The sequence below is a fragment of the Microcebus murinus genome, chromosome 7 (assembly GCF_040939455.1).
Source record: "Microcebus murinus isolate Inina chromosome 7, M.murinus_Inina_mat1.0, whole genome shotgun sequence".
NCBI lineage: Eukaryota > Metazoa > Chordata > Mammalia > Primates > Cheirogaleidae > Microcebus > Microcebus murinus.
In genome coordinates, this window is record NC_134110.1 from 39,417,995 (window position 1) to 39,490,083 (window position 72,089).

Consider the following 72,089-nt stretch of genomic DNA (forward strand, 5'->3'; position numbering starts at 1 on the left):
CCCTTAATTAATATCTTGAAATTAAAAAAATTAAAAAATAAAAAGATAATTCCAAATGCAGGTAATCTTTGTTAAGCACTAAATCTGATTGAGCACGGCCCGCAAGGATTAATTGACAAACACCTAACTTCCTGGAAGATGGGAGAGAGATAAACCACTGTCTAGGAGACTGTTGATGCCTTAGCTCTGGAAGAAAAAACTTCACTGAAATCCCAAACCACCCCTTTCAGAATATCTAGGCTTTCAAAGCCCATGCCTCTTTCCCCGCTTGCTTAGATGTGATGAATGAGAGATGTGTGTGACACATCCAAGTGGAATCCGCAAATCGCTGATCCTTTAAAACCTACTTTTGTAAATACCAATAAAACAAGTCTCAACACCCGTTTGTAAGTTCAGGGAATTCATTCAACCTGGAGCCCTGGAGGAGGGAAGCTACTCCCTCACAACTTTTTTTCCTTTCAGAGATCTCACCTGAAACTGAAACTCGTCTCCCCTTTTCCTGCCTTCCTTTGGTTTAAGTCAATTATTCTGTAATCCCTCTGGTTTCCCTCCTTTGTCTGCCTTCACTGTCTCTAAAAACAGCATTGGTTATGTTTGCCAAATGAATGACACCACAAAGTGTCGAAGTCTGGAAATAATGCCTCATAGGCACGCCATAAATGTTTGTTCAATGAATAAATGAATGGATGAATGAATGACTGAACAATGGCCAAGTTCAAATAGTAGTTCTATCATTCACCAGTTGCCCAACTTTAAGACAGGTATTTAACCTGTTCGTGCCTCAGTTTTTTGTCTTTCCAAATTGTACGTGGGAGATCATAAAAATGTATATACAGGTATACCTTGAGATATTGTGGGTTTGGTTCCAGACCACTGCAATAAGTCAAATATTGCACTAATGCAAGTCACACAAATTTTTTGTTTTCCCAGTGCATATAAAAGTTATGTTTATGCTATACTATAGTCTGTTAAGTGTGCAATAGCATTATGTCTAAAATCACAATATACATATGTTAATTCAAAATACATTCTTGCTAACAAATGCTAACAATCATTTGAGCCTTTAGAGATTCCTCAGTTTTTTGCAGGTGGAGGGTCTTCCCTTGATGTTGATGGCTGCAGACTGATCAGGGTGGTGGTTGCTGAAGGTTGGGGTGGGCGTGGCCATTTCTTAAATAAGACAATAATGCAGTTTGTGGCATTGATTGACTCTTCCTTTCACGAAAGATTTCTCTGTAGTATACAATGCTGTTTGATAGCATTTTACCCACAACAGAACTTCTTTTAAAATTAGAGTCAATTCTCCCAAACTCTGCTGATGCTTTATTAACTAATTTGATATAATAGTCTATTAATAAATCCTTTGTTGCCATTTCAACAATGTTCACAGCCTCTTCACCGGGAGTAGATTATATCTCAAGAAACCACTTTTGTTGTTCGTCCATAAGAAACAACTTCTTATCTATTCAAGTTTTATCATGAGATTGCAGCAATTTATTCACAACTTCAGGCTTTGGACAACCATTCAATGGGAAAGGCATGGATGGCTCATGGTACAAATGTCATTTGGGGTTAAAGCCGACATCATGTGCCAGGCAGAGGAGGCATGTGGAAGGTGGTAGACAGAAAGAGGCATGGCCAAATTCACAGTTTAGGATCCAGCATTGGCCACCAGTAGCAGGTGGATTGTGGATGTTGGGAGGACAGGATGTCTCTGGCTGCAGGGTTCTCCTCATGGTCAGTCAAGGATCAAGGAGGAAGCACCAGCTAGTTGTTGGAGGCTGGGAAGGGTCAATGACCCCCTGAATGAAGAAAGAGGAGCCTGAGGGTGAGGAGGGGACAAACTTTTCCTTACAGTTGCTGGGGCCATAATCGTGCCTTACAGAAGGACTGATGGTCCGTTTCAGCAAGGTTCCAACCCTAGCAATTCCACTCTACAGGGACCCACCCTGGCCCTCTGGGAATAAGGGGTGGGCTTATTGGCATCAGGTCCATGATTTTTGTAGTGGGAAAACTTTGTGATATCTAAGGACGAGTCAACCAGTCCAACTAGGTCTGAATTTGAGATCGAAAACAACTCTGATGAAGAAGGCTGGGGAAAAACATCAAATCCCTCAGAATTCCATGAGTAAAATAAAACAAAAAAAAAATCTTGATTTATCGCAGCCTTTGTGGAGTCTTCTTTACCTAGATAATGTCCTCCTGAGCTGGGGAAACAGCATGAGGAAAAATCAATGCAAGGAATTTGAAAGGTCTCTGATGTTACTTGAATTTCTTTCTCTCTCAGATTGTCCCATGCCCCGTTCTAAAGAACACAAACAGAAATCCCCTGCACCATGTTTTTTCTATCAATGGTTCCCCTTCTGTCTCTTCCATAGCACTTGTTACATCTCCACTGACACCTCCTCAATCACACTCCCATTATTATTTTTTTATTATTCTTTTTTTACATGGAAGTAGCACTGAACAATGTCCTTTAGTAGTTCCATCATCCAGCATAGCGTCTTGCATGCAACTGAACAAATGAATGTTTGCTGAATAAACTAAACTTTCAGTGTCAGGTAATATATGTTCTGGAATCTTGTGATACCTCCCTTTGCAGGATGCTCACGAAGATCAGGGCAAGAAGGAGTTTTAGGCAAGGATACTCCCTCCAATGCACTCATATCACTGCCTGCTCTGTGTGCTTCAAAAGAATTTGTTTCAGACTAAACTGCATGTGGTGTCCTGCAGTGGCTCATAAATCCCAGTTGGCAGAAACAACTGGGCTAACTGCCTAAGAATCTCCAGAGATTCTGATTCAGTAATTTCGGGGTGGGCCCCTGGAATGAAGACAAATTTATATATGCCTGCGTCTATCTATCTCTATCTCTCTTTCTCTTTCTTTCTTCTCCCTCTGCCATCCATCCTTCCATCCATACATCCATCTTCCCAGGTCAGCCAAAAGTTTGGGCCACACCTTTGAGAGGGTAGAGCCCTGGAGCTGGAACTTGAAGAGTTGACTTGGAAAGACGGAAGCTTCATCTCTGTAGCACCTGAGCTAGTAACGTATTTTCTTTAAGCCTCAGGGAACCCATCTGTAAAATAGCAACAGTTATCTATACCCCAAGGCTAACAAAGGGATATGATTAAATAATATTTGTACACATGAAAGGCACATAATAGGTTCTCCATAGATGTTAGTTGAATCTGAATATAGTAACAGCAGAAAGTGCAGGAAGGTTGATGTTTCTGGGCCAGTTCATAACCAGGAGGAAAAAAAAATAAAGGATTTGGATGTAGACAGAAGGTAATGACTCATTTTTAACTTTCTCAGGCTGTGGCAGTGTACAAAGAGGCATTAGGCAGCCAATGGGTCCATTTCCCGGGACCGTGAGGAAGTCCTTTGGCAGTTGTCAGTTCAATCCAGAAAATAATAGGATTAACTCCCAGAAACGCTAACAGCAGAGAAAGCCACAGGTCACACACGGTGTGAATAGCTTTCTTTGCTTGGGGAGTGAGAGGGAGAGCACTCCTGCAGGTGCTGCCAAGGGGCATGTCCAGGGTGCAGGGCAGGGGAGAAGGCTGGAGGGCTGACCCGGCTGCTCCCAGAGAAACAATTAGTCAGACACCTGGGTCCAGAGAGCAGCCCTTCCATCTGTGCCCTTCCGTGGAGTTGCAAGGCTAACTGTAATTATGTGCTTTGCAAGGAATGAATATTTTGCAAGATTAAGGCAAAATTGATGTGACTCTATCAGCCAAAAACATTTACTGTGTGCTTTCAATATGCAAATATGAAAGGAACCTGGAGCTGATTAATCTGGGTAGGGTGTCTCTCTTTTTCTTCCCTTGGTCTCCTGTGGCTGTTTTGGTCATAGCTCGAGCTTCATGAGATAGAAATGATTTGAGGGTATCTTCTCCACTATACCATTTTTAGTTTTAGTTTTTAGCACTTAGAACCATGCTTAGTAGCATGTAGTAGACACTAAAGACATTGAATCAAAGTAGTCTCAACAGAATTAGACTTGGACTATGGTCCAGGCACTTTTTAAAAGGGCTTTTGCATCAGATGGTATGGTTTCTGTAAGCTAGGAGTCATTTTATGCTCCAGAGTCAACATGTACAACATCCTGAAGTCTCAACTGTTCCTGAAAAATTGGTTTAAAAAAGACAAGCAATTTAATCATTGAATTATAAGGAAATATATAGTAATGTTAAAATGAACCTCAAGATGGAATCGAGTAGGATGTCAAATTTGCACGAATTTTAAGATAAAGCACAAAAGTCCTTTCCTTTCTCCTGTGACTGCCCTGAGTTGTTGGATCTGCAGTGTCCCTTTCATAATGTTGACAATCAGGCCTAGTGAGGGATGTGAAGGCAGGGATTGTATTTCTGCTTCTAGTGGAATCCCTGGCATATAGAAGGTGCTCAATAAACGTGGCTGAATATACAAGAGAGTGGCTTCTGAATTATTCTTCTTATGCTCCTCTTCTCACTTCAACTAGAGTGTAGACTCCTTCAGGGTATGTCCTGGTTGTCCTCGGGTCTCTTGTGCCTGATGCATAATAAGTTCTTGTTACAAGTTTCTCTTGTGCTTCATTATATGCCACTTGGCCTAGTAAAGTCTTCTGAAAATGCTGGATACTTTCTGCATTTTTATAAATGACACCGGCTTTGAGGTCATGGAGATCTGTGATCAAATCCTTTCCTTCCTATTTACCACTTTGAGTACCTTCTTACCAAACCTTCCTTAGCCTCAATTTCCTTGCCTGTAAATGTGAATAACAATTCCTGTTTCACAGGATGGATGCCAAGAAGTAATGACATCTTTTATATAAGACACTTGACACATAGCAAATCTTCAACAAATGCTAATCTTCCCTTCCTCCTTGCTTCAGTCTCATTTCTAGAAAATTATTTATGTGACTAAGAAGAAGATTTGAAAGGGCTAAGTTTTGGTGCTAGTTCTGAGCTTTGACTCTGGTTCTGCAGAATAAGGTTCTCAATTTGTCTGGTTCTGAGAAAATCCCTTACTACTTTTGAGATTTAATTTTTCTATCAGCAAAATGGGTACAATACTTGCAGCTATTCTCTGCTGGTACTTTGGGAAGGAGAATGAGATAATGTCTGGAAGGAGCCTTGAGCTTCAGAGATGAAAGGTGCTGTATAAGTTCAAAGACCAGAATCTTTGTGCAATTATTCTTCAGTGGCTCCTTGGATTCTTTTAGAGCAGGAGGCTGCTTGACCCACAGGCCCACATCAGCTCTGTCTCATTTCTAAAATGCCTTTGAAATGATTTGCAGGCACATTTGAATGACTGACTCTCACTAGCACTGGGCAAATCACTGACCTTCTTTGGGTGTGAGCTGAAAGCAACAAGTTTGTACCAAATATTCTCCAAGTTCCTAACCAGTCTTAAGAATGTGGACCAGATGCCTTCCAGAAGATCACATGAGGTATGGAAGGAGAACCAAAAATTGTGGTTGAGCACAATAGGAAAAGAGAATCTCTTCGCTAACGGGGAGGATGTTGATGAAGATCGGAGGAATGGAGGGTGGGAAATGTGAACAATGAGATTAGGCAGAGCCTTGGAATCCAGGCAGGGAATTAGTGCCACATACAGCCTTTCCTTCTGGGAGGCAATGTGGTGCATCAAAAAAAGCAATGGCTTTAAATCCTGGCTTTACCACAAATTACCTATAGACTTTGACAAATTATTTCACCTTCAGAATTTCTATTTTAATTTCCTCTACAATGGTGATAAAAATACTCACCTATGAGATTGCAATGAGGAATAAATAATGTAGCACACATGAGTGTAGCAAATCTTCATTATTCAAGGATTCCATTTTTGTGAACTCGCCTCTTTGTTAAAATTTGTTATTTGTAACCCCCAAATAAATACTCTTGGTGCTTTTGTGGTCATGCCTGGACATGCATGGCATGGCAAAAAACTTGAATCAGCTGACACTCATTTTCCTAGCTGAGGTCGAACAAGGTGAGCCTCTGCCATCTTGTTTCAGCTCTCACGTTGTAAATAAGTACCCTTTTCAGTATATTTAGTGCCACATTTTTTGCATTTTTTATGCTTTTTGTTGGTGATTTTTTCTTTTTAAAATGGCCCCATTTCAGTATAGTGCTGAAATGCTGTCTAGTGTTCCTAAGGGCAAGAAGGCCATGATGTGCTTTATGGAGAAAATACACATCTTAGATAAACTTTATTCAGTCATGAGTCGCAGTACTGTTGGCCATGAGTTCAATGTCAATGAGTCAACATTATATATTAAATAAGGTGTCTTTACATAGAAACACACATAAAACAAGGTTATATAATTCCTGATTGATGAAAATGTTTTGATTAAAAGCTCACAGGAACCTGCCTGTATTTCACCTAGGAAAAGTGGTTTTTTATTTGCTGAATCAGTGCCCACAGAAACTTTATAAAACATAACTACTGTGAACAATGAGAATTGACTGTACCTGGAATAAAATTCCTTTATCAGCCAGCCTTTGATATGTTATGCTGCAGTAACAAAAGAATGTCCAAATTTCATCGGCTTAAAAGGTTTATTTCTTATTCATGTTACGTGTCAACTGTACATGTCAACTGCAGATCAGCTATTGCTTTGTCTTAGGGGCCTTCTCAATACTGGGTCAAAGCTGAAAGGTCAGCCTCTGTTCAGAACGTGCCAGTTTCATGTCAGAGAAAAAAAAATGGAGGAGATATATCTGAACCAGGCAATCATTGTATGGCTTCTGTTCAGACATGTACACATCATCATGCTCACTCCTCACGTTCTATTGGCCAAAACAAGACATGTGATCAATCTGTTGTCAAGGGGACAGGAAGGTACACTCCTCCAATGGAGGCACCGCAGACACTTGTTAATGGGTGGGGATGGATAATCCTCTTATAGGTATGAAAGAAGGGGACAGTAAATACTTGGGAAAAATACAAATGTAATTTAACACAATTACCTTTTCCTGGCTCTCTTAACTTCTTGCTGTTTGCTTATGATTAGGCAAAGATGATGAGCAGTTGTCTACAGACAGAATATTTGTACCAATTCCTCCGAGGGAGGAAGTTTTTACATATTGAGTAATGGCTAAAATCACTAGGTGAAACTGGTTTGTATTCACCTGTGCATGTTCTTCTGGGTGTGTGGTTTGGGGAATATATCAATAGCATCAGTTAAAAAAGAATTATATCAGACAAACTTTCAATAAACTATTTGAAAGCAAACTTCAAGGCTTTTAGCCCAGCACCCTTGTTTTATACATGAGGAAATTAGTTCCTACGAAAGTGAAGAGAGTATATACAAAATACATACTTATTTAATTGCCTGTTTGGTGTTGGGGACAGGACAAGAACCTGGATCTCATTTGACAAACCCTTACTGATCTTCCACTATTTTCAAAGCACTGTAGTTGCTGCTAGGATGAAAGAGGGATGGTGGATGTCTATATCCTTTTACTGAAAGGGTGGTGTTGTCATTCACTTATACGGGGTGGGGGAGATAGATTGCAGGATGGGATTAGAGGGTAGTAGAGATGAGCAAACAGGCAGTTGACTTTGACTCCAGACTCTACTAAGATACTGCTGTGGGACCTTGGGGAATTCATGCATTCTCCTTGAATCATCGTTTTCTCAACTACATATATTATCTATCTACCTTAAAGAATTGCCATGGAGATTAGAGATAGTGTAAGGAAAATATCTGGCATATATAAGATATAAGATAAGTGTTTGCCATGACTTTGAGTATGACTGTGATTCTAGACTCCATTGCTTGGGCAATTGGATTCTAGTTGTGACACTTAGTCTGTATAGATCCACGATCTTTTGGGAATTTTCCTAGTTTTGCGTGGACAGTGAGAAGAATTCTACCCCTAGAATTCTCTCTTCTGGCAAATGATGAACTGGAAAGCTGAAAAGGCTGATAAGTCAGCAGCCTTGCCCCAAAGTGGCAAAGACAAGATAAAAGTGGTGTATCTTCCATAGACTAGTTCTCCTCCTTTTCTGTAATAGGGCAAATCCTCAGCAAACTGGGCATTATAAGCCACTTAAACTGACTTTCAAGGTAGCTCAAAGGCAGTGCTTGACTTTAAAATCTTTATGGACGCTTTGTTTTCCCGCTTACTCTTTCATGTTCTTTCTCTCTCTTTTAATTTGATATGAAAGGAGCACGGGTGGCTAATGATTTCTATTTCTTTGTGCTCGGAAAATAAAGACATAAGCACGTAGGCTGTATTTACAGCTAGGGAAAAACTCCTTGTTGGGTGAAGACAGTAGCTACTTTATAGGGCTAAGAACAAAGTTTCTTCTTTTGCTGTTGATGAAGTTATTATTTAAATCCTTTTAGTATTTTTTTCATGCAGTGTACAATAGGGTATTTTACTGTGTTAGCATGTAAGGTGCCTTTTACCCCCAAATAAGGTGATCAGTGTGAGCCTGTGAATGAGATCTAAGTGAGTGTAAATCTATCTCTTTCAGATCCCAAATCGACTGTGAACATTTTTATGCTCATTATTATCGTTTGGTGGAAAAAGAACCCATTTAGTGAGTTTAGGAAAAACAAGAATGAATATTAGACTGTGGGCCAGGTGCTGTGGCTCAGGCCTGTAATCTTAGCACTTTGGGACACTAAGGCAGGAGAATCACTTGAGGCCAGGAGTTTGAGACCCTGTCTTTACAAAAAATAGAAAAATTAGCCAGGTATGGTGGCATGTGCCTGTAGTCCAAGCTACTCAGGAGGTTGAGGCAGAAGGACCACTTGAGCCCAGGTTTTCATCTAAAGTTTTGCTACCTTTGCATCTCTGTCTTCCCTTACCCATTTCCCTAATTTAGTCTCACAAAAATGTCAGAAATTATGGCTGGCAAGATTGAGATTCCCCTTGGAGGGCAATGAGGAAGAAAGGAGGCCAGGAGCTAGAAAGGTGTGGTAGGGGGAGAGTAAGTGAAGACAAAATTCACTTTAGAAGGTGTGAGCATGTGCAGATGGAACTCGTTTGATATGCTCCCCTTTTAATGCGTCCCAATTACCAAGATATAAGGAGTATTTTATGCAAGTCTTTGAGAATATATTTTTTATTAACTATATAGTATTCTGTTGTAGAAGTACTCTATAATGTACTTAAACAATCTTCTTTTATAGGACATTTAGACCAAAATAAATTTTGTGTTAATATGAATATTGCATGATAAATATCCTTGACTCTATTTTGTTATAGGCATGCGTCTTGAAAACGGCAGAGAGGAGAGTTTGCTTTGTTATCCATTTTGATAGTCTTTGCCTTTTGCTATTAATAGATGTGTTGATGTTTTGGTGTTGAACTGGTGTATGTCCTCACTTATAAGTCACATCCAAGAATAAAGTAAACGCCGATTTCTCAATCTTTTTCTTCTTGGATGTGCCTTTAAAAAGGAATAATCTTGTATTGTCTATTTTCAGTGGGAATCTGGAGATATAGTTTATTACATTGTTTCCAGCTATGAACTAAATGGGAGTAGGAAGGAAGAAAACAGAGCCTGCAAAAGGTACATAACATTTATTTTTACAACTTGACAATCTACTCTGAGGCAAAAACTTTCTCCCTAATTTGTAAAACCACATGAATTTTAGGAGAGACTAATTGTTTTTGAGTCATTGGCACTTGACAAATAGAAGCGTAAGTGTTGTAAGAGTTCAATAAGCTTTGCAATCTTTTAAATGCTCTTCACTTAGAAGGGGTGACGTGTTGAAACTGGTTGGTGGGTTTCAGAAGAGGAGGGGGCGCTCCAGGAGGAAGAGGATGTGGGTTTTTGCCACTCTGAAATTCAGCTGAAATCTGCAGGAAACTCAACCAGGGAAATTGAAGCTAGGGGGTGATCTTTGAAAGAAACAAACAACCCTGGGGTCGTTCAAACTTTAAATGTACTTAAGCAGACAGATGGGGTGAATGAATCCTGAGAACAAAGGCTGGCCCGTTCTCCAAGAGCTTAAAAACAATCATGTTATAGAGCTTCTCCATTTCCTCCATCTCTCTTTCACAACTGTTTTTCACTCATTGTTTGTTCATTTATTTATTCAACACATATTTATTGAAGGTACTATGTGCCAGGCTCTATTTTGGGAGCTGGGATTCAGCTACGAACATATCGGAGAAGGTTATTCTTCTTTTGTTATGACAGGGGAGACAAGTAAACCAGTAAATAAATAAAATCTTTTCAGCTAGCTAAATGTGGATACATACAATGGCACAGAGAAATGGGCTGAGTGTGGGGTTGGCTAGGGAATAAATTCTGAGAAAGGGACATCTAAACTGAGAAGCTGCGTGATGGAGCTCCTTATCAGAAGATCTGATTGGAAAGAGAATTCCTGGCAGAGGGAACAGAAAAGAAAATGTCCCAAGGTGGTGTCTTAGTTTTCTATTGTTGTGTAACACATTACTCCAGAATTTTATGGCTTACAGCAATAAGCATTTATTATCTCAAAATTTCTATGGGTCAGGATTCTGGGCATGGCTTAGCTGGGCCAGCTGCAGGGTCTCTTATAAGCTGCAATTAAGGTGTTGGCCAGGACTGCAGTCCTGTTATGGTTGGACTAGGGATGGAATGTCTTCCAAGCTCACTCACACGATCGACCGAGGTCACAATTCATTTTCTCCCAAGCTATTGAACTGAAGGTGTAAGTTCCTTGTTGGCTGGAGGCCATCATTGGTTCCTAGCAAGTGGACCTTCTCCTAGGGAAGCTTACAACATAGAAGCTTGTTTCATCAGAATGAGCAAGTGAGAAGGTAAAGTAGGGGAGGGCAACAAGGTGGAAGATAAAGTCTTTTGTAACCTAACCTTGGAAGTGACATCCCATCACCTTGGCCTTACTTTGTTCTTTAGAAGCAAGTCACTAGGTCCAGCCTACACACAAGGGAGGGGGTTGCACAGAGTGTGAGTGTGAGGAGGCAGGAATCCCTGCAGGTTCTCTCGGGAGTCTGACTGCTACGGAGAGGCAGAAGCCAGGCATACCAAAGGCACAGACAGAGGCCAGAGAGTCTAGTGAGTGAGGGGGAAGTGGTACAAGAGCTGGTCAAAGAGGAAAGCAGGGGCCAGATGCCTGATAGGCCAGAGAAAGACACAATAGGAAGTCATCGGTAGGTTTGGGGTAAAGAAGTAAATGTATCTGGGTCAAATTCTGAACAGATCATTGAGGCTCGCACATGAATAGGGGCAGGAGGAAGGCTGGAATGGCAGTGAAGAAGCCAGTTAGAGGCTGCTGTGGCTATTCATTTAAAGATGGTGGTGGCTTGTCCTGAGTTCGTAGCCTAGCTGTGGAAGGAGGGAGACAGAGTGGTATATATTTTGGAGGTAGAGTCAGCAGAAGTTGCTGGTGGCTCAGATGTGGGTAATGAAAGACAGAGGAATCAAAGATTACTCCTGGGTTTTGGGTTATTATTATGATTGCTTTGCATTGTATCTTGTGTTTGTCAAAGTACTTAAAGCATGTGAGGACTGGGAGAATTCTTGGGAATTATTTAGTTCAGTTTCTTTTTCATACCAATGAGGAAGTTGCAAGCCATCATACCTTTCTAGTCTTCAGCTTCTCTTTGTAACGCAGGACTAGATTTTTTTTTTTTCCTGAACATTAAGGGAAGCTCTCTGAATAAAATCAAAGCTTGGATCTGCACTGACTTCCAGTTTGTGCCCTTGTACACTTCCTGTATGGAGAAGCTGGGAGGAAGGAAAGGTAGGGAGGGGGAAAGGCAGCCTGTGCAAAGGTGGGAAGCCTAGAGTATACCTGATGGGTTAAGGGGTGGTCAACAGGCTTTGGAAACCATTTATGCTACCAATTCCTCAGTCCATTCGCTGGTTGAAAACAGCCTGGATATGTTTTTTCTGAGAATGCTTAGACATAGGAAGAAGATCAGCAGAAATATTTAACCATATTGGTGATACAAAATTAATAATAATAATAATAATATATTACTGATGTGGAGCACTCTTTGCCAGACACTGTATAGCTGGAGAAACCGTACATTCATTTCTCACTTTCTCCTTACCTTTCCAGAGCTGCTCATCCTATACCCTCCTTCTCAGTGAAAAGGAACCCTCTCCTTTCAGTCACTCGGGCCAGGAAACTGGTGTTCCCTTCCCTAACTCCCTTTTTTCGCACCCACATACAATCCATCAAGAAATCTCATGGCTCTATTTCAAAATAAAACCAAAATCCCACCATTTTCTCATCTCAATGACTACCACTCTGGTTCAAACCACCACAGCATCCTCTCTTCCTGGATAACGGCAATAGCCTTCTAATTGGCTTCCACACCCAACCCCTCCAGCCTAACACAACATAGCAGCTTGAGTAATTCTGCTAGAACTGAAGTCAGATCATGGCACTCCTCCATCAAAATCCTCCAGTGGCTCCCAATTACCCTTATAGAAATTAATCTAAGTCCTTGTAATGGTCCCATAAAGCAATGCATAATTTGTGCCCCACCCTTTGCACTGACAGTTATATCTCTGATCTTCTGTCCTATTTCTTTCTCCCTTGCTCACTCCAGTGCAGCCACATGGCCTTCCTGCTCCTGGAGCACAAAGGAACCCTCCCAACTTCTTTCCTCAGGGCCTCTGCTCTTGTTGTTCCCTCTTGCCTAGAAAGCTCTTCTTTGAGATATCTCTGTGGCTCACTCCCTCATCTCTTTTTGAGAGCTTCACTGAATGTCATTTTCTCAGTAGAGGTCTTCCCTGGCTATTCTGTTTTGAATCAAACTTCTTCCCCAATACTCCCTACTCTCTTTACCTGTTTTATTCTTCTTAGCACTTATCACCTTCAAACATCTTATGTTTTGTTTATTGTCTTCCCGCACAAGAACATAACCCCATGAAGGCAGGGATTTTTTTCATTGCTGTATCTCCAGAGCTGGAGATATAGAAGATGCTGAATAAATACTTGTAGAATGAATGCAGCTGCCGTCCTGTGAGGGAGGTACCCCTTTCCTTCAATAATCAGATGTGAAAGCTGAGATGTAGAGAAAATATGTATTTTGCCTGAAAACACAAGATTGAATAGTGGCAGAGTTAGGACTTGAATCCAAGTTTGTTAGACCCCCAAATAGCCACTAGAGCCATGTGTTCTTAGCCACCTAACATGGTGCCTGAAATGTAAGTTTCAATTTCTTTCTTTTTTTTTTTTTTTGAGACAGTCTTGCTTTGTTGCCCAGGCTAGAGTGAGTGCCATGGCATCAGCCTAGCTCACAGCAACCTCAAACTCCTGGGCTCAGGCGATCCTTCTGCCTCAGCCTCCCGAGTAGCTGGGACTGCAGGCATGCGCCATCATGCCCGGCTAATATTTTCTATATATATTAGTTGGCCAATTAATTTCTTTCTATTTCTAGTAGAGACGGGGTCTTGCTCTTGCTCAGACTGGTTTCGATCTCCTGACCTCGAGCAATCCGCCTGCCTCGGCCTCCCAGAGTGCTAGGATTACAGGCGTGAGCCACTGTGCCCAGCCTCAATTTCTTTATTCATAAAGAGGAGATGAAATATTAACCCCACAAAATTGCTGTGAGAATCAGGTGGAAGGTAAGTGTGAAAGTGCATTGTAAGATGTTAAATGTTTTCCTCATGTGCAGCATGTCATTATTCCTATAAAGAATATGATATGGACTACATAGGGACTTTGAATTTAGTAGGCTTCCAATGAGAAAGCAGCCCCGGGTTATGGAAAGAGAATCAGACAGGGCTGGGTAGGAAAAAATAAGAAAATCTGGCTCTCACCAGTTTTGAGATGCTGACTTGAGGTGACTGCACTGGGCATCGTCAGACTTGGTTTTCTCAACTCTAGAATGAGGCTGCTAATACTTCCCTGCGGCAGAGCTGTGAGGTCCACGTGGGATAGTGCCAGGGAAGTCTGCAGCACCACATCTTTTGTCTCCTCGTTACAATTTACACTGCCGTGTCTGGAAGCACATTCAGAAGTAATTTCATATATCTCAGCTTTCACTGGGGACCTCATGCACCTTAAGGAGAAGTTAGGCTGGTGGCCTATGGCAGTCTGCTCTGCACCCATGTCCTAATTCCTGGGGCCCAGCCTAAAAGACCAGGATGATGTCATTTCTCACATCTTTCTTCCAGGTGAATTTTCTTATTTACAATCATTTCCCCAGCAAGTCTTTGTGAGGACTTACTATTTTTCTTTTCTAGAATATAAGCCCATCTTGGAATAGATCCCTCTCCCCTTAGAGAATCCTTAACATTTTGAGTCTTCTGCCGTTCTCTATCTACTCTCTTAGCAAAAAATCCCCCAATGCAAGCTGCATAAATGAAGGTTTTTAAAAGCCTAAATGAAATGCAATACAAGAAAGAATTTGCGGCACTAATAAAAATCAATGCCTGGCTAATTCTCGTGTGTAAGGCAGAGTTGTTTCTCCTGAAAATGAAATTTTTTTTTTTCCTGAAAACAAGAAGATAGGAAAAACTCATGGTAATGAGTGAAGCAGAAAGCCAGTAATGGGATTTGGATCATTGGCATTCAGGCCGGGCCCTGGGAATGAGGACATCAGTATGGTGCAGGGTGCCCTAGGCCACTCACCTGGCTGCTCCTTAAGATGCATGAGAAGGCCGAGGACACACTTGAGACTACATCCTAGGGTGCCCAAGGCAGGGCAGGCAGAAAAAGACTGCAGAGAAAAATTCTCTTCCAGCCCGGAGCAGTAGATTATGCTCAGATTAGACAAGAAAGGGACAGATGGCTGGCTATGGACTCCACCCTGCTAGGGTGCATGCTCACCAGGCCTTTCAGAGATGCTGTTAGGGTGGGGGATGAGGAAGTGAGGGAGGTGGTAGATGCTTCCGGGAACCTAGGACTCACCTGTGGGCTTACATGTGAAAATTTTGTCATTTTTCACATTTCTAAACCTTCATACAGTAATATTTGTTGTGGTGAGATGGTCTTATAACTAGGTTTTTTCTTTTTCCTCCCTCTCCCCCTTCCTTTCCTTCCTTCCCATCCTCCTTCTTCCTTGCTCTTTCCTCCTTCTTTCCTCTTTTTTTCTTCTTTCTCTTGTTACCTTTTCATTCCTCAAAGCCTAGGCTACAATTATACAATGTTGAATCGGGAGAGGCACTGGAGGTTGTCTTGTGCAATCTTTCACCCTACATGGGAGGAAACAGATCCAGACAGAGGAAGTGACTTGGAGCTCCTAAATTTTGTCTGATCCTAGATTGGACAGTGAGCTCAGCTAGGAGGGTCTTTTAGCCCAGTGGAAAGGCCTGGTAAACCCCAGGATGTGAGTACACATTGTTCACAAGAAAGAACTGAGAGGATATTAGTTGTTCAAGTGCTGAGGGTGTCTGAGGATGGGCGAGTTATAGCCAAAGATCTGATCTGGGTGGAGCTCAAATGAGTCAAGGAGTGAGAGCAAAGACAAAAGGAAACAGGGGACTCTTAAGAAGCTTCTGGTCCCCAATCTGATAACATCCCACCACTCTGGACCTAGTCACCATTATTATTTTTGGACCTCTGTGGTCACTTGTCTGACCAGTGTCTCTGCTTCCCCTCTATTCTCACAAACTGTTTTATTCTTCTGCACTGCAGCTATTTGTATATATACATGTATTATATGTTTGTGTATTGTTTTTGTCTGTCTCCCCAATTGGAATGTGAGCTGCAGCATGACAGGGTCTTTGTCTTTTTCACTGAAAGTACCCCAGTGCCTAGTCATGTGCTCGACACTGCTTAGGAACTCAATAGAGATTTGTTAAAAGTCATGAATAAATTGGACAAATCTCCCAGGTTTAAAGGCCCAGCATTAGGGTGCGCATCTTGAGGAAAAGGCTCTGCAGACACCAAAGCCACACTGTTACGGCAAGTGTACAGCCAATGTCACAGCTCTTGACCGGGGAAAGAACCTAGCGGCACACGAAGAGTCGTAGAACAGTCTTTATTCTTCCGGCAGGCTCAACCCAGCAAGTGTTACAACCCTCTTCATGTCTTCTGATTTCTGACCCCCCTTCCTTGTTCTCTTCCTGCTTTTATACCCTTGGTAGGACTCCAAAAGCATCCAATCAACTACAAGCTTTAACATACAATCAGCAACAAGCTTTAACATACAATCAGCAACAGTGGGACTCAAAAATTACCCAGTCAGGATCATGTGAGCAGCACGGCCAGATAACAGGAGGCAGTTGAGCACCCAGCACAGCCCAGACAGTGGAGGTCAGCATGCAGGGCCCGGAAGCAGGTGGCGGCACATGGGCCCGGAGGCATTCCCGCACGTGGGGAGCCCGGCGGCTCTACCGAGGGCCCTGCCCCAGCAGCATGCCCTCCAACTGGCCCCATGCAGTGCTGGCCCACAGGGATGCTGACCGACGGAGAGGCGGCAAGTGGCCGAGTCCTGCGCTTGATGTTTTCCGCGTCTACACTTCACAGCCTGGCAATCGCAATTGCCTTAATGCCTTCTCTGCTTTATTGACTGGCACCTCCTCCCTCACCCACTGGTGTGCAGATGGTAGACCAAGAGGACCAAGCCAGAGGATTAGGGAAGTAGGACACAAGTTAGAAAGGGCAGCAGCAGGGTAAGAAGCCAGCAGGCCTGAAATCAACGGTCACAGGTAGCACAGGGCTGAGTAAATTTCTGCAGTCGCTCAAGGGCAGTGACTGGGACTTACGCTGCAAATGGAAGGGTGGGTCAAGGTTAACAGCCAGGAATATTAACAATGTCTTCTAATGACAGTGAGCTTTTACTGTTGTCTTACAAGCTACAGGGCATTTCACATCCAATACACATTTGGGCCACACAGGACCTCGTCCAGTTCCACAGTTGCCACGTGCAACACCTCTGCTCAGTGCTAGGCCGTAGGGATAGACCTTGCCTTCAAAAACCTCAAACAAAGGAGGGAGAAAGACACGGGAAAAGATAATTATTCTAAAAGAGGCAATCGCAGTGTTAGAGGCATGCTCAGGTGCTATGGGGCCACAGAATAGGTGAGCCTAACCAACTCTAGAGGAAAGATAGGATCCCAAGGTTTCTGGAGGAGGCAACAACTGAGATGAAAGAAATAAAGCTGGTAGGGCTACACTGTCCAATGCGGTGGCCACTACTCATGTAAATTTAAATTAATTAGAATTAAAATTAATTGGGATTAAAAAACTTTAAAAGTCCAGTTTCTCAGTCACATTAGCCACATTTCAGATGTTCGGTAGCCACATGCAGGTAACAGAATATTCTAATTCAAACTGGATTAAATATTAATCTGGATTTATTGATGCATATAACAGTAGTTCAGAGGGAATGGGTCCTTTAGATGAGAGTTGATGAAGATTCTGGTTTCCTTTTATGATTTTCTTACCTTTGCCCTTCTATATGCGATTGCTTCATTCTCGTTTTCCTCGTGGTAATAAAATGACTGCAGCTGTTGCAGCCTCTCCATTTGTGTTTCATACCTTCTGAAGGAAAGAGACATCATTTTCTACATCCATGGATCAAAAGTCATGAGCTTCATTCTGTCCCGTCTGTGTGCCGTGGAGCTAACTACCGTGGCCAGGGACGCACCATCTATTGACTGACTAAGGCCTGAGTTAAGTGCCCAGTCACTGAAACCAGGGATATGGAATTATGCCCATTTGCTTAATCTAGTCAAGGCAGGGCCTGGTCCAAGAGCTGGAAGAGAGGTGCAAACCTCCAGGCCCCTGGTTGCTACTCAGTCGGGTAGTAACTGATGCAACATATGCTGGGGTAGCAATCATAAGGTCCACTGCAGGCACTCAGCTAAGCGGATTTGGTCTCTCCATGTCTTTCTATGCCTCAGTTTCCCATAGGCCATGTAAAGAGGCCAGATTAGCTCTGGCTTTTCTTGATGGCTTGATGTGAGTTTTCTTAGCAGGTCAAGGCTAGGACAAGTCAAGTGAGTCGCCTAGGATACGAAATTTAAGGAAGCGCTCATTCTCCTTAAATTCCTCAAGTGCAGGTCAGCATTTAACTTTTCGAGCCTCCCTACATTTTGTACTCTAACCATAGTGGCCTTGCTCTAGTTCCTGCCCTGCTTCTTAGGAAATCAATTTGTCAGAAAAGATGTATTCTATCCTTCTCTTTGAATTCAATGAAAGAGTTCTCTCTTATCTACAACAGCAGTGATTTCTCGGTTCAAAAATGCATACAGCTTGTTAAAAAAAAGGCACTGCTATTTGCACCAAGCCAATCCGTCTCCCCAATGGTTGTTCTGATGAGTTAGATGATATTACGACACAATAGAAAAACATATTACCCATTACAAATGGCATTGCATTATAAACTATAAATAATTGATAGGCAATGATATAGAATAATAACTTTCCCCCAGAGCTGTTTATCTGAGGCCTTAACAATTTCACTCTGTTGAGTCATAGACTAACCCTGGAGTAGCAGGTGTAAAGATACCGCTCTGACTGAGCAGAGAGGGAAGGGGCTGCGGGGACTCAGGGGCTGGGTGGGGACAGGGAAGGTGCTTAGAGCTGCCGGTGTTACCAAATGAAAATACAGGACACACAGACATTGCATGGAATGTACTTATACTAAAAAATCATTTCACATTTACCCTAAATTCGAGTCTGACTGGGTGTCCTGTATGCTATTTAACAACCCTAGTATATTAGTTTCCTATTGCTGCCATAACAAATTATTACACACTGAGTGGCTTAAAACAACACAAATTTATCATCTTTGTAGTTCTGGAGGTCAGAAGTTGGAAATCAGTTTCACTGAGCTAAAATCAATCTGTCTGCAGGGCTGTGCCCTTTCTGAGGCTGTGGGAGAGAATCTTTTTTTCTCTCCCAGCTTCCAGAGGCTGCCTGTGTTCCCTGGCCTCTGGTCCACACCATGATGAACTCTGCTTCCATCCTCACGTCTCCTTCTTTGACTTTACTCTCCTGCCTCCCTCTTCAATGGACCCTTGTGATTACCCTGGGCCCACCTGAATGATCCAGGATAATCCTCTCATCTCAAAATCTTTAAATTAATCACCTCTGCAAAGTCTCTTTTGCCTTGGGAGGTGACATGTTGATAGGCGTCAGGGGTTAAGACATGGACATCTACCAGGGGAGTCAGTATTCTACTTAGCACACCTCGCTTAGGTAGAAACGTCTAGTCTTGCCATGTGGCCTCAACATGACTACTCTGCACAAACAGCACTGGATGCCACCACTACTGCTGCTCCGCCCTTGAACATTTTCTTTAAAATTCAGTATTTCAGAACCCACACTCCTGTCTCAACTGTGAGGTAATGAGAAGGGCTTAGTTTCTGGAGTTAGGACTGATCTGGCTTGGAAATCTGATGCTTCCTCTTTCTGTAAAACCTCAGTAAAGTGCCTTCCTCTTGGTTTCCTGGTCCGCAGGGCATGAAGAATAACACAGCCACCTGCTCCCAGGACTATTGTGAGGATCAGAGACATCTGGGGAGAGAGCACTTAGCAGGCACCATGCAAACAAACGGGGGCCGGGATGCTATTAGTGCTAATAATGTGCTGATGGGAGGCTGAGATTGGTTGTAAGCATGGTCCGGTCATACCCTTCCCTTTCTGGAAAAAGGCAGAAGTGCAAAGTTATGTAGATGGTGGGTTGCTCTCAAGGTGCTCACCTGATGATTCATGCTAGGAGTTTATGCAACTTGCTTCAACTCAGAGCCAGGTTTCTCAACCTCTGCATTACTGACATTTTGGGCCAGATAATTCTTTGTTGTGGGGGCAGCTCTTCTTTTCAGACTCTGTGTCTTCTCTCTGGCTCTGGTGTTCCCAATGTGACAGGTCAATAATCACTACTTCATCACTTTGACCCCAAAAGCTTCTAAAAGTGGCTATTTTTCTGCCAGCTATTAACACCTTATTAAGAATGAAGAATCTAAGACCAAGATTTGATAGAGTATATCAAGGAGAAGTTTGGTGGGTAAAGGAGGTCCTTATTTGGAAAACCAAGGGTGTCACATTTGAGCTCTACAATTTCTCTAACTCCTGACTCTGTTTTTGCACCTAGTCAGAGAAAACGGTCTTCGATATAGATTGTGCTTTCCAATTCCTAAATTAAGGAGGGAATTGTGAACATTCCAGTCCCAGTGAAGGTATTTCTCTGAATCAAGAGTTAATTCATTATCCAATTGCCCAGATACTCTCCCCCTTTCGTGGCCTACACTGGGCAGTGGTAAGGGTCATCATGAAGCTCTCTGGGTTGTGGACCTGGAGAGCCTCTGGCCTGGTGGTGGGGAGACATGAGTCATGTCTCTGGTTCTACATTGACTAGCTGTGTGGCTTCAGGTAAGTCCCTTCGCTGTGCTGGGCTTCCTCTCCCACATCTCTATAGTGAAGGTACTCAGTTAGATGGTGTCTTATATTCCCTTTAGGCCTAAGTTTCTATGAGTCTGTAACTCATCCATGATGGTCTTGAGGTTTGGTTCTGCACTGAAAAAAAAATAGTACTTAGGTTCTCCCTAACAATTTGGGTGAGTTAGAGACTGCTGCTCCTGGCTGAAGTGAGAATCAGCATTTTCCTTTCCTGCATTGGAGAAGCTCACAGATCCCAACCACTCACCTGCCATTGGCATTGGTGTCCAACTGTGGTATAAGCATGCTGCCACCCACTGAGACAGCCTTGGAAAGTCAAACAAGGTAGGCTGGCCCTGGGAGAGCTGATCAGGGTGGGAATTAGGATTTCCTTGGAGTTTAGTTTCTTCCCTTGGCAAAACTTCTACATGTTGAACAACTGTGGTTATTATCAAGTCTCATACCTTCCAAAAATGGGGAATTATTTTGTTATGTGACAACTACAAAGCCCAGGAGTCTTAACAGCAGCTTTATTGTTTCCTAATTGTTCCAAAGAAGACAATGATCATGGAATAGTAAACCAACCTTTTTTCTCCATCTGAATCTTTCTTCATGTTCATCCATGCAGATAGTGTACAAACTCTAAGTTCAGGCTATATCTTGTCTTTCTCTCATGGGTTAACAGAATGAATCTTTTTCTTAGAGAGGCTTTCTGAATCCCTTGATCTCTTCTTGGGGAGGTCCCTTCACAGGATATCTAGATGTCATGTTGACAGAGTGACTACCTATCTGATTGCCAATTCATTCATTCATCCATTCGTATCTTTTTAACGTCCACTCTGTGCTAGGTACTAAGGAGATAGCTGAAAATAAAACAAAGTCCCTGCCCTTAAGGAACTCATATTATATCAGATTTATGAAATCATTTTAATTGAACTGAACTTGATTGGATTCAATTCCATTTGATTTGATCAATTCAATTCAATTCAATTCAATTCAATTCAATTCAATTCAATTCAATTCAATTCAATTGACTATTCCTGTCCAGTCTAATACAGTTTGATTTGATCGATGTTTATAGAGTACTCACTATGTGTAAGGTGATATATTGCTCATGGTATTTCTTCATTAATGTCTCTAATTTCATCACTCAAGATCACAGCTTTGGCTGTTAGGCATTGCACATTGTACCCTTGTATAAATAGATAGATGACTATAGCAGGGGATAATACCTAGTGATTCATACCTTTATAGTATAAGTCTTAATTCTTCATAGCATAGTAGAATTGGAATAGTCAAAGGTATCTAGGACAACTATATATATATATATATATATATATATATATATATATATATATATAAAGTGTGTGTGTATATATATATATTTTACTCCAAGTGTATCATTCATTTATCTATTCATTTAACATGCATCATACAAGTACTGTTTAGTAACTGAGGAACTAAAACAAAGATGAATAAGACAAGATCCATGCCCTTAGGTACCTTTTATCTAGAAGCAAGAGAATTAAATCTGCAAAGCACATTATTACCATCATAATAACAATGTTAATAATCTCTGTCATTCATTGACTGTCTCTGTGTTCCAGATAATGTGCATGTCACACATTACACACATCATGTTCTTTAACCTCTAGGAATAACTGTAGGAGATACACATATTTTATCCATTTTTATAGATAAGGAAAAGCCTGAAAAGATTTAGTAATTTACTCAAGATTACATAACTGAAAAATGGTGGATCAGGGATTTGAATACAGACTTGTTTGACTCTAAAGCCTATAATCTTTTTGAGCAGCCAAATTTATAAGTTAAATTAAGGCCAGGAGTAGATTTCTTAAGGTCAATTACCATTCTTTCCTTAAAGTTCTAAAATATTAAAAGCATATACATCTCTATTTTAGAATTATATATATCCTGGGTATATGTGAAAATAAGTATAAGTAAATATATGTGTGTGAGAGTGTGTGTGTGTGTTTGTGTAGAGCTTTTAATAAGCATTAGTGAAGCAGTTTTAGCACAGTACTTGATAGAAGTGGTTAGAGAATGAATTCAACAGCTTTAGATATAGTGATATATATGGGCAGATAGCTGTCTACATATCTTGTTTGATTTCACAGACTCACAGCTGAAAAGGACTTTTGTTCAGGATGAATCATACCTTGAGTTTCATTCATATCTGATTTATATTATACCTAGAGAAGAGTTTGGACTTAGACTTTAAAGTTGATGCTGGAAAGAGTTAAGACTTTGGGGGCTACTGGGATAAAATGAACATGCATTTTTGTTATGTGCTTCCAATGCAAAGAAAGGACAGGAACAGGGTAGACATTTTCATTCTGAAAGGGAGAAATAGGAAAGACGAAAGCGGTAGTAGATTCCATGTAGGTCCAAAACCTAACAAGGCAAACACATTAAAATCTTAAGCATTGAAAATAATTTTTCTTTGACTCTATGCCCTGCTTTCTGAATACACTGGGGCAGGGATTGGACCCTCAAGAGTCCAGGCAGCCCTATCTGCATGGCTTTGTTAGGTGCAACCCATGTTGCTATGAACTAAATAAAAATCTTAAGCTCTTAGCCAACTGAATGGACCCCCTCTTGGCCAAGGGGACCCCAGAAATACCCTAAAGCTGAGCTTCTGGCCATGAGAAGTGAGGTCAGATATGCCTCCTCATGCCCACTTCCCTCCTTGCAGATGTCCTCTGTAACTCATTAACAGGCCTAAGGCTATGCAAGGCAAAGCTTAAACCATACCTGTAGGTCCTCTGTTTACTTAAGAGATCTCTTGAGTCTAGATATATGTTTGGTACATGTCTGGTGGCTTGTCTCTGATTAACAGGCTTCCTTATCTTAAAACATGTCGAGCCTTTAGACAAAATTTCATGTCTATAAACAATTACATGTCAAAGAATCTTTGAACCCACCTATGACCTGTAATTCCTTGCTTTGAGATGTCATGTCTTTTCATACTGAACCAATTTACACCTTTCATGTATTAATTTATGACTTTACATGTAATTCCTTTCTCTCTGAAATGTATAAAACCAAATTGTCACCCAACCATTTACTCAAGGTTTCTTGGGCTTGGCTCTCCGGGCCATGGTTACACATATTCAGCTCAGAATAAACCTCTTTAAATTATTTCACCAAGTTTGGGTGTTTTTCCATTGGCATTGCATTTCTCAGAGGTTGGAGTCACATGCCTGTGGTTCTTCCAGGCTGGTGTTACATGCTGGTGGCTCTGTAGGTTGAGGGTCTCAGGGGCAAAGCTGCCTTCATGGCTCCACTAAGCATTACCCTAGCGGGGGCTCTCTGAGTTGGCCCTGACTCTACAGATCTGTTAGGCATTGTCCTAGTAGAGATTCTCTATGGCAGCCCCGCCTCTGTGGCCATTCTCTGCTTGGGTCCAGAGGCTGACTGAGACATTTTTTTAAATGCTAGGTGGAGGTCACCATGCCTTCACAGCCTGTGCACTCTGAGTGTCTGCATTGTGAGCTTGACATGGACACTGCCAAGGCTTACCCCATGTGCCCTGTGGATCAGCCATCTGAGCCACATCTGGGCCTGCTTGAGCTATAGGTGGGATAGCTAATGAGTGCTGCAGCAGAATGAGTGGAGCAGGAACTTGAGGCCACCTTGAGCTAACCCCAAGGTTCCACAGGTGCCCTGAGATCCTCTCTTGAAACTGTTCTGCCCTCAAGGCCCTGGCACTCTGGGGCTGTGATGGGAGCGGCAGCCTAGAACATCTCCAAAATGCCTTTGGGGTCATTCTTCCATTGTCTTGATGAATAGCATCTGGCTTATTATATCCATATTAATCTTCTTATGAAAGTGTCACTTGGCCACACCCTTGGTATTCTCTCCAGAACATGCTACCTTTTCATTTTTTACATGGCCAGGTTGAGTATTTTCTAACTTTTTCAGTTCTACTTCCCTTTTGATTAAAATTCTGTATTTAATTTATTTCTCTCTTCTCAGGTCTTTCTATAAGCAGTCAAGAGACGCCACGCAACACTCTCAACACGTTGCTTAGATATTTCTTCTGCCAAATATCCTAGTACATTGCCTGCAAATTCTGCCTTCCACCAAGCATTAAAACAGGAGCACAATTCAGCTAAGTTGTTTTCTACTTTACAGTTTCCAATGCATTGTTTCTCATTTTCTTCTAAGAACTAATCAGAATTCCTTTTACTTTCTATATTTCTACCAATATTCTGTTCACAACCACTTAGATAATCTCTAAGGAGAATTAGGCTCTCTCTCTAGCTCCATTCTTCTGAGTTCTCATCAGAATCATGTCACCGTCAACACTTTATTCACAGCAATCTAGGCTTTTTCTAGTATGTACTTCCAAACTCTTCTAGACTCTACCCATTACCCAGTTTCAAAGACACTTCCACATTTTCAGATATTTGTTATAGTACTACTATACATCTTGATTGCTATTTCTGTCTTAGTCATTTGTGCTGCTATAACAAAATACTTGAGACTGGGTAATTTATAAACAGTTTAAATTTATTGCTTACATTTATAGGGTCTGGGAAATCTAGACTCCATGTCTAGTGAAAGCTACTCCCATTTCCAAGATGGAGCCTTCTTGCTGTGTCTTCCTTAGGCAGAAGGAGATAGAAAAAGATGAATTCTGTATCCACACATGACAGAAGAGATGGAAGAACAGAAGGGCCTAGCCAGTTCCCTCCCTCCTTTTTATGAGGTTGCTAATCTCACCTACGAGGGCAGAGCCCTCATGGCCTAATCATGTTCTAAAGCAACGGTCTCCAACCTTTTTGGTACCAGGGACTGATTTCATGGAAGATAAGTTTCCCATGGACCAGGGCTGGGGGGATGGTTTGGGGATGATTCAAGCACATTACATTTATTGTGCATTTTATTTCTGTTATCATTTCATTGTAATATATAAAGTAATAATTATATAACTCACCATAATGCAGAATCAGTGGGACTCCTGAGCTGGTTTTCTTGCAACTAAATGGTCTCATTTGGGTGTGATGGGAGACAGTGACTGATCTGACAGGAGGTAGAATTCAGGTGGTGACGTGAGTGATGGGGAGTGGCTGTAAATACAGATGAAGCTTTGTTTGCTCAGTTCCTGCAGTGTGGCCTGGTTCCTAACAGGCCATGGACCAGTGCCAGTCCATGGCCCAGGGGTTGGAGATTGTAGTCCTAAAGGGCTCACTTCTTGATACTGTTGCATTGGAGATTAAGTTTCAACATGAATTTTGGAAGGACACATACATTCAAACCACAGCACCTTATATTAGGTACTGCACTATATGATGTCCTAAAGATAAAATGATGTCCTAAAGATAAAATGATGTCTGAGGTTTAACATCTTCTGTCAAGGAGTTAATAGCCTAACATGGGCTGTAAATAAATGGACTGACAACCTTAATAACATAATAGGTGTTACGTTGGGTTGGCTTTGGAGAGTATGGAAATAAACTTGGTGTCATCAGAGAAAATTAGGATAAAGAATAGACAGTAAAGTCTTCTTTTGTGAAGTAACCATGAAACAGAGATCTGAAGGATAATTAGAGTTAGCCAGGTAAATGGAAGTGGGTAGATGAGGTATGTCTCAGTCAGCCTAGGTTATGTTATGCTGTGTAACAAAAAGCTCCCAAATCTTGGAAGATTTTTATTATAGTAAGATTTATTTCTCTCTCACTCTATGTCTATGATGGGTTAGTTGAGAGCTTTATTTTATGTTTCTTCATTCCAAGACCCAAAATGATGGATCCTCCATCATCTGGAAAGTGACAACAAGAATAAAGAGAGTGAAACAAAAATAAGCACTGGCTTTCAGTTTCTGCCCGAAGAGACAAATATTGTGTCCACTCACATTTCATTCGCCAGATCAACCCCATGGCTACAACTAAATTCAAAAGCATAGGGAGATATCTGGAAGAAAGATAATCAGAAACCTTAGGAAGAGCCCTAACAATTACCTTCAGGACAAGAAGGAAGGACAGGCATTTTAGACCAGAGGTCTGCAATGGAAAGCCCTCCAGGCCCAGGGGGGCATTCTATATTCTTGGAATTTTGAGCAGTTCAAAACAACTAAAGCCCAAATAAACTTATTTACTATTAATTAACTTGTTTGTTAATTATTAATTAAACTTAATTATTCTAAGCACTCAGCCATATAGTCTGTCATCTCCATCTCACCAATACCTAGCACAATACTTGCCATGTAATTATTGAAACTACTGGGGTTGATTACATCTGAGTCCAGAAATTGAGGTCTTGCCTTTTTATAGTGAGGCCAACATTTTCACACAGGCCTTTTCCCCATCCCCATGCTCACCAAAATCAAGGCAAAAGGCATTTACTTTCTTGGCCAGTCAGGGTGGTGGAACATTATTATTTATTTAAAACTCATTACCTGCAAGCCTTTTGCATGGAACCAATTAAGAAATCTCTTAAAAGAAAAAAGATAATAATATACTTTGTATAACATGGTTTGGGGGACCTTTTTAATGTGTTAGAAAGCCCATAGGTCTTGACAACTTAGTTCATGTCTCCGTTTTAAAGGCAAGGCTGCTGCCAGGGAACTTGGCTCCTGGTGGTAAGTGCTGGTTGTGGTTTCCCTCGGAATAAAATTACGGGCATGTGGAAGACGGGGTGAGGCAGGGAGTGGGAGCTGGGAGGGAATGTGGGTACTTATGTTGATCGAGGTGTCAAATTTTACATGTCTGGGTTTTGTTTCCACCAGTCCCCACTCTCTGAAATCACTGTTCTGTTATGTATGCTTACTGGAAGTCCTGGCTCTGTTTCAAAGAAATCTCTGAAATGGGGACATCAGACTGTAAAAGTAGATGAGATGGTGGTAGGGCCAGTTTTTTTTATGGAGGCAGCAAAGATGCCTTGATTTGAAAAAGCAGTGTGAGAAACGACCTTTCCTGAGAGGCAGCAGCCTGGAGTTGGAGGCCCAGGACAAAGATGAGCATTTGGTTGACCACCGTGTCATCCTGGCATCTCTCTGGGTGTTGCTTTCTCCGTGGTGAGCTGGACTCTATGACCGTTAAGGCTGTAAGGTCCCTTTCCCACATAACCTGTCCTGAGTCTAAGATCACCCTCCTAGACATCAAAGTGTCACCATTCTTACACTGGAGTCTCATTCCTGTGGATTATAGGCTTGCTTTTAGAGCCAGTAGAATTTATTACTAGCCTTTAGCAGCAGAGTGTCAACCATCTCACAACACTCCTTTAGCAGAGCTCCATGGAAACGTTCTTAACAGAGCGCGTGCTTAAGCAAATGTGCACCCCCAGGCCCAGGACTGGTCAAGTGCTGCCTGGATTTCCCGAATTTTAAAAACGTCTGCCAAAGCACGGGAGTCATATCTTTCCTCCCTGTCTTTCTAGTTCTGCTGAACTTATCTTCTAACACGAGCAGGACTCCCTACAGAAGTCGGAGGGTACAATATGGCTCATTTTCACCCTGTCAGAAGCCTACAGCCAGAAGGGAGGCAGGACCATGCAACAAGAATTATTATCACACCAAGGGTGTGGACTGCACTGGAAAGCAATATTGCATAGCGTTTGTCAGTTCTGAAGCCTGCCTAAGTTCAGATCCAGCTCCACCATTTGCTAGCTTTAAGACCCGGGCTGAGCTATTTTGACTCAGTTTTGTCATCTATAAAATGGGGAAACTAATGGTACCTATCTCAAAGATGTTGGTAAATATGAAAAGAACATAAATGGGAATATAGCCTGATACAGGGCTCTCAATAAAGACTAGCATACCCTCAACATATAAAATAGTAAATATGCCCTCAATAAATATTAGTTGACATTTATTAAGTCCTTATTAATATCAAACCATGGTCTGAACTAAGCATTTTATATGTTAATTCGCTTATTCTGACAATCTCTGAGTCGGTAATGGTATTATTATTCCTCATTTTATAGATAATAACACTACAGCACAGAGCAGTTAAATAACTTCCCATAGCTCCCCAGCCAGTGAATGGAAGCTTTGAGATGTGAATCCAGGCAGTCTGGCTACAGAACCTGTGCCCTTCACCTCCAGCTCTGATAAATGCCGCTATGAAAGCTAACACACATATGATCTTATTTGAACCTTATAATATCCCCAGAGAGTTGTTACCATAAGCTCCACTTCCACTGGCAGAGACACTGAAACTTGGAGAGGTTAAGCGACTAGGTTCAAGTCTCACGATGAATGGCAAGATCAATGAGTTTGTAATTGTCTCCCACGTTCACAGACAGCCCTATCAAAACAGGCAGGGTGTGCTAACTGCTCAAAGTGCCTATTCTCTAGAATTAACCTAACCTGAACCCTATGACCAAGAATGAGAGTTCATACCTGTTACTACATGGTGCTTTATAAGAAAGCAGGCACCTGGAATACTCACCTCAGAACTTGTTGACATTAGCAACACACTCTATTGAGCTTCAGTTTCTTCACCTGTAGCATGAAGCTCGCAGCACACAGTCGTTGCAAAGAGCACAAGTGTTAACACATGTAAGTGCCTAAGCACAAAAGCTGACCCCCAAATGTAAGGTTTCTTTCCTTACTACATTTTCCCAAAATTTATCAATTCTAAAGACTATGCAGAAAGAAAAGATTGATTTATTTTTGAATAGTTCTAGACACTCAATGCATACTTTTTGGGTTGACTCTTTGCTTTCTTGTGGCAATATCTAAAATCGTGGTTTCTAAATGCTAATGTTTCTTGATGATGCTGATTCTAAGGTATTTCCACTAGTCTCTGAAACTAGCTCTCTGGAGCTACAGATAAAGATTGTTTCTAGAACACTCAGGCCCTCAGTTTCTCTTTCTTGACTATAAATCAACATAGTGGTCAATTTCCTCCTAAAATACAAGAAAAAGAAAAGGGAAACCTAAATTAGCTCCTTTGGGCCATGCCCAGGGCAGTAAGCGCCCTGTGTGTGTTCAACATCATTTCATCTTTTTCAGCCTAAAGAGGCTAATCTGATAAGCTCTAATGGGTGGCATAACAGCTCCAGCTAGGGAGAGATCTGGATGCTGTAGAATACATGGGCAATGTCAAAGGTTGCTGGGGTTGGAGAAATAACTCCATTACTTATAAATGGCAATTTATGCTGCCATGACTCCTCTCACAAAAGCTATACTATTTTGTAAGGCACTCAATTATTTTCTGGTTCTCACAAAAATGACTTCTCATAGCAAGAAAATAAAATAAAATGGTTTCCAATCATGACTTGGCTCGCCTGTGACTTGGCTCTAGGGAACAAACTCACCAGCTCAGGCCATGCCAACGTGAACATTTTGGTCTCTTTTTTTCCTCCCCCTTGGAAATTAATAAACCAACTCTCTAGTATATCACTCAGACTCAAGGGCACATTGGTTAGCTCGAGCCAAGATGAACTCTGAGCATTCACAAGGTGATTTTCTGTCCAAACATCCTCCCTTAAATGATGTCAAAGTCTTTAGTTCACAGTCTCTCGAATCATTTTGGTCCTGAGCAGTTTGCATCGTGATATGTCTATTAGGGATACAAAAGCAGAACAAGGCATTGTCCCTGTCTCTGAGGGTCTTTTTGGGAAATAAACAAATATGTAGGTTTAAATTTCAGAATCCTATAAGGCAAGACATGATCAGATGCTCAATAGGACACACGCATGTGGAGCAGGAGAGGTATGTTGGAGCCTAGGAATGGGGTTCGTATAGAAGTGTGGTGGTCAGAGGGAGAAGTCATTGTTGTCCAGAGTCCAACTGTTTCTCACTGGACTGGCCCAATTGCAATAAGTAGGCAGAAAGGAGAGTGGATAGTCTGCCACGCCAGGAAATTACCTGAGCAGAGGATCCAGAGTGGGTCTTGGGCTCAGGCCGAAGGTCGTTTCCTCCCCCTCCCAGGGATAAGTGAGCAGGTAACCTGACTGCAAAATGACAAGTGGTCTCAAATCTGAGTATGACAGGAAGTCTTTCCATAGTGGCCAGATGCTCACAAATACCTATCCTCCACTCCAGCCCAGTTTTTCCTTAACTAAGAAGCCCGGGGAGCAATTCTCCCAAATTATATGCTCTGTTCTTTTCCACTCATATAATTAAATAAATATTTGAGTAATTATTTGTTTAATGGCTGTCTCTCCAACCAGACAGTAAGCTTCATTAAATGAAAAATACTTAGCATGGTGCCCAACTCCTTGCAAGGACTCAATAAGTGTTGCCAATTTGTGCTACTTGAGTTTCATAAGTGCAGAGCTCGTTTCTGTCTAGTCATCAGTGTGTTCCAAGTCAACAGTCCTAAGCATGATGCCTGGTTCAAGAAAAAGCCTCCCTAACATATTTACTGAATGAATGAACTCCTGGTTCTGCCTCCTCTCAATCTATTTCTCCTATAGCCTTCCCAAACTCAGTATATAGTAATTTTATTCTAGAAGTGTCTTTGGTCAGAACTCTTACTGTCAGCCTTGACTCTTTTCTTTCACAGCCGCACTTACGCTAAGAGCAATGACAGCCAGCTCTGTCCTCAGAATTTATCCTAATCAACACCCTCTCTCCACTCCTTTTATGACCCCACTAGACCCAGCAACCACGGCTTCTCTGCTGGATTGTCACTAGAGCTTCCTGACTCGTCCCCTTCCCTCTAGTCTCTTCTCCACAAGTAGCCAGAGAGAGTCCTTAAAAACACAATGCAGAGCACGACTCTCCTCCACTCACACATATCCAATAGCTTCCCGTGCTCCTAAGAAGAAAACTCCAATTCCTTAATCTGGCCCACAAAGTCCCGTGTGAGTTTCCCTCAACTGACCCTCTGGCCTTCTCTCCCTGGCCTCTTCTCTCTCTGGTCTCATCACTCGGCCTCCTTCTTGTCCTCAGCAGGCCAGGGAGCTCTTCTCTCTTCATGCTTTGAAGTTGCTATCCTCTGTCCTGAAGGTTCCTCCAGAGACACCCATACGGCTCCCTCCCCGTTTTTGTCAGGTGTCCACTCAAACACCCCCGTCTCAGAGACCTCCGCTGACCACCTGTCTAAATTGGCACCTTGGCCCCTCCAGCTCTCATTTCGTCCTTGACACGCTCTATTGTTCCTCACCCGTCTGCACCCCTGCCACAGTGCATGCTTATTTATTTATTGTCTATCTCCCACTCTAGAGCACAAAGGGGACAGTGACAGCTTTTTTTCAATGTTTACAAATCCATCCCCTATTTTAAGACCAGGCATTTAGTAGGCAGGAGATAATTGCTGAATGTATATATGAACGAATGAGCGTACACACACACACACACACACACACACACACACACACACTCATATGTACATGCACACCTCTGTATATGTGTCTTTAAAATCACTTAGTCTGTGCCAGGCACCATTAGGTGTAAACTCTTTACCTGCATGATGTTTTTTTTGATCAGAAAAACCCAGTAAAGTAGGCATTATTATCCCCATTTTACAGAGGAGAACCAGTGGCCAATATCCCAGAGCTGGAAAGCGGAAAGGCCTCGAGTCTGCTCAGTCGGAATGTGTCCAGAGGTGTTGACTTTCACTGCAGCAGAGTGCCTTGTCCAGGCAGTAAGAACACTGACACATGTATTGCTGCCTCGAGGTTTCTGGAGCCGGGTGTCAGAGAGTGATGTCGAAATAACACGCTTGCATGTCAGTCACGGAAAGTTAGCATGGAGCAGTGTTCACTGTCGACAAGTCAAAACGCTTACCCTGGGTGACTAAACTGAACATCTACCTTCAGATTCTCCCTTGAGGAGGAAAAGGAAAGCAGAGGAGAGCAAGAGGAAAAAGCGAAAGGTTCCTCTGGCCGGTCGCCAGCCTTTCCTGTCAGGGCATTTCTGACTCGCCCCTTGCAGGAGTGATTACTCACACAGGGGAAGATGAGTCTCACAGCGCAGACTCTTGGAATAGTCCCAAGGGAGGAGCTGAGGGAGAAGGGGACAGAGTCAGCCATGGCTATGGGTGGACGCCAAGTTGGCTTTGAGATTCTAGTTCTCTAATCACAGCTATCCTGGGAGGCTACATGGCAACTGAAAATTTACTGGGAATCAGTTTCATTGACATACTGGGTTGGAGTTTGAAATTTTCTTGCTACCTTCAAGGGGGTGTGGATTGAGGTTCCGAGCCCTGATTGATGGCTGAATGAGACATCCGCTTGGGGTTAGAATTCTGGTTATCAGTGATTCATGAAATTCTGGCAGAATTCCATGACCCTATACATTACCACAGGCCACTGAGGACCTGGGCATGGAGGGTGAAATCTGGCGAAGTGTGATGTGTGGATGAATGGCAGGTGTCCCTGAAATCTGACTGGCTTCTTGCTTTTCCCCTTCCAGCTTGGTTCAAGAAGTGGTGTTAGGCCCAAGGAGCAGAGATTTGCTAACTTCTGAATGTTGACTGTGCAAGTAGAACTGTTTATGATTCCCAGGGAGGATAATGTGTTCCTTGAATAAACTTACACAGTTTGAGTGAGGCAGACACTTTCGTTTGTCTAGCTATAGCCATCCCAAAGTCAGTTGTCCTTTCTCTGCCTCTAATTATATAGATTGAAAGAGCCAGATACATGCTCATCCAGCCTCCTGCCCAGGAAGACAGTCACGTGACCCACTTCTATTCATTGGCTGCAAGGAGATGTCTTGTAGATATCTAGGGCAGATTCTCTTCTCCTTTGTGGAAGGAGACATGCATGGGAGGTGTGCTCTCTTTCCCTCTCTCTCCACCTGCTCTCCATCTCTCCTCTTGGTTGCCTCCTGCCTCTCCCCTTTAAATGTGGTTATGTGAAATCCTGATACCTAAAGATAGGGTGGCCAACTTAAGATCATGAAGGAAAGAGTGAGAGAAGGTGAGAGACATCAGACTAATGCCTTGATGTCACAAAGCTATTGAATCAGCTCAGGAACCCCCACTTCTAGGCATCTTGCTATATATACATATCTTGCCTTTAAGTTTACATCATTGGTCTGATTGCTCCTACTTTTGACATTTTCCTCCTCAGAAGCATCCTCATTTTCACGTGAGGCTCATTGAAAATATCTTTGAATGTGCAAATTTCCACTGAGAACCAGTACAGGTTAAGGGTTAGACATTCTCCAGGTTACAGATACTGAGTGGCTAAAAATCAACTCCCCAAAAGCCTAAGTTGAGAAAGCTCATCACACATTTACCTTCCCTCTCAGACACAGACTCAAACCAGGTTAGGGAGCAATGGAATTAGTCACCTGCTACATTCAGTAAAATCTACAATACTTGTGGGCAGAGAGTGTACTTTGCTCATCTCTAGATCCACAGGCTGCAGAACATTAATATGCATTCCAGAAATATTTACTAATGGGCACTGGACTGGAATAAGAAGTTTTGAGTTCTAGTTCTAGGTTTATCATTAAATTACTCTGTGACCTTGGTCATGGCATTTTACTCTTCTAGGTTTTACTTAGCTTCTACAGGGTAAATAGAGAGCTGTAGATTAGATCTTCTATGTGATTCTACGACTACAACTAATGTACAATGGATGTGGGATGAAGAACCTCAGCTTTAGAAGCAGATTGTCACCTACTCTAGATTACTCCACATACTTTAGTCTCCATACTATGTAGAACAGACAGATTAGAAGTGAAATTGAGCAAAAAAATGAATCAGTGCTTTATAAGGTGCAAAATGAAAATCTAAGAGTGTAATGAATCTTCTTGACTCTTGATCAAGAGCCTTACAGGGCAAATTGAGACAAATGACAATTTTGGCAAATGAGGAAACTGAGGCATGATTAATTAACCTGCCCAGGATCACATAAGTAGCATGTAGAAGAGCCAAGACTCAACTGTAGGCACATAGTTGAATCTTATGCCCACATATTCTGCTGCCCACAGGTTTTGCAGCAATTAAAAGAACAAAGCATATATTTTTTTCTCATTTTCTTTGGCTCAGAAGTTGCTGAAATTTATTCTTTTATTGTTTGTTTTGGCCAAACTCACATGTATGCTTGTGTTGCATGTGACATACATGTACAGTGCATATGTGCTGGATATGCATCTTTTTGCTTAGTAGTTGCATTGAGTGGGGTGCTTATTCTTTGCATAAGCAGCAAAAGAAAGGAGTCCCTTTAACTCTTCGAAAGTATTGATAATTAACACAAACTAGTCTTCAATTTTTTGACAAGTTCTAGTTTTTATGGCAATAAACACAGTGGAATTAATCAAATATCTGGTACAGAATACATGTGTCATCAGAGGTCAGTTTGGGAATGACTCCAGTTAGGAAGGAAAGAGTTATAGAAGAGGTTGTAGTTGAAATTGGTTGGTGGGACTTGGAGAGTATTATGGAAGAGAAGTTTCCATTTAAGAATATTTCATAAGGTTAAGGATCATTGAGTAAAGCTATGGACTGTTTTCCCAGAAAAGGCACTATAAGAGTCAGATTGCCTGCAGTTCAGTTTTGGCTTTCCTCCTGGCTAATTGTATAGCCCTTGGTAAGTTAATTAATCAAGCCTCAGTTTCCTTCTTTGTCAAATAAAATATCTCCTTGGGTTGTTTGAAAAGTTATTGAATAAATACATGATCACTCAGCTAATGTTAGATACTAGCATTGTGGAGAGTTTTGAAGGCTGTGCTTGATTTGATGTCTGTATTTTGTAATTGGACAGCAACTGGGATTTCTCACTGAGTCATTGCCATTGACTCTAAGATAAAGATTCATTTGATATTAAATGGCTGCAGGTGTGCAGATGTGGTGGGTTTGGGAGTGGATCTGTATCACTGAGATTTCAAGATACTTCACAAATACTTGCTGAAATCCTAGCCAGACAATACATCAGGGAAAACTATAGATTTTCTCCATGGTTGGCCTTGTGTGGAAGAATGGAGGGAATTCAATAAAGAATAAGTCTTCACACCTTCTAGAGCATGAGATGACAGACATGCAATAGGGAAAATAACCCAAGGAAACCAAGATCAAGGGCAAAATGAGTGGTAGAAGGAATGAATGCCCTATTTGCTACCATCTGGATGTTGCAGACATTGAGTTTGTGATTCTACGTTTATGACTCTGGCACTCCTTTCTTAAATTCATCAATGGCTCCTTCTTTAGGCTTAAAGATAGATTTTTATCTCCATGGGATGGTATGAAAGCCATCATGGAAAACTGTGAACATCTCTAACGCCTTTCCTGGCCACCCTCCACTTTCCTGGTGAGATGCATGTGCTTTATTACCATCCCGGTTCAGCTCTGTAACTTTCACTAATAGTGTTTCTTCTGCTTTTCCTAATTTCTTTGGCTTTTATTCATCTTTAAGTCTTAGCTAAGTGTCTCCTCCAAAAACGCCTTCCTGAGTCTAATGTTGGCTACACTGTCACTCCATTTATTCCAGCATGTCTTTTGAGTTTTCTCTTGGCATGATGATCTGTTTGTCCATTGGTTTCTCCTTGCATCCTGGGACTCTTTGAGGGTAGGCATAAGTACTCATCAAATGTCTGTTGACTAGAGCTACTTGACAGAATCTGGCTGGGGCAGTGGTAGATTTTCCACCACTGGTGCAGAATAGCTCTCCCAGTTTTCCCCACTTAAGCTGCAGCCAGCACTTGCACTAGTTGTCAAGGCTCCAAACCTGGGAGGCATCCGGATTCTTCACTTCTTTCATGGCCCATGCCATATGCATCAGCAGGTCCTGACAACTCCACTTCCAAGTACATCCTAAATCAGATCCCTTTCACCACCTCCTGGTCTACCTTGTGGTCCAAGTCATCATTTCCCATCTTCTAGTTGGGTCTTTCTACTTCTGCTCTTGTCATTCTCCCTACAACAAACCTGTTCTGCACACAACAGACAGAATGATCCTTAGAACGGAACAGAACAGGCCACAGCTCTCCATGGTTCACTCCTCTATCCCCATAGTTTCCTGTTACCCTAGCACACAATTCAAACTCTTGGTGTCCTGACCTACAGGCTCTGTAGGATATGGCAACACCACTGGCCACCATTCCACCTCATGTTCTATGTCACCATTGCAGCCCCACAGACTCATGCTGTTCTCAAATTTTCTGAAACCATCCTGACCTCAAGACCTTTGCACAGGTTAGAATACTATTCCCTTGCTCCCCACCTGGACCACTCCCCATCATTCAGGGTTCTGTTCAGGGGACCTTTCCTGACCACCTATCTAAAAGAGCATGCCACTTCCTTATCTCAGGGCACTCTCTAATATAGCACCTGAATTTGATTTCTTTTACACCACTTATTGCCGTCAGTAACTATCTTGTTTTTTATTTGGTGATGCATGAACTGTCTATCTACCCCAGGTAAGATCCATGAGGGTGGGGATAGGAACTTCTTCACTGCTATGGCCAGTGTCTCACACCCAGTGAATGACTAGAGCAGTAGAATAATAACTACGATAACCTTATAGTGCTTGAAATTCTCTTTCCTTAACATTCTTACATTCAGGTAAAACGGCAATGAAAAAGAGTGCTGTAGAGATAATTAGCAGACTGAGAACTTGTGAGTTTTACTTATTGATGCAGAATTCAAATATTTTGTTTTTAAATCTTGAAATAACATTTGTGTCAGCCCATTTTTACATGAGTTCCCAGGCCACTCGTTTAGGAAAAGATTGCTTTCATGAGACTCATTCTTGCTCCAAAATCCTGGATCATTGAAAATGCTTACAAGGTGGAGAAAAGGCAAAGTCAAGAGGTCAATACTTACTGAGTAGCGAATCTATAGATTTACATAGCAATGCAAAAAGTCCCACTGTGTCTGTATTCTCAGAGGATGGGTACTGATACAGTAAAACTCACACGCAGTGGAAAGAAATCCACAGAGGTGGGGGTGTCTGAGTAGGGAGAAGATGTAGGTTATATGGGGGACAATTCTAAATTCAGTAGATAAGGAAAACAGGGTATATTATCAAAACTCCCCTTGGAATTTCTAAAAGGGATGGTAAATCATAGAATGCATATTTTTGTTCATATGATCCTGTTACGGTGACATTTATGATTAAATCTATATAGTTATTTAAATATAAGTAATGAGTAGGGGCTGAGTGACATAAAATTGAGTGTCCTTAACACGCTTGATGTTTTGGTAAGGCAGGGAGTGGGGGTAGGAATGGCAGGGGCAATATATGTAACCCTAACAATATTTGTACCCCATAATATGATAAAATAAAAGGAAAAAAATAAAAGAAAGAAACTCTAGTGGCAGAAAATTTTTTAAAAAATTGAGTGTCCTTAAATGCTAGAATCATGTATAGTGAGATATTTATATTATAAAGGATAAGTGATCTCTGAGATAGGCTGAGGCAGTAGCAGTCTATGATTCCTATTTTATGTTTTTTTCAGAGGTTATACTCCCTTGGCAGAATCATGGGCTGAATCATTATTAAAGTTATTCTTGCTTATTAAATTATTAAAATTATTCTTATTATTAAAATTATTCTTCTTTTATTATAATTTTTCTTGCTGTCTTTCCCTATTGAATTAAGACAGCTGAGCTTTGTTATTTAATGCACACAGTAAATGTACAGTATGCACCCTGAAATGGAGGCTTTTGGTTTTGAGTTGGAAAGCTTTGTATTTGAATGTGTGCTTTCTTACCCACTCCTAAGGTAGATACTGACTAGCTCTTCTCCAAACTCTTTCTGTATCCTCCTGGGCACACCTTCTCTGGGCCTCTCTTGCAATTGGATGGTCATGTGGTTGAGCTTCAGTGGATGGAATGTGAGTGGAAGTCATGGTACATAACCTTCCATATTAAATCCTCCATACTCTTTCTGTCTTGCACAGTGCCCATGAACATGATGACCTTTAAAATCACATGTTGACTATGCCAGGAAATAGAAGGAGTCTGCTTCTTTGGTTCATCACTTGAAGAAGAGCTACTCACCATGCAGGAACCTCCATTTTGGACTTGGGTGAGTGAGAAATTAATATATCATCACTTTAAGTCACTGAGATTTAGTAGTCACTTTGTTGCAGCAGCTAGTATTGCTTTAACTAATGCAGAGTCCTTATCTCTGCATAAGGACTAGTACTGGGTGCAAGGGAAGAAAGTATTTACCAGAGTTTGGTGAGATGCTATAGCTATAGGAAAGAGCTGCTTAGAGGGAGCTGCCACTTATGAAGGAAGACTGCGGCCCATCCAAGTCCTGGGAGGAAAGAAGTTGAAGCAAAAAAAAATTCAGATGTCGTTCCTCTTACCTTCCAATCTTCCTGCTGACTGGTCCCATTGACTAAACCCATTTGGAAGCTAGAAGGCAAGGAGCTCATTGATGTAGTTTATAAATGCCAGCTTCCCAGGGTGTGGGTCATGGGTAGGAGGGTAGAGAGAAGATCTGGAGGAGTGAACAAAAAATTCAAGCATAGTTTCTTTATCTGCAAATTGTGAATGCTTAGTGCTTGCCTTATAGAAGCTGCACTGGAGGTTATGGAACTTGAATGCATGTAACACCCAGTAAGGAAACCAGAAGATAACAAGCTCCAAATAAAATATAGGTCTTAAGATTTCTCTTTGCCATCTGCTATGAAACCATTGTCCATTGATTTTTTTAAAAATGTTTTTTCATTTATTTTGTTTTGTTTGTTTATTTGGTTTGTTTTAGTCTCCTGGCAATGTTGACATGCTCCTTAATGCCAGGAGATTTTCAGCATGAATTTACCTCTGGTGTTTCCTGGAGGCTGGCATCTTCACTTCTTTGTGATTTACATTTGGCCATAGGTGGGGCTTGAGAAAATATCCCATTTCAGGGTCCTTGGATAGTTCTTCCTTCTCAGTGTCAGTCATTCATTGTTATTTTCAGAGTCATGTTGCCAGAAACTTTCCTGCTCCCCACTGCAGACAACAACCATGTCTAAAGCACTCTCTTTGATGCCTGCCTTGGTTTCATCACTTCATATTTTATGCTTGCTTCTGGGTTTGTTGGATAGAGTTACCCTTTCATGAATAGGAGGAGTGGGTCTTTCCAAATAAGTGACGAGAGATTAGCATCCTTGTGAGGCAGGCTTGGTGAGCTGAAAATAATCTAATAGTCTTGGGTTCTAATCCCTTCTCTGCCTTTTACTTGCAGTGTGACCTTGAGAAATTCCTTCCCTTTCTCTGAGTCTTGGATTCCTCATCTGCAAAATGTAGTAATTGTACCTATCACACTGGGTGGATATAGGGAGACAATGAAATGTGTATGCCTAGAAGCCCAGGTACTTTGCTTGACACATAGCAGGCATTCTGCAATTTTCAGAGAAAAATACAAATCTGTAAGGTGCAGTGGAGATCCTGACCTTTTGATTGTACTGGAGCTAAAAATAGAGATGATAAGATGCTTTATAGCTAAAAATATTCAGTCCTCCCAGACTATGAAGTGTCCTCCTTATTTTAATCGATGCCCTTTTTATTTTAAGTATTACTAAAACTTTTTTCTAGGACAAATTGGGTCCACAGATGTCAAGTCCATTCCCTGTAATTCCTCAGTGGTAACAGGGGAGGTTAAAAATCATATTAAAATGTAACTTTTGCATAGAGCAATGTGAAAAACACACACTGAAAAATGTAAATGCCAAGAACAGAAGAGCCTCAGTTTCTGGGAATCCTTTGGCTGAATGCTGTTCCCTCTTCTATTTTTCCATGTGTGACATACGGCATCCTTCTTTTCCTGAGTATTTCTGGAATAACTTGTCATTTGGTAAGTCTGGGATCCAGAATCACTTGGATTAGAGCAAAATAGCCATGAGTCCAAGCTCCAGCCCTGCTCTTAGTTTGGGGAAGTTACTCAACAAATCTTTTGTGCCTATGAAATGATCATCACAATGTCACTTGTGTCAGGGTTTGTTTGAAGATTAGAAAAACAACGAAAATAAAGTCCTGAGCCATGCTTAGGAAAGAGCATTCAATAGTGGTAGCAATTATTGTTGGAAAGAAGCAATTATCACATCATTTTATTGATTGACTGATTGGTTGTAGAGGCAGAGTCTCACTCTGTTGCTCAGGCTGGTCTTGATCTCCTGTGCTCAAATGATTATCCTGCCTCAACCTCTCAAAGCACTGGGATTACAGGTGTGAGCCACCATGCCCAGCCAATCACATTATTTTAGATCAAGGAAAAAGTCTTAGGCAATGTAATCTCTTTCCTTTATTTTACATCTAAGAAAACTGAGGCTCAGGAAAGGAAGTCGTGACTCACCAAAGGCCACCCCCTTAATTTGTAGAACCCAGGTTTCCTGAATTCCACTGGGATTTCCTGGCCACAGAACCACATTTTATATAAAAGTGTCACTAACGAGCAAGTAGCAGAAAGCCAAGCCATCAGGAAATTTATGATCGTCCTCTGACTTAGATACCAGCTGCAGAGGGCTGCAAATTTGGGCAAGTCTCCCGACTGCCACCAGCATGCCTAATCACTAATCCCCACTGGGCTTCAGAATGGTCCGGGGATTTTGTTGTCATTTAATTCATCGATCGTAAAATTAGTCTCAGTTTTTGGTGATTCAGTTTTGGAGCAAATTTGGAAAGAAATGTTTACGACCCTCTCTTCTGTGTCCTTCCAAGGAGAGGTCCAGGGTACATAGGTGCACATCCTTGAATCCAGGGTCAGGAATAGGCCCATTATTGCATTAGGACTTAAGTTCCTAATGTTCATTATGAAAAATGAGTCTCATGTCAAATCTTACTGAATGGGAAGGCAAATATGATGTACTTTTAACATAAATTGTCAGCATCATAGAGTATGGTTAATGCTCAAAATTTTGTGGAATACACTAGGAAATGGTGTGAGACAAGAACTATGCTTTTAGTGGCTGAAAGAAGTTCTATCTCAGGACAAATGGGATGTCTTGAAGAAAAACTACCACCACCACCAACTGGCACTCTAAGAGAAGGTAAAAGGGAGGAAAAACCAATCATTTATTGAGTGCTACACTTTTTACAACACTTAAAAAATTATTACTTGATTCTGTTTATTTTAAAAGCTCTGGGATGATATGGTGCAGTGTGTCACATTCTCACCAATAATTAACACAGTGACTAAAGCATCACTGAATGTTTGTTGAATGAATAAGTGTACTAGGAGTTCTCTATAAGAAATCTTTTTTAATCATTTTAACCACCTGTGAATTGGAAATTATTATCCACACCTTGTAGATAAGAACACCAAGATTTAGAATATTAAATAATGTGTCTATTGTGTCAGTGGCTGATCTGGAATTCCAACACAGGTGCTGGGATTCCTGAGCCTGTTCTGTTTCCGCCATGCCATGATGCAGGTTCTTCATGGGAGCCATTTACTCGTGTTTTGTGCCGTAGCGTGGTGGGTGTTTCTGATTCTGATTTCCTGTAGATTGAGGGTTTGGGGTTCTACCATTGGCAATCAAAGGCAAAATGGATTGCAACTACCTAAAGTCTCTGACCTAACCCTTCACAGCTGGTGGTCAGTGTGGTGTAGTGAGGGGGAAAGTATACCATATGAGTATGGAGGAGTGCAGATTCTACCTCTTCCCCACTCCTTTCTTCACTGCCGGGTGGTGCATTAGTCGCCTATCAGTGTGTAATAGATCACCCCAAAACTTAGTGGCTTAAAAACAATTAACACTTATTAGCTCAGTTTTTATACATCAGGAATTATGGAGTGGCTTAAGTGGGCTTTCTGGATCACGTTTTTTCATGGAGTTGTGGTCAAGATGTTAGCTGGAGCTGTTGTCATCTGAAAGTTTAACAGGAGCTGGAGCATCCACTTTCCAAAGGGTTCATCACTTGGATGTTGGCAAAGGCCTCAGTTTCTTGCTATCTGTTGGTAAGGGGCCTTAGTTTCTCCTCATGTGGGTCTCTACATAAAGCTGCTTGAGTACCCCGAGAACATGTCAGCTGGCTTCCCCCAGACAGAGAGTGATCTCAGCAAGAGAGAACAGGGAAGAAGCCACAGTGTTGTTTAGGACCTGATCTCTAATGTCACATACTTACACTTTTGCTATATTGCATTCATTAGAAGTGAGTCATTAATCCAGCCCACATTCAGTGGGAAGGGGAATTAGGCTTCACCATTTGATGGGAGGAGTACCAAAGAATTGGTGGGTATACTTTAAAGCCATCATAATGGTTTTGGTAGGCCATGTTTTGCATCTGCCCCTCAAATTTTCAAAAGTGTTTGAACATTAGGTAAATTCTTACTGTCCCTGAGCTTTGTTTCTCAACCATAAAATAAGAATGATTGTATCAAATGTACTTCACAGTTTTGCTGGGTTGATTACAGATAATAGAGAAAAAGTACTAGTGCAGTGTCTGGCATAAGTGTTCAAGTAATGGGATCCTTTCTGTTCCATTACAAAGCAACCCTCCTCTGCTCTCCTTACCCCTCAAATAGGTGTCTGAGTCAGAATATGGAAGTCTCTCTCTGTTTCTCACTCTGTCTCTCTCTGTCTCTCTCTCTCTGTCTCTCTCTCTGTCTCTCTCTGTCTCTGTCTCTCTCTCTCTCTCTCTCACACACACACACACACAGAATGATTCCTGTTCTGCAGTCTGTTCTGCTTCTACCATGCCATGCTGCCAGCTCCTCCATGGGGACCATCTTTGCTTCTGCACTACAGAATATAGTTACTTGTTATAAAACTTGGATTCCAGAATTAGGATGTGAGTTGAAAAGGGAGGAGAAGAGAATGTTATCCTTCAATCTTGTCCAAATTCTCATGCCGATTTGCAGTTCTTGAGTGCTTCCAATAAGACAGACATGGGTTTAAATCTAGACTCTTCCACTTGTTATCCTGCTAGTCCCGAGCCCCCTTTTCTCAGAGTAATGAGTTGCTTCTCAAGTTTGTTGTCAGATAAGTTTATTGTCACTTTCTCAATAAATATTAGCTACTGTTAATCATATTTATTGTTAGTTTTAGTTCCTTAGTCCTGACTAAAATATTTAAAGTGCATCTGAAAAAACTGTGTGTATGTTGTCTTATGTGTGTGTGTCTGTGTGTGTGTGTGTATACTACTTTTTCTTAAGAAGCACAAAATGTGCTTGGCCACTCACGTAGATTATTTCTCACAAAAATGGAGTAGAGTCTATATTATTCTCATTTAGAAAAGGGAAATGGAAGGTTAATAGGTTGGCCTGAGCCTCACAGCTGTTAAGTACAGTTACATAGACTTGAACCACAAAAATTCTTGGAGACAATGATCTGTTTTACCGAATCTATTTGGACAACAACAGTGCAAACTCACAGGGAGACAGGTTGGATTTCCTGTACTGCATGACTACTTGTTTGACTATATAGTACAACTAACAATTGTTAATCCACTAAATCTATCTTTGTGTTTAATTTAGTTTAGTGCAACAATAATTTCTGGGGATACTACAGGCCAGGCATTGGACTAGATAATGGGGTACAGAGAGGGGAAGGGGATAATATGGAATACTGAGGTACAAGAGGGACATGAAGCTCATTGTGATATTCCATTTTTATCTCCAGTTAATTACAAGCAGACAGAAACACACTGGTAGCAAACAATGACGACTGGCAGCCAAGGGGCTTGGATGATGATGGAATTCCTAATGAAACTGAATTGGGTGATTATGGAGTTGATCTGCTTGAAATCACGATATCACAGTACAATAATTTCCTTGGTTATGCCATTTCATTTATCCCCATTGTTTGTCTTCGTCGTCAGTATTAACATCAATTATTTATCCTAATGCTCATTTTCCTTCCTAGCCCTCTTTCCTGTCTGACATGAGGAATCTCTTGCTATTAAATTGAGAGGCAGGTGGAGACATTATTCCTTCTTACATCATTGTTCCTTCTGAACTAAAGAGCTTTTTCGGTGGGGGCAGGCAAATGGGAAAAAAATCCATTCCAAGTTGGATGAAAACTGTTTTCCTTGCTCTGTACAAATTATTTTAGTTTTATTTAAATTGCTATTTTTCTGAGGTTGAGCCTCAACTAGAACAATGACTATGGGATGCAGAGAAGCCGGTAGATAGATTAGATCTAAATCAGGTAGAAATCCCAACACTGGGGATAGCAGAAACAGTTGGTTGTCTCCCAAGATCTGTTTTCCCTTTCTGCCTTAGTAACATCACCTTTTATATGGGGTAGCAGGCCATCCAGCTAAAAAATCTTACATTTTTAAATTTCCCATGACACTAGGTAATGGCCAATGAGAATTAGAAAGAATATAATGTGAAACTTTTGGAAAGGCTGCCTAAAGGAAGCTGAATTAACTGCAAGTTCCCCTTCTACCCCAGCCAGTTGCTTTTTTCCTTCTAGCCTACAGTATGGATGTGATGGTAGCATTCTAGCAACCTCCTTGTACTGTGAGGTGACATGAGCATGAAAGCTGCAGGCTAGATGGGGAGCAGAATGAAGGAGCTTGGATCCTTGATGACAATTATTCTGCCATATCCTGCTCGGACTTCTTACTTCTGGACTTCTATTGCATGAGAGATATTTAGATACCTGACTTATTTAAATCATTGGGTTTTTTTTTTAGAGTTTTGTTACCTGTAGCTGGTTCTTATCCTGAAAGGTAAAACTGGGAGTGAGTAGATGTGTCACAGGTGGTTAGGGATGATGAGAAAGAGAAAAGAATGAAAGGCTCCTGGGTGCTTGGCCTAAGTGATTTTATGTCACTGTCCCTAAGACAGGATACACAAAAGGAAAAACAAGATTAGAAGAGGAAAAGATGAATATGGTTTTGGAAATTTTGAGGTAGAAGAAGAGGCTGTGAGACATTCAGGCATGGGAGTCTTGCAGGTAGCTAGCTATAGATACTAGGCGTTGTGAAGAGATATTAAGGAAAGAGATACAGACTTGGCCACAGCTATTGTGTGTGATCTATAAAGCTATTGGAGTGGATTAGATTACTCAGGAAGACCTAGATGGTGTTGAGAATTAACATAGAGAAGCTGAGTGAGCTTACTGTGGGACAACTAAGGGTGGTAAACAGCTAGATAAGCACATAATTATGATTCCAGACAGGATGTGGGAAATGCACCACCAACGATCCATTTAATTACTCTTCCCCCAGGTAGTCACATTTTGATAGGGTGCCAAGTAAACAAAAATCTTAAGTAATTAGTTTCTCTATTTCTAAGGAATCTAAGGCAGAGACTGCTGCCAAACATAGGCTCAAATGAGCCTGAGATAACTAGTGCTGCCCCAGTAAATTGGTATAATTTCAGCCACATCAAAGATTGTGGTGCCTGAACACATGTGTCCTAATCATAGACCTATAAGTGATTTCCATTAGAGTTGTAAAATGTTGAAATGGACTGATGTATTCCTCCCAACATCTTCAAGGAATCAGCAAGTCATAGACAAAGCATGGATTTAAGAATGAGTTAAGACTGAGCATGTCATTAGCTCTAACAGTTTCTAGCTATATTACCTTACCATCTCAGCCCCATTTTCTCATAGGGACAATGCAGTAATGCTCCCACCTGACGGTGCCTCTGTGAGCAGTATGGGGTGGCATATTTAAAGCATTGGAATGGCACCTGGCACATCAGAGACACGTAATTCTTCATCCCATTTGTTTAACAGAAGGCTGAAGCCCCAGGAATCCGGGGTTTCTTTTACAGATGCTTCCATTATCATTGGGTTTTCTTGACCAGAAGAAAAAGAATTTTAATAAGAAACTTTTAATAAGAATGAAATGGGGCAGAGCTGACACATGGCACAATCCCATGGGATGACATTCACATTGTATTTGTGCAAATGGCTGCCTTGGAGTTGAGCAGTGTGCAACCTCTGTAAATGTATGCAGTGACTCTGTTTGGGAGCCACTTCTTACGATGTTCTTAATGATAATGCCGGTTATCTTTTGAAATAAGAAGAGGCATGGCCAACCGTGTGGGTTTTTTTGTTGTCTTTTGTTGAGGTTGGACTTCTCAAGGCCTCTTAGAGTCCCACTTTCCCTGCTTTCTAACATATACTTAGTGCCTTTTCCTTGCTCATTCTGGCTTTCTCTCTTTTGCACATGCCATTCCCTTTTCCTGGAATCCCGCTCTGCTTTGGCTTTCTGCTGTACCTCTACTTTTCCTTAAAGAATCAGCTCAAATGTTACTACTCCGGTTGCCCTTCCTGCCAGCTCTGAGTGGCATTAAGGGTTCCCTTTCTGTGCTGTCATGATAGCTTCTCTTACCTTTGTCATTGCCCTTGGGTGTAACCCAAACTCCTTGGCCTGTTCTAGAAGGCTCATTATAGCGATTCCTTCTTCAGCTGCACCTATAGCCACTTCTCCCTGTGATACACTTAGAATTAGCACTCTGTTTGCCTTGACTTTGAGTTTAACTTGAGTAAGGAGGAGAACATCTTGCCATGAATTGGGGCTTATTTCTAGAGGGGAGTAGATGCAATCCTGCCCATGGGCATATAGTATGAACACCCTTTCTTCATGCTTTAATACCTCTAGCCACATGTGGCTGTTTACATTTAAATTAATTAAAATTGAATAAAATTAAAAAATTTCAGTTCTTCAGTTGCACTAGCCATTTCAAGTGCTTGATAGTCACATGTGGCTGGTGGCTACCACATAGGACAGTGGGGATATAGAACATTTCCATCCATGCAGAAAGTCCTATTGGGCAGTGCTACTCTAGACTTTTCAAATGTTTGAGAGAAAAAAGTACCTTAGAGCCTTGTTACTGAAAATATTGTCCAAGGATGAGCAGCAGCTGCATCGCCCAGTTACTTTTTAAGACTGCAGAATGTGAGAACTGCTGTCAGCACTACTGGTCAGACCCTGACTTGGAGCAAGATCCCCAGGTGATTGGTACCCGAAAGACTCATGCCATTGAAAGTCATGCAATATGGCCTTAAAGATCACTGATTTCAGCCACCTCTCTTTGGATATTTTTGAGGTTTTTGACTTTCCTGTACACTGAAGCTCCTGAGCTGCCTTAAAAACCGTGGCTATTTCAGCTGGGCGAGATGGCTCACGCCTGTAATCCTAGCACTCTGGAAGGCCGAGGTGGGAGGATCGCTAGAGGTCAGGAGTTCCAGACCAGCCTGAGCAAGAGCAAGACCCTGTCTCTACTAAAAATAGAAAGAAATTAGCTGGACGACTAAAAACATATATAGAAAAAATTAGCCTGGCATGGTGACGCATGCCTGTAGTCCCAGCTCCTCGGGAGGCTGAGGCAGAAGAATTGCTTGAGCCCAGGAGTCTGAGGTTGTTGTGAGCTAGACTGAAGCCATGGCACTTGAGCCTAGGCAACAGAGTGAGACTCTGTCTCAAAAGCAAACAAACAAACAAGCAAAAAAACCCGTGGCTATTTGATCTCACTCTCAGAGTTTCTGATGTAATTGATCTGAAGCATGGTCTTGGTATTGGGAGTGGTTCTAATGCTCAGCAAGGATAGAAAACCACTGCTTGTTAGAAACAAGATGGAAGGCTCAGAGAAGGGAAGGGACAGAGACAGACTTCCGGTTATAGGTGCCCTTATTTCCCGATGCTGATTCCACTGCTCTATTCTGCTACATGTAGCCTCACCTTCATCCGCCCGCATTCTAGAGGAGCACTGTGGACTGATAAGGGAGTTTTTTCTTTTTTTTCTCTTTCTCCACTTAAAGCAACCCCTCTGACATCCCCAAACAGAGCTAACACAGGGACTACATTGTAATTGCTTGTTAATGTCAAATTGGTAGCTGATGGATTTACCATCTGCAGAGGCCTGCCTTTAACGGCCAGTGCTGGGTGTGCTGGGCTTGCGACTCTCCTGGTGGAGATCAATACTCTATTATGGAAGCAGCCGGCTGGCAAACACCACGGGGGCCTTACCTCTTGCCTTTGGACACACCGGTCCGTGAGGAGCTCAGGTCAGAGTCATGAAGGCTGTGGGTGAGGGAGCCACTAATGAACCCATCAGAGCCCTGCAGTGCCACTGTGGCAGGTCAATGTGCAGAGGGACAGCAGTGCTGGCCATTGCCCTGCACATTAACAGGGCCCTCAAGCCAGGCAGACAGCATGCACTGTCTCCATGACATCCAGCTAGCTACATCCTACGCTGCAGCCTCAAACTTGGCCTAAAGAAAACTGCTGGGAAGGCCATGAATGGATGAATAAATAAATCAATGAAATTCAACTATCCATTCCCTCTGCCCGTTCTCCTTTCTCTCTGTATTTTCCTCACTGCAGGTGAAGTGGAGAAGAAGGCAGAAAAGCAGCAATTGTAATAATGATAATAACTTGCAACCTATATTTGTTGAGCATTTACAATATACCGAGAAGGCTGCTAAGATATTTCATTCATTTTAATTCTCACAACAACACTCTAGGTTGGGGCCACATTTCACCAAGGAGAAAACTCAGGCTCTGAGAGGTTATATCACTTGTTCAAGGTCACACATTTAAGAAGTGGTAGAGTTAGGATTTGAACTCAGCTCTGTCACCCAGCAAAGCTAGTGCTTTTTTATAAGCACATAGTTCAGTCTCCCAACACGTGCATAAAAGTTCTCAGGCTGTCATTCATATGGAGAAGGAAACTGCTGAAAGCACAGCATTGTAATCACGATGCATGTTTCACTATAGCAATTACTATTTAATTTTTAAAAATGTGGTTATGACTTATAAACATATATTGCACCAATCTTACGGATGCCACTTGATGAATTTTTTGCAGATGCACACACCTTTGCAACCACAACTCAGTTAAAGATATAGAGCATTTCTACCATTCCAGAAATTTCTCTAGTGCTCCCTCCTGCTTAGTCTCCACACCAGGAGATAACTATTATGATTTCCAATAACAGAGATTAGTGTGCCTGGTCTTGAACTTCATGTAAATTGAATCACACAGTATGTATTCTTTGTGTCTGGTTTCTTTTGCTTGATTTATTTTTGAGATTCACCCATGTTGTAGCATGCATCAGAAGTTTATTCCCTTTTATTGTTTTATATTATCAATTATACCAATATATCACAATTTGTTTTTCAACATCCTGTTGATAAGCATTTGGATTGGTTTTCTATTAGATTGTAAATTCCCATTGGGCGGGACACGATTTTACCTGATACTGAATTCTCTCTATCCCAAACTTCAACACTCCTCACCACTTCCTTCCACTTGGTTGCTAGCAAAATATCTTACAGAAGACAGGGTTTCAAATATGTTGATGGATGAACTTGCTGAATGAGATTCCAGAGTCTTATTAAAGTATCTAAAGCTAATGCTGATGAGTTTCCTACAAGTAGCTCCTCAGAGAGATCATGCTGTTTTTGAGGTTGTTCCTCCCAAGGCAAACTAAGAGGTAGACCTAGGCCATTGGCATTCATGGCATGGAATCTAGGGACAAGTTTTCACCGAGCTTTGCAGACTAGGATAAGCAAACAGATTGCAATGTTTCCTCATCTGGAAAATGAGCATAATATAACCAGGCCTTCTCCAACCCACAGATGGATTGTAGAGTAGTGAATGTTACGACAAAATGCTTCTTAACTCACAGAGGACCTTTGCCATTCATTAGGATTATAAGCCCAGTCCTCAAATCTGCTATCACAGCAGCATCTCTCAAAGCTTGTCCTTTGAGATGCTCAGTATATGCATCTGTAATCACATCCATTTGGAAAACACTGTCTCATAGATGCAGCTCTTGGCAGGTCCCAAAGCACACTAACTGGGATGTTAAAGAATGCAAGGGCCTTCAGGAAAACACTAGAGTTGTGCATCTTCCATTCAGCTCTCCTGCACCCTGCTCTATTCCCCAGAAGACTGACCTGTGTGGACTAAATCAATAGGTTTTCATGTCTCTGGCATCTACTTGGGCTCAGGCGAGGGGGATGCTAACAGAAGACTGAAGGGAGTGAGCAAGTGGAGTTGGGATGATGACTCACCTGTGGGGCCATCTTGACCAAAGCCCCTTGGCCCCCAGGTTCCATCAAACATTCTAACCCCTCGCCCTTTCTGGTCTTGGAGTGTAAATCTATACTAACTTTGGGGTTGCAGCATTCTTAAGGTTTCCTGATACCCTGTTCACAATTGGTAAATAGTGTTTTATTAAAACTCCTTTCAAATTACTCTAATTTGGGAGTCCCCTAGTACCTGCTGAGAGCCTGACTGATTTGTCAGTCTGCATAGCTTCCCCACCCAAGCGCTGTGTTCCCCAAACATATTTGATGATGATCTCCCTCCCATTTATTTTTCTTTATTACCTATGAGAATCTTTCCTGCGCAATTAGTGGGGGATCCTGGGAATATACTTTTTTCCCCTATGAACCAGCTCTAGTGCTTCTGAACCCACTTCTTTCCTCCCTCCCTCCCTCCCTCCCTCCCTCCCTCTCTCTCTCTCTCTCTCTCTCTCTCTCTCTCTCTCTCTCTCTTTTTCTTTCTTTCTTTCCTCTATAAAAATAGGACAGCTGTTTCCATTATACTAAAAAGCAAAATAGAAGTGGACCATGGACCTGCCCCAAGTTTCTATTTGGAGATACCTAGTTAGCACACAGATGAGTCTTTTTATTTCATCATATTATGGGGGTACAAATATTGTTAAGGTTCCATATATTGCCCTTGCCACCTCTCCCCACCACCATGTCAGAGCTTCACATGTGTCCATCCCCCAGGTGGTGCACATCGCACTCATTATGTAAGTATACACCCGTCCCCTTCTTCCCCCTCCCACCTGCCCTCCACCTGATAATGGTTTTTTTTTTTTTTTTTTTTGGCATTTTGGTTACATTTTATATCGTTGCCTCTCCCTAAGAAGGGTTAGAGGTAAGAGGTATGCCCTTCCCCTCCACAATGCTTGGCACCCCCCCCCCAATCCCTGGTGAGCACTACCACCATTTGAGCACACACAGGTGAGTTTTAACAAAGTATTTGTCCTGGGTGGGTTGGAAGTTACAATCTTGGCTTCAGGATTTCAACCTTGGTGCTCCAAGATTAGAGGAAGTCTGCAGTGGCCTGCTTCTATTCCAACCATTCAAGGTAGTCAGAGTTCTTATGCGCTGAACTATAGAAATGACTTCCAAGAGCTGGAGTGCTCAATCAAATTCTCTTGCTTAATGACCAAATCACTTTCGCTACCTAATACAGAATTTTGAGGATGATTCAAATGATAAAACAAGAAACCTTAAGAAGGAAATTCTACCAAAAAACATTATTTAGACAAAATGCTTGTCACACATGGGTAAGTTTATCCATCTCAGGGCTTCTTGGGTAAAGAAGGCTTGTGAAATATTTAATTGTGTTAATATGAACTATCTTTGCCTTTTTACCTTTTCTTCTCTGTTCCCACTTATAAACTCAGTCCCCAACCCATGTGGCTTTTACATCTAAAGTGTACTTTATGCAATGTCCTTCTTCTTCCCATTGCCAGTGGCAGTGGTCCTAGTTCAGGGCCCTATCATCTCTCACTCTGATCAGAACCACTGTCTCCCTCCTCTAATCCATCCTCGATAATGTTACCAAGTGTCCTTTTAAATGAGAGAGCCATTTAGACCATGCATCTTTCAAAATGGGCATTTGGGAGCTTAGAAAAAGTTTCTATCTTCCTCAAGGCCCCTGTGCCTGGAATGTTGTTGTCCTAGAGACCATCCAGGCATCTTTCAGTCTTCAAACAGGTGGTGCATCTTTGTCCTGCAGCATCTTGTTTTAAAATAAAGGACCAAATGTACCCACCATAGTGGGGTAAGAAACAGTGACAAAGTATGAACAGTGCCATTAGGTCTTGTTCTTGGGGCCATGCAGGAGGCTATGCTGACCCATCTGCCAATGCTGCTGATGAAATGTTCTCAGAGTCATTCCACAACTAAAGTAGATGTCCCTCAAGGCTGGATCTGCACAGCGGAAATAGCCATCTGACAGGGTGAGGATGTTGCCACATAATGTCTCTATTTTATGGAAAACATGATTTCCCCATTTCATTGTTGAGAAGACTGATATTAAGAGAGGGCAAATAATCTGTAGTTTTGTGGTCACCTAATCTCTAATGATCCCAAATGAACTTAGATTTTCAGAACAAGATGGACACAAAGGCATGAGAGGTAGAGAATTGTATCTCTGGTTCCATTTCCTGTTTTCTTTAGATCTGTTGCTTGATTTCCATGCCATCTGGCCAGTGTCTATTTTTTTTCATGTCAATTTTATAATATGTGGATTCCTGGCCAAGCTGAAGAACTGTTCAGCTATATGCATGCTGGGCTGCCGGATCTAGGAGGGATGAACCCTACACAGATATTTACCCTCCAACTTTGTGCACAAGTACAGATATTTATGGAATGCAGGAGGGAAATTCCTGACAGAGAAATCTATGCTAGCTCAAGCCATCCAGTCAGAACCAACTTTGAAAGTCACCTGAAGTTCAGAGAAGGCTGGTCTAAAGAAATCAGAGATAACATACTTTTCTCATAGACAAAGAAAGGCAAACATTTTCTGCATAACTTCCTTTTCTTGGATGGCTTCTTCATTCACTATATATTGAATGCCTAATGTATGCCAAGCTGAGTGCTGGGCACAGAGATAAAAATGGCTGTTTTTCTGTCTTAGGAACTTAGTAGTAGTCTGGTGAGAAGGACACAAACAGATGACTGCAATGCAGTGTGATTGGCACTGCAGTCGGTGGGCATACACAATTCTCTGGAGAACAGAGGAAGCAGGAATGATGGTAAATAGAGCAGCACTCTCAAGTAACTCTGAGTAGCAATGCCGTGCTGCCAACATTGTAGGTGCTCTTGTTGAAAATTCCACAGCTGCTGGAGGGACAATATAATTTTCCCTTGATTCTCAGAGAGGTAAAGCGATCTTCCCTGAGGCCCACAGCTAGGATTAAGAGCTCTTATGGAAGTTGTATCTGGCAGGTTCTAAGGCCTTGGTTCGTTCTGCCCAGCATTGCTGGAGGGTTTGGGGTTGTCCTTTTCAAGTGTGTGCTGTGTGCTGAAGGCTGACTTGGGACGTGCCCGCCTGCGAGGCGTAAAGGGCATTCCAGGCAGCACAAGTACAGACTCTGAGAAGTCAAAGAGGCTAGGGAACATGGAATGCTTGGAGAATGACCAGTGCTTTTCTGTGTGTAGAGAGAGGGTCAAAAGAAAGAGGTGAGAGAAGAAACTAGCAATGCAGGAGGTGTCAGCTTGCATGAGACTTGTACATGCCACGGCATCCTTCTTGTGCTAGAAAGCAGGCCCTAGGTTTGAGATTTTCATGTGTTTGCTTCACTGTGTTGGCAGCTAACTTTTTATACTTCTGCCCCAACACTTAACAAACAGAAAAATATCTTGAATGGCCATAGGCCAATGAGAGAAAGAGAGACAGAGCAACAGAGGAGAAGGTACCCAGATTTGGTGTCATAGACCATGCCTTATTCCGTGATTCACCACTTAGATCTATGTGAACTTGGGACTGTTATTTAACCGCTTTGAGCTTTAGTTTCCTCATCTGTGAAGCAGTGGCAATTTTCAGTCCGACTAAATTGAGACTGAGTTTCAAATAAGTATCACAGATATGGACCCACCTTGAAAGCTCTACTGTGTTGGGTAAGCATAAGTTTCCCAGCTCTTGGAATAATAGTAGTATTTGGAATCAGAGAAACACTCCTCTCCTCAGCTGGATTTCTACCGGGAAGAAAATGAAAATGGCTTTTGTGTTTCATCATTTTTTTTTTCCTTGGCAACTGCTTTGCCAAAGTTTCTCTTTTGTTTTTTTAGGCCATTAGTAGACTGCCTTGTGCATGCTTTGAAAGGCCGGCCCAGGGCAGACACATTGGTCCTGGGTGGCTGAATCTCTTTAAATGGAGAGATGGATGTGAATGTGCGTGTGCCTCTCCTGTCCTGTGAGGAAGGTTCCAGTGTCCCTGGTTCACAAGTGAGGAAACTGAGGCTCAGAGGTGAAGTAATATATCGAGGTCACACGGTGAGTAAGTCTCAGAGCCAGATGTGAGTCTATGTCTGCCAGGTTCGAATGCCTGTGTTCTTTTCATTACCTTCTCTTGCCTGCAGTAAAAGCTCCTTTGAACACATAGGTAGGGCTGTCAGTTAAGTTCAGTACAGGGTTGAGGCAGAAGTCTACACAGGGTGGTGAGTGCCCTGGCAGATCATTTGCGGTGGCTTTTACCAGCCAACCTTCAGAATGAAACTCACCCAGAGCCAGCTAAGATCAGCCTGGGCTGTAATGAGCTAACAGCTTCTAGAGTGAGAATACCTCTCTGGTTGGCTCCAGTTGACAGCAGGAAAGCAAGTCAGGAATGAGGAACCAGGAAGCCACTGGGAGAAAATTTTGCTAACTTGGACCGTTTCCTGAAATATTATAGTCAAATAAAGCAAACTCTGATAAAGTTTTCAGGCGTGTATGTGTGTGTGTGTGTGTGTGTTTGTACAGTTTTGAAAAGAAGACTTATTCAAGCACATCAGATTCAAGACTCATGCAAGAAATTCCTTCAGTTTGTCGAGACCATACTTACAGTCAGTGGGCTCCTTCTCTGTTGGAGGTGTCTGTAGGTAGTGCACCTGTCCAGTGGGAATGCTCTGTCAAGATGCATTAGTGTCATCTGGGCTGATATTGCTCAAGGCTTTCTTCCCAGAGTGGAAAGGGGGAAACTGAACACCTCTAGGATATCTTGGGAATGACATTCAAAAAGCCACAGCTGTCCTGGTGGAGGCAGGAGTCTGGCAAGCACTTGGAGCACACATTATTTATGTCAGCAATCTCTGTCAGTGCCACATCTGGGGATAAAGGCTCAAACCTCTAGAAATTTAATTAAGGCTCATCACATAGATGAAATTGAGATGCTAGACTAGGCAATTTGTAATGGTTAGAAAATACCCATCTAAGCCCTAACTAATGCATTGGCTTCTTGGCATCTCCCAGAGAAAGCTCTCACTAGATACACCCCAGAGAGATGACACCTTTTAGAGGTTCAGGGACCACATAAAGGTTGGTGATGGATGTTTTCCTCAGGGGCGATTATGGCTCTTTAGTCTAATAGCTCTCCTATTCATACCATATTAAGGGCTTAATAAGAACTGAAATGGTGCTGCTGGTAGCTTTAAAAGCTGACGCAAACTCAAGGGCTCTTTAGAAAACATAATATCCCTGGGAAAATAGATGGCATAAAACCATAAACAAAACACAGCTCACCGATGCATTGATAAAGGGCAAACTGGTATTACAGCCTGCTGGGAAAGAGGGCTCATTCCTGGTAGTGACATTTGTACATTTTGGGGGTAGGTCGGGAACCAGGAGAGAGAAAATGTCTTCTTGTTGGGACTTGCTGGTAGAACCTATGTAGGACATGCCAAACCCTTCCCTCATTAACTATTTGACTCTTCCTACAGGCCCAAACATATTACCTGGGCAGTTGCGAAATGAGAACAGTTGTGGGACAAAGAACACATTGTTAAATTGCAGAGTTGCACAGTTATTGCCTGGAGCGCCGGGTTAAAGGAAACTGAACTGTGGGGTTAGCTGGCACTGTCTATATACACAGCCCAGTCTAAGGCCCCAATCCTGAGAAACTTGCTGGGTTCCTGCCCTTTGATTCAGAGAAAGCAGCTTTCCAGCTGGGGCAGACTCCCTCCCCCACATAAAATAAAATAAAGTCAATAGCACATAAAAATTCTTTGTACTTTTCTCAGTGCCTTTCATCTGCTGAGCTCAAAGGACGTTGAGGGTATTAACTCTGGCTACACCCCTTAGTGGTAGGAGGAGAGTTTGCTCGTCCCTCTGTTTTATGGATGGGGACCTGAGATATAGAGAGGTTAAGCAATTTGACCAGGGTCACACAATTGGTCAGGGGTGGAGCTGGGAATAGAAATCGGGTTTTTAAATCCCCAGTCTAGTGCCCCCTGCAGGCTAAATGGAGTGATGCAGCTGCTGAAAAAAAGCAGGAGGACCATGGAAATGGAATCACATGTTAAGAGCAGGAAAAGAAATCTGAAATCATTTTGAGGCTGCTTTCATTTCCCAGATGAGGCTAAGGAAGTTGGTGTGATTTTCCAAGGTCAAACATGTAGCTAATTGCAGAGTACAGTCTAGAACTTTGGTTCTTGACTTCCAATCCAAGGGGTTCCCCTTCAGAGTGGGGGTCTCTGCCGACAAACTCTCTGAGTCTATAGCAGCGTTGTGAACTTTAGAGTACCTAGAATTTTATGGGTGTTCAAGAAATATTTTATGATAATTTGATGGTCTCATACTAGCTTTCCTCTTCTCTGACTTTGTATTCATTTTTCAGCATTCAGTTCAAGACTCAGTGTCCAGGAAACTCTACCCGATCACCTCTGAACTGTTCTATCCTCTCTCATTTGAATCACATATTTGGCTCTGGGATTAGGGATTATTTTGTACTATAAGTCTTCCCCTCCTCTTTACTATTCAACCTGAGAAGCTATGCCCTTGTACTTAATTCTGGCACAGCATGTGAAACATTTGGCTATAATCTGTGATGTGCGTGTCTCTCTTTTCCGTCAGACTTTTTATATGAATCAAATCATGTAACCTTACAGATTTTTGAGTTGCAAATTTAAATCCCTTTTTAACAAATAAATAAAAATAAAGGGGAAATAATTCTGCCAGGGTCTCACTGCTAGTAAGTCACTTAGAAGGCCAGCCTTTTTAAAACTCAAATTCTATGCTGTCTCTTTTGAGGGCAACAACCATTTTTTCACATCTCTTTCTCCTCTGCAGGAACTAGAATGGTGATGATCACTTATGACATTGTGGTTGGTTTGAAAGGAAATGGATCAAGACCCATCTTCTGCCACTACACGTGATTAACCGTGACATTTGTTGTATCTGCCTCCCATGACCACACATGTGGGTGAATGTGTGTGTTCCATACATGCCCCAATCCTTCTATCTAGTCATACATAGTCAAATATGTCTTCAAATCCCTGCTTTCATTGCAAACTGTGGGAAGTGTGTAGGACAGTGGTTATAATGGGTAGGAGGAGATGTAGGTGTAAATGTCTTAGTCACGTGGGAAGATTTTTCCAATTGTCCCTTCTCCCATGAGAGTCTCATATGGCCTCTAAAGTCTCCTCTAGCTGAGAATGACTTGGATCTAAGAAGTGTATTAGTTCAAGTAGCATTAATGTAGCAAATAGATTCCACATATATAAAGGCTCACACTTAGAAGAGAGATTATTGTGTGTTAGACATGATAGATACCAGACAAAGCAACAAGGAATAAAGCACCTTCCTTTTGGGAGCTCACAGACTGAAAAAGAAACAGCCATAATTCAAATAATTGCACAAATCAATGTACACTTACATTTCTACAAGTGCTGATTTTGAAAGAAAGGCATATGGTGTTATGAGAGCTTGTAAGAAAGCCTTGTGACTTAGCCTGGGTGGGTTAGGGGTGACTTCCCTGAAGACATGTTTTCTGAACAAAGATATGAAGAGAGACTAGGAGTTAACCCACCAGCTGAAGAGTTAGAGCCAGGAAATTAGCCTCATTGCTGGTTTCAAATAAGATTGTGTCTGACACACAAGGCAATTTCTACACTGGGAAGGGGTTTGGGATGCATCAAACCCAGTTTAACTTGGTCCAGCAACCAATAAGTCATAAAACCAATTTCCCATCTTCACTCAGCTTGTAGCTTTGGCAGTGACCAGTGGTGAGGTCCTCCAGGTATGGACGTTCAGCCTGAGCCAGGAATAGTTGAGTGATCTACCTGACAAACTACCTGAGCATGGTGTCAAGGGACTCCTTGGGTTCAAAGGAGGTCTTACTCGGGCACCAGGGTTAATGCTCAGCTGAAGATAGTCAGAAAGCTCTGGTGTACTGATGGTTATTCAAATATGTCACTGTCTGGCCTCAGGCTGATCTGCTGCCTGAATTAATAGAGAGAGACTTCAATTTGTTCTTTTTGTATATATGTTTTTGCTTTGGTTGTGTCAATATTCATTGAACTATGCTATGTTGTATCGTAGCATGTCAGGACAGTCTCCTACAATAACAGGGTACAGGAAGTCTGGCACAATATGAGGGGAAAGTAAGCATGAGAAAAAGAGGAAGATGCACAAAGTCATTTATTTGCAAGATAATGAGCAGGTTGGACATTTTTATTTTTGGAAGCTGCTTGTTTCCCAGGGCTAACACCCTGCAGGTAGTAGAGGCCCGTGTGCTGTTTAAAATGAGGTGTGATCCCGTCATGACTATAGCTTGATATATATGTTTTGAAGGTATGTCCTGCCAAGAAAGATATTAATGAGGTATTGCACCATTTCTCCTCATATTGCTTATGTGGAAATGCTGAGTCCAAATGAGATTCCTTAGGGGTTTGGGATTTAGGCTAGAGAAGAACTACCCACATAAGCTGTTTTCTGGTACAAGTTCTGTGGGGGGAATGACAAAGTTTACTTAAAACGTGTCCTTGATCAGGCTACCCTTTCTATAGATAGATTAAGTCTAAACCAGTGAAATATTATTGACTTATTTAACTTCTGGCTTTTATCTCCCCATCTATGAACTGGGGACATGTTTGTAAGTGGGACTTTTGAAGTCTGCTGATAAAAAACAGTTGGGGAGCCCCTTTTCTAAATGTCGAGTGTGGGGCAGATACAATGAGGGTGCTGGTCAGGCAGGCTGAGGGCCGAAGGTGTGCCTTCGACTTCTGCAATCTTGGCTTTGAGCTGTCCCCTTGTCATGGTGGTGGCCCTAGGCTTTTTGTCCTCAGAAACTCCTTTCTAGGTGAGGCATGAAACCAGAGCCACACCAATTTCACTGACTTGTAGTTTGTTTAAACACTCAGTCGTATCTGTGGAAGGATAGGTTTGCAAGACTAGAAACGTAGTACTAACTAACACAAGTTAAAATATATAATTATTAGAATTGAAAATTTGCATCCACACACTATGGCAAATGGCCTCTCGTGTCATGGTAGCCACTCCTTAGGAAGTGCTGTGTTAATGGCATCAGCAATAAAGTGTCTGCAGGAGTGGTGGAAGAGATTTCTTTTCATGATGGAACATTCAACAACCAAAGTACCTCCAAGGTTCCAATTCACTTATTTTTTTCTTTCTTCTCACCTTTCCTTTCTTTCTTCCTTTCCCTTTCTTTCCTTTCCCTGGCCCTTCTACTCTCTGCCCTCCTCTCTTCACTCATTCCCTAGTAGCTGCCAAAGACTGTGCTGGGGCAGGGACTTCGCCAAAGTGCCCACACAGCACCACGTTTATCATCACTGCAGATCTTAAGGCTGTTTTCTTGTCTGTTGCTTTAGGACAGAGACTGTGTGTGAGTGATGTGGTATCCTCAGGAGGTGCCCAGTGCCTGGCCCAGGGCAGGACTTCAGTAAGGCTGTGCTCGGTGCAAAGACCTTGTCACTGCAGTCATAGCACTCTGGACTTAATAGGGGAGAAGGACAGTGAGCCGGGGCTGGTAAATGCCAGGATCAGGGAGTGCACAGGATCCAGGGTGGAGACAAATGGCAGAGGCGTCACCTTTGTCTGGGTGAGGAGTGGTCTGGGGTGGCTTCATGAAGGAGACTTGAGCTCCATCTTGAAGAATGAACAGACTAAAGAGAGAGGCATTCAGGGCAAGGAATAACTAGAAGGCCTGAAAGGGAAGGGTGAGTCCAATGGTTGTGAAAAACTTAGTATGGTGGATGGAGGTAGGGCTGAACAGAAAATAAGAACCGCCACCACACCAATGACAGCTAATAATTTAGGTATAGTTAGCACTTATTTTGTGCCAGTTACTATTCCAAGCAATTCGCTGAGTATTACCTTCCTTAATCCTTGTAACCACCCTTGTGAGGTAAGTATTATTTGGATCCCTATTTTATGAATGAAGGATGGAGATGACGTCAGGTTGCCTGGCAAAGCAGGTGAGTTCACACAGACACCCTGACTTCAGATTCTATCTACTTAAGGACTGTGTTGTCCTAGATCGAAAAAGTGAGACTGGAGAGAGAAAAATGTGGTGTGTATCAAGAACTAAACATCTAATGGTGCAATCTCAGATACTGAGGTGGAGCGTGGTGCTGGTAGTAACATTTCACGGTGGGAAAGAACTGTCAAATGACATTAGGTAGGTAGCCACTCATCTTGCCCACCTTTCAGAACAGCTTGGAATGGCAAAGTGGCTTCTTTGGGAGATGGTAGAATCAGGTGTCAATCAACAAATATTCATAGACACTTCCTATGGCAGTGAGTTAAGCATACAGAAAAGAATATAATGCTCTCCTGCATTTTATTGAGGCTGACACAATGTCTGCCTCACAAAGGAAACAGATAAGCAGACAGCGATTTCCCCAACATGATCCCTGACATCGTCAATCTGTGAAAGCACAGTGGGTGGGAGGAGACACGAAGGCGAGAGCCTGCCCGGGGAAGGGTGTGTGCGTGCACATGCATCTGCGTTTGTCCTAGGCAAAGCTTCACAGGGGACACACCAGGGAAAGCCCATCTTGAAGGACAGATGAGAATTTGATGGAGGAAAGATGGAAACTTTCCTGGCTAAGAGAACATTACGAGAAAGAGCAATGTCGTAAGAGGGCAGGAAGTGTTTGGGAAGGAGAAGTTTAGCTTGGCCGTGTGTCTGGAACAATACCTGGCACATAGTGGATGCTTCTTGTTTTTGAATGAATGAGTGAAAATATAAATGCATGGCATAGGGGGGGTAGGTTAAAGGGAAGTATTGGTGAAGATCCCAATATGCCACAAAGGATAGTCTTTATCTTACAAGCAATGGGAAGCCCATCATGCTTTTTGACCCAAGGAAAAAAAATGTAATGAGTTTGACGGATTAGAAAAGCCATTCTTGCAGCTGTGTGGAGGGTGGAGTAGAAGTGGCAAACTTTGCTAGGCTCTGGGTGAAAGAAGCAGCGGAGATAAAGAAAAGGGGAAAGATCTGGGGCATACTGTGGGGAAGAATTCAAAGGACAGGGAGAATACAGAGGGGGAGGGAGGGGCAGAAGCCACAAGCAGAGCTTGATCTTATTAGGCAGTGGTTGTAAAACACGGCCCAGAGTGGTTGACATTTGACCCAGTGTCTTACACACGTACCCATGGGAAACAAAGACTTAGACTGGCTTATACGCTGTCATGTGTCACCACTTATCTCTCAAATAGGAAGCCTTAATTGGAGATGGGGATTTAGAAAAGGGGCTAAGTCAGTATTTTAAAAGTACCAAGAGACTGTGTGTGTGTGTGTGTGTGTGTGTGTTTGGGGTTGGAACACTTAAGAAATGTATTTTGGCAGAAGTGGAGAGACAAGGAGTCTGGGGAAATAAAGTTCTTTTTACCAGAACTTACTCAGTGCTGGAGTTCATTCATAGGAAAGTGAAGTTCCTATGGAGAGAACAGGGGCCCCTTTTCTCACAAGTCTTGCTCCATCCAGCTTGCTGGGTTTTGGTACTGGGAGGGGAAGGGCTAATCCTGGAGAAGGGGGGTCAGAGGCATCACTATCTATCAACCGTGGTCCACTGAGCTCTTATTTTTACTATCCCCATGTGTTCTTCTCAAACTGGCAGCTACAAGCAGCAAAAAAGAAATTGGAGCCCGTGTGATTTTTGCCTCACTGATTTAAGCTTTGACTTTATTTATGCCTTTAATTTTCCATTTAGCGAGTAATTGTTGCCTTGCATTCTGTTTCCTGAAATGTCCTGGAGTTGAAATTAGATTCTACCCTTGGATATGCATCTCTGACTCCTGTTGACAGGGCCCCTGATATCATCCTTTGAGCGGAGCCCTTTTCAGAGCAGGTCAGGCTTCCACGCACGGAGTTTTTGACCCTCTTGCTTCTCTGCCACCACGGGGCTCTTCTGGAGCTGCCTTAAACTGGTCACTAGTTCCTTCTGTCCCTGCTTCCTTCACACCTGGATGTCACCTTCAAGCAGTCGGCCGCCAGGAAGGCTGTTCTACAGGGGGAGAAAAGTGGGCTTTGTGTTGGCAACTTCACTCTGCTATCGGGGAGAAAAGTGACATTGGAAATGACTTAACCATTATGACCTCCATGAAATGGGAATAAAAAGCAACTTCCTCCAAAGGTTGAGCTTATGATTAAAAATGTGATGCCTAAATAATGATAATAATAATAATAATAAAACATGGAACAGGTTTAACATGATGCGTGGAACATGGTGAATGCTTACTAAACATCAACTATTGTCAATTTTATAATTACAAAGGCTCTAACAAGGGAGAGGGCAGTTGGGGTTGGTATTTCATGAAAGACTTCTTGGAGGAGGAGGAGTTTCACTTAGGTATTGAAGGATGGAAAAATTTGGCTGGAGGGAGATGACTCCTTCACCTGGACAGTGGGCTCAGTGCACTGGGACCAGAGAGGTGTCGGATAATCGTTTGTCCTCCCCAGGGAAATGATTTCCGCTGACACTGCCACGCAGCTCAGGGTGCTTAGCCCTCCTGAGTGAGGCTCAGAGGGCTGGAGCTCCACTTCTGTTTCTGCCTCCATTGCCTCTTTCTTCCTCATCACATGTCTTCTCTCGATAGGTTTCTCCTCATCTCCTCTCAGTGAGTCTAAACATTAAACTCTTGGACCTTAAAATGTGAATATGAGTTATATTGTTCATTTTTGCCACACTTTAGAGCTACTGAACAAGCCTAACTTGCTCCCTCCTCCCTTCCATCTTTCCCTCTCTCCTTGTCCCCCTTATTTTCTTTCCTCCCTCCCTCCCTTTCATCCCTTCTGGTATAGTGAGCTTTTGGATATAGCGAGACACACCTGGCTTTGAATTGCAACTCTTATAATCCAAGAGCAACTTTTGAGAACTCTGAACATCAGTTTCCTTTTCTGTAAAGTGAGAAAAATAATTATACTTACCTCCTAAGAATCTCAGGAAGATTAAATATGCAAATATATTAATATGACAGGGTATATCCATCAGCGTTTGTAGCCTAGAGTAAAATCTCAATAAATATCTCCTCTGGTTATTATCCAACAAGCATTTGTTTATTGAAAAATATATACATATATTTTATGTACACACGTATACTCCTGCACATACATTAAACTATGTAAATATACAAAAATGTAATTACAAGGGTATAGAAGAGGAGTTGGGGGTACTGAGACAATAGAGATCCCCAAACAAGAAGCTGCAGTGAACAGAGCCTCCATGTGTTTGCTCACTCAGTGCCCTCCTGCTGGAAGGGCACAGTTACGGATAGCGTCTCTTTAAAAAATACTACTGAGGCTGCATGGCCTCAGTTTGCCTTGACAGCTGCCGGAACTCCTGTCCTGCTCCTCCTCCTCATCACAGCACCCAGTACAGTGCCTGCAAACAACAGGAACCTAATGCAGACGTCCCTGGCTGCATGCAAGACAAAAATAAGTAGGTGTCAAATTCTAGATGACTTTAACTGTTGTGTCACATCGTCACATCAGCGAAAAGGCCAACAGAAACAGCATTCTGCAGTGTTTGCTAGCAGAACTCCGTCAGAGCTGCCTCGCTCCTTGCAATGACCATTGGGGTCCAGGTGGAGAGCAATCCCGGAGCTCTTTTAGCCAAGAAAATGAGGAGATCAAATCAAAATCAACAATGGAGAATAACCCACATTTTGTGTGAATTAATTTATAATCATAAATTAGATTGATTCCATGTGTAGGAAATGAAGTGTTCTGCCTTGTCCATTGCCGCGTCATTTGTGGACAGAACAATGCTCAGCACTCAGTGGGCCATCAATCAGAACTAGTGAATGAATGAATGAATGAATGAATGAACAAGTGGCTGAAGGAAGAGAAACTGGCTTAAATTGTTAAAATTTACTGAGTGCTTAGTTGTGTGTCACAAACTTAATATTCATTATTTAATCCAAACAACAAGACATTATGGTAGACTCCATCGTTATTTCTAGTTTTCAGATGAGGAAATTAAAGCTTAGAGAAGTTTAATTCCTAGGCCAAGGCCAACCAACCACGCCTGGTGTTTTTTACCATCATAATACACAGTTAAATGCCTAGGTTTGCTCTCACCAAATGGTAAAAGAAAGAAAATCAAACTTTAAGTTTAGGTTAGCCTAAAAATGATTTAAATTTTAACGCTTTAGTTTAGTCTAAAACTGATTAAATACTCCAGTGGTTCCACAATTGGGTAGAGCATGGCTTCCTAGTTCATAGGCTCTTCCTCAGTTTCTCCATTTGTAAAGTGGAAATGATGAAGCCTGGCTCTTCTTTGGGTGGTTATGACATTTAATTAGGGCAATGGTTATAAATATGCTTTGAAGTTAGAAAGTGCTTATTAATACCAGGGCTCATGACTATGTTTCCAAAGAGGATATCCTTGTCTTTAAAGCCAATTGCCTGGGATGAGCCCCAAAGGTCCCCCAGAGGGAATGGGGGGGAGTATTAGCTTCGCATGCCTAATTCAGCCCATATGGTTTTGCAGTGATTCCATAAGTAAGGAGGAGAGTGAATGATCCCATCTCTTTAACGTTCAAGTGTGGGAACATTAAGAGTTTGCTCCTTAATGATTATAACATTCAGGAATGTTGGCACCTTTTCTTCCTGACTTCACGTTATGAAACCCAGGGAGTGTTGAGTAACAGGATGTACGTTCATGCCATTTTCAGTTTCTTTGGGGGTTCATTTTGGGAAACCTTCCTTCAAGCAAGAGCTTCAGTGGTTAGACATGGAACAGCCCTTTGACCTCAGGGCTGTTGCCTCCAAGGCGGTGTAAAGGTCCTGGTGTGTGGAGTAAGAGTTGGATCCGGTTCCTCATCAGTTAGGAGTATTGTTTGCAAATGTGCTCCCCGATGAAAAAGGATTAGATCTTGGACAGTAGGGAACATTATGTTCATATTGCAAAATCTTGGTACAATCTAGTCTTGGGCTGATGGGGATTTGATAAAGCATTCTTCTTCTTGGCTGGAAAAGTCATTGTAGGGCTAAGAATTCTGCCATACCTACCCTCAACTCACACAAACTCTCATTTATGCTATAAGGCAAGACTTAGAGAAGTCTCTTTGGTTCTGCTGGAGTTGCTTCAGTGCTGTGGGAAGACCACAGGACTCAGGTCAGAAAAATGAGTTTCCCTCCCTTACGTGTGACTTGGGAAGCTTGTCTTAAATCTGCAACTTAAGTTTTCTCATCTAAATGTGGGAACCATAATATATGACACATTTTTATCACCCAAGGTTTTTGTGATTATCAAATAAGTCTGTATCTCTGCTTATATCTATCTATCTATCTATCTATCTCTGAATCTACGGAAAGATTGATAAAGAGACATATGGAAATGGATGGCATTCTAGCATGATGACTATGATATGAATTCAAATGCACTATGGCCTTGGGAAAGTTACTTAACTTTTCCATGTCTCAGTTTTTTCTCTGGGAAAGAGGGATAAAAGCCACAATACTTACCTCAGAATATTAAAAATATTAAGTGAGATGATTTATGTTGAAGCACTTAGTACAAACCTTTTAATAAATATTAGCTATGGTCAGTATCCTCACTCTTAGGAGACTGATTAGAAATTTATAAAAGTTTATATACATGCAGAAAGTATTACTATCTTCTAAATTTGCTCTTTATTTTGGCAGAAAATGATTCTGAGGTTTACAAATTATTCTTGGGGAAGATGAATTATTCACCAGGTTATTGGCCTCAGCACATTTCACCCTTAGCAGGAACAAGAGAAGTATAAAATCTGCTGGTTGCAGCTGTGGCCCACTTACAGGAGTGCACTTGAGGAAATTCTGCACAGTGAGAACCTGGCTGTAATTGGTTCTTGTGAGGTCAATGTATTTTGCAGATTAGGATCAACACTGAAAAGATGCCTGGAAAGAGAATCTTTGCATATTGAAAGTTATCTTCTTATTAAGTTCTTTTTTAAATGTACAAATATTGTCATACAGGACATAGAACACACTGGGAAACATAATCAATTGTTTCAACCATTTCTTCAATGGGAAAATAGTAAGTGTGTTCTAATAAGATAAACAACAACTGCAAAAGAGTGATGTTATTCTTTAAATGTGGTATCGTGACACCTGGAAGAAGTAATTAATGCTGTTGAAACATTAGAGTCACCTGTGTGGATATTTAAAAAACATGTATGTGTCCAGTTTTCAGCTATACCCCTTAAACCTTTGATTTGTAGGTCTGGGGCAAAGCTTTAGAGTTTTTGTGTTTATGTTTGTTTATTGTAGCTCAAAAGGTTATAATTATGTAGAAACACTAGAAGAGAAGATAATAGTATCCTCACTAAACAGAATTCAACTACTAATATAATAATTCAACTCATTTTTAAAAATTTCAAATTCTTTAGGGGGTACAGACTTTACTGTACCCCCTATTATATTCAGACTTTGTATAATGCGTAAGTCAGGGCTTTTAGTGTGCCCACCACCAGAATAGTGTTCATGTACCTCATAAGTAAGTTTTTACTCCTCACCTCTGCTTGTCCCCCTTGTTAGATTCCAATGACCTTTATATCTCTCAGTGCCTACATAAACCCATCAGTTAGCTCCCAATTATTGGAGAGTACATGTGTTTGTTTTTCCATTCCTGAGACACTTTGATTAGGATAATGGTCTCCAGTTCTATCCAAGTTGCTGCAAAAGATATAATTTAATTACTTTTTATGGCTGAGTAGTACTCCATGGTGTGTGTGTGTGTGTGTGTATACACATACCCATTTTCTTTATCCACTCATGAATCAGTGAGCAGTTAGATTGATTCCACATCATTGCAATTGTAAATTGTGTTGTGATAAACATTTGAGTATAGGTGTCTTTTTGATAAAATGACTTCTTTTCATTTGGGTACATACCCACAGTGGGATTGATGGATCAAATAGTAAGTTTGCCTTTATTTCTCTGAAGAATCTCCATACTGTTTTCCAGAGAGGTTTTACTAATTTGCAGTCCCACCAAACATATAAGTGTTCCTTTCTCTCTGCATCCACACTAGCATTTATTGTTGATTTTTGTCTGTTTTTTGACTTTTAGATATGGCCATACTGACAGATCTAAGGTTGTATCTTATAATAGTTTTAATTTGCATTTTCCAGGTGATTAGTGATGTTGAGCATTTTTATGTTTCTTGGCCATTTGTGAACCTTTCTTTGGAAGAGCTTCTGTTCATGCCTTTTGTCCACATTTTAATGGAGTTGTCTGTTTTTTTCTTGCTGATTTGTTAGAGTTCTTTGTAGAGTCTTGATATTAGCCCCTTGTCAAATGTATAGTTTGAAAATATTTTCTCTCATTCTGTAGGCTATTTACTATTTTAATTGTTTTCTTTGTTGTGAGGAAGCTATTTAATTTAACTAAGTCCCGTATATTTATTTTTATTGTTGCTCTATTGGCCTGTTGGGTCTAACTCATTCTATAAACCAATATCATGCTGAACCAAAGCCAGGAAAGGACATAACAAAAAAGGAAAACTACAGACCAATATCCCTGTGAACATAGATGCAAAAATCCTCAACATAATACTAGCAAGCCAAATTCAACAGCACATCAAAAAGATAAGTCACCATGATCAAATGGGTTTTATTCATGGATTCAAGGATGGTTTAACATATGCAAACAATAAATGTGATTCACCACATAAAGAGAAGCAAAAACAACCACCTCATGATCATCTCAATAGATGTAGAAGAAGAATTTGATAAAATCAGGCACACTTTCTTGATGATAATCCTCCCCCAACAAACTGGTCATAGAAAGAACATACCTCAAAATCATAAAAGCCATATATAACAAAACCATGGCCAACATCATACTGACTGGAGCAAAATTAAAACCATTCCCCCTAAAAACTGGAACAAGACAAAGGTGCTTACTGTCAACACTTCTACTCAACATAGTACTGGAAACCCTAGCCAGAGCAATCAGGCAAGAGAAAGAAATAAAGGATAGACACATCAAGAAAGAGGAGGTCAAACTATCTCTGCTTGCTAACAATATGATTTTGTATCCAGAAAACCCCCAAGACTCCTAGAATTGATAAGTTAATTTAGCAAAGTCTCAAGTTACAAAATCAAATTACACAAATCAGTAACATTTATATATTCTAGTAACAGTCAAACTGAAAGTCAAACCAAGGACTCAATACCACTTACAATAGCTGCAAAGAAAATTGAGTAGCTAGGAATGTACTTAACCAAGGAGGTGAAAGATTTCTACAAGAACTATGAAACACTGATGAAAGAAATTATAGATGACACAAACAAATGAAAAATCATCCTATGTTCATGGATTGGTAGAATCAACAATGTATGTTAAAATGCCCATACTGCCCAAAGTGATTTACAGAGTCAATATAATCTCCATTAAATACATTGTCATATTTCACAGCTCTAGAAAAAGGTAATTCTACACTTCATTTGTATCCAAAAAAGAGCCTGATAGCTAAAGCATTCTTAAGCAGAAAGAACAAATCTAAAGGCATTACACTACCTGAATTCCAGTTATATTACAAGGCTATAGTAACTGAAATAGCATGATACTAGTATAAAAGTAGAAATATAGACCAATGGAACAGAATCAAGAACCCAGAAATAAAGTAAGTAAGTACATGTAAGTACATGTAAATACAACCAACTGATCTTCAACAAAGCACACAACAACATACACTGGAGAAAGGAAGCCCTATTCAATAAATGATTCTGGGAAAACTGTATGGCCACATTCAGAAGAATGAAACAGGACTCCTATCTCTCACCATAAACAAAAATTAATTCACGGTGGATAAAAGACTTAAATATAAGGCATGAAACTGTAAACATTCTAAAATAAAATGTTGGAAAACTCTTCCAGATATTGGCCTAGTCAAAGAATTTGTAATTAATAATTTGACTCTTAATACTCTGCCTAAATTTAGTTGTTCAGATTCTGGTTTCTAGCTCTTATTTTAGAACTGGCTTTTTCTTTCTGGATCAGCCTATCTGAGCTAATGAGAAGGAGATGTGGTGGTGAGAAGGGAACAGGTGGCAGGAACATAGAGATAGAAAAAACAGAGAACCCTGATTAGGATACATATAATAGTTTTAAGAAAGTGAAATAAGATTGTATTTTTGGAACAGAAAAGAGGCAAGGAAACTCAAGAGTGAGTTTTCAGATAATGAATATGCAGCCACTGAATTATGAAGGCTTGAATTATGAAAGTCTGTTACTTTACTGATTTATGATTAGAAAGATCTGATCTGCTTAAAATAAAACACATAGATGCATATTCCCAAAGTAGTTTCAAGAAAAAGAACAGAAGAATGAGGATCTATAAATATATCCCTGCAGAACTCAGTAGACTGTTTGTTTACAGGTATGGCAGACAGTCTCTGAGTTAGCTCCATCAATACTCTTCACTTCAAGAGGTAAAGTCTTAAATCTAGGCTGACATTTGTGATTGCTTAACTAATAAAATGTGGCAGAAATGATATCTAGGAGTTTCAAGGCTAGGTCAGGATAAGCCTTACAGCATTTTCCTGATTCTCTTAGAACACTAATTCCTGGGATGCTCTGGAACCCAGCTGCCATGATGGGAGAAACCCAGGCAACCTGAAGATCACAAGTGTAATTGCTCTGTTTGGCAGTCCCAGCTGCAGTCTCAGCTGACAGCTATATGAGTGAGTCACTTTGGATGTTTGTTCAACCTAGCCATGTCAGCATCCCAGCCAATACCATGTGGACCAGAAGAACCATCTAATCAATTCCTGGAATCATAAGTGTATAAATTATTGTTTTAAGCTATGAAATTTTGGGCTGGTTTGTTATGCAGCAATAGATAGCTGAAAGAACATCTCATTACCGTATATTTGCCAGTAATGGGGAGATATTACATTGGTTGATCTTGAATATTTATCCTTATCCAGACAACCAGCCAGCCAGTCATTCTTCCACCCACCATCCCATCCATCCAACTATCCATTAAACACTTATTACACATTTACTGAGAAAAGGACAATGGGAGACACATGTTTATATTTTCATGTGACAAATATTTATTTAGAATTTACTATTTCCAAATGCAGAACAAAGAGTTGTAGATAGATAAGCAAATGAGTTGAAATAAAGGGAATACGACAGACATGGTACATCTTCACAACTCAATGGGGGAAGATGAAAAACAGAGATATATGTAAACAAATAATTGGTGCCATTTAAATCATGCCATAAAGAAAATAAAATATGGTTGTGGGATAAAGATTGCCTGAGGTACCAGTGAAGTGTGATTGTTGTACAAAGGATTATTAGAGAGGGGTTCTCTAAGGAAGTAACATTTGAATGGAGACTCAAATGACCAAGAGACAGCTGTGTAGATAGCTAATGATAGAGATATCATTAAAAACCAGATGGGGTGGATTGGAAAGAAGTTCTGTTTTGGCCCCAGTAAAGTCAAGATGATAAGGCATGCAAATGAAGGTATTCATTAGGCAGTGGGAAACACAAGCCTGATGATCAAAGGAGAGTTCTGAACTAGAGTAGTCAGCACATAGATCTTATTTAAACCCATTGATGTGTTTTCCCAGAGAGAGCAGAGTGGATATAAGCCCACCACATTGCTATATTCCAGAGCTGTGAACCAAAGGAGGACCCAGAAAAGGAGATCTAGAAGGAGCAGCCAGGTAAGCAAGAGCAGAAACAGGACAATGTGTAGTCAGAGAGCCAAAATAGTATTTTAGGAAGGGAGGTGTGCACAATTACATGTCAAATGATTCTTAGAAGTTAAGAATTTAAGAACCTGAGAATTCATTGGATTGGGCAAGATGGAGGATGTTAGTGATCTTGAAAAGACTAGCTTCATTGGGGTGGTGGAGACAAAATCTGATAAAAATAGGTTAAAGAGAGAAAGGAAAGTGAAGAATTGGAGACAGATCACATAGTTTGCCCTCTTGATAAATTTATCTATAAAGAGAAAAAAATTAAGCAGTCATTGGAGGGGAACATGAGGTTAAGGGAGAGATTTTTTTCTTTTAAGATAGTAGAGTTTATTTATATGTTAGTATATTTATATGTTAATGGGGAGGACCCAGTAAGAGGGAGAAATTGTTGACAAAAGAGACAGGTAAGAATCAGGTCAAATGCAACATCCTTGTAGGTAAGAGGGAATGGGGTCCATGTTATAATCATGAGAGGCTTAGACGGGAGCAGGATGTGTTCATATACATTAACAGGAAGGAAATAGAGTACACAGGAACAGAAACAGGTAAACTAAAATATTGTTAAGAAGAACAATTAGGAGTTCTTACCTGATCTGATGTCCAGGTACTCATGGCTTTCCAGGGGAACTCAAATTGTTAACAAGGAAATAGAAAGTATACAGGAGTTACAAATAAAATGATATAGAAATTTCAAAGGATAGGACAGATGTTACTTCCAAAAGGAGGATCAGAAAATAGATATTTCATTTTTCACATTCCAAAATTTTACATAGATTCACAGGATCTTAAATTGACAATTCCTGTAGTAGTAGGTATTGATTTTTTTCCTGCCTTCCTCAAACACAAATACATATACACTTGCACATGCACAAATGAGAATTATCCAGTGAGAGAGAGGAAATATTGATGTGAGAGACAGGCGAGATCATTTCAAACACAAAATCCTTGGGTAGATGAGAGAAGATGGAGTCTGGATTATAAATCATGGAGCTGGCTTGGTTAGGAGCAGGAACTGTATATATATGCTAATAGGTATGAACTGTCTCTGCCTTTCTGAACCTACAAGTGGACACCTGATCCAGCCTGGGTCCATTGCAATGCCCCAAACTTTGTGCCTTTGTGATTGGTCCAGGAATGAGCACATGGCCTAAGCCAGGCCAATCAGTATCTCTTGTTGTGGTTTTAAATAGAATGTGATCTGTTCATCTCTCTCTTTCTAAGGATGTGCTTAGAATGTGCTTAGATGTGCTGTGAATCAGCTGCTGGTCATGGTCTGTGCTGTATGGAAGAAGCCTATTTCAATAGAAGAGGGTGAAGTCAGCACATTGATAGAAAGCAGAATTGAGAGATGAAAGGAAAAAAAGCCCTAATAAGGTTTTGACCCTAGCTGAA